General features: G+C 35.1%; 2 protein-coding genes across 2 annotated transcripts; one reads left to right on the top strand and one right to left on the bottom strand.

The window, feature by feature from the left end:
- The first annotated feature begins 21,548 nt into the window (after nt 1-21,548).
- Nucleotides 21,549-38,838, top strand: LOC106111703 (calpain-D). The gene is made up of 21 exons (XM_013293848.1): nt 21,549-21,882; nt 22,895-23,026; nt 23,556-23,614; nt 23,891-25,142; nt 26,086-26,286; nt 27,003-27,121; nt 27,607-27,739; nt 28,080-28,261; nt 28,862-28,943; nt 29,479-29,615; nt 30,447-30,559; nt 31,186-31,378; nt 32,110-32,309; nt 32,631-32,727; nt 33,259-33,455; nt 33,873-34,147; nt 35,043-35,207; nt 35,613-35,724; nt 36,160-36,432; nt 36,803-36,945; nt 37,339-38,838. Exons 1-21 carry the CDS (start codon nt 21,641-21,643, stop codon nt 37,526-37,528), a joined length of 4,497 nt encoding a protein of 1,498 aa, XP_013149302.1. The 5' UTR covers nt 21,549-21,640; the 3' UTR covers nt 37,529-38,838.
- A 13,784-nt stretch (nt 38,839-52,622) lies between these two features.
- On the bottom strand, nt 52,623-68,429 carry LOC106111698 (calponin homology domain-containing protein DDB_G0272472-like). The gene is made up of 6 exons (XM_013293846.1): nt 66,833-68,429; nt 59,783-59,850; nt 56,174-56,332; nt 55,654-55,818; nt 53,767-53,868; nt 52,623-52,874 (listed from the first exon to the last, which is right to left on the bottom strand). The coding sequence occupies exons 1-6, from the start codon at nt 68,373-68,375 to the stop codon at nt 52,707-52,709; spliced, it is 2,205 nt and encodes a 734-aa protein (XP_013149300.1). The 5' UTR covers nt 68,376-68,429; the 3' UTR covers nt 52,623-52,706.
- Nucleotides 68,430-72,089: the final 3,660 nt, after the last annotated feature.

Raw genomic sequence — 72,089 nt, 5'->3', positions numbered from 1 at the left:
TGAAAAGATTAAATTCCGCAAACGTCGTAGCGTAAAAAGTACAAATTGAGGTCAAATTCATTATTCTCTCTCAAAAAAAGCTTGACATTTTATAAATGACATTTTAAACTACTGCAATAAAATGCAGTACAAATGCACGTCGATGCTAAAAAAATGGATAAGGAAATAAAAAAACAATCTTACTTCAGATGAAGTAAGATTGTTTTTTTATTTCCTTACAAACAAGATAGATATCTACTTACAAAACCCTATAAATAATGCCTACTGTTGGGCCTCTCCATATATCGCCCGATCCTTTACTTCATATCATACTAACAATGTCGAAGCCGGATAGATGGATGGATGTTTGTTACCAAATATCTCGAAAACGGCTTGACAGATCTTGGTAAAATTAGGCACAAATATAGACCATAGTCTGGAGGACGCAGTCGTAAACAAAGTTAGTAGATATCTTGGAATCTGCTGAATCATTACTATTATCTAAAATAAATCAACTACTTTTAAGAAAGAATACAGAATTATGACACTATAGACTGTAGTTCACAATTTAGAGATTGATTAATTTTTACTTTTTTTTTTATAACACAAGGTGGCAAACGAGCAAGCGGCCACCTGAAACCGCCAAAATGGCGAAGCGGCCGCTGCCCATAGACATCCCCAATTGCAGATGCGTTGCCTACCCCTATACGACGGAGGAGGAGACGCACATAAAGAGAATATTTCCCCTTCCTGTGCATCTCCTCCACCGTTAAATCCACTTCCTCTTCCCAACCTCTCCTTAAAAGAAAAGGGTGGTAAAGAGAAAGGGACTTAAATTAGGCCTCCGGCGCCACACTCATCAGACGAAACACGGAATTGCTTCCATTTCACGCCTGTCTTCTGTGTGGTCGTGTTATTACACCAGGCGTGCCGGCCCATTCGTGCTAAGATGTTAAAGCGGGCACTACCACTGTCAAGATGTGTGGTAGCACTTATGTGAATAGCTATTTAAAAAGCCGAGAAAACTGAATGTTGTAATAAATTATCTATCGAGCGTTCAAGGAAAGTCTTAAAACGTAGAGCTGAGTATTTAAATTGAAAATACTACTCCATTAGTGCACTAAAGATATATTTTCAAATAACGTTCATTAATTGCACTAAATTAAATATCTTAAAACCTTTCCCTCGTACTAAGTGAGCGTAATGCAATCTATTTTCCAACTTTATCTTTGCGTCGGTATTAACTTCGTTTGGAGACAACTCCTAGAGCATTTCGCAATAAATTGAGCAAAGAATTTAATCCCCCCGAAGACATTCAGTTGACAAACTCATCGGAAGCACAATTAGAAAATTTGTTCCGTAACAAGAATTGAGACGTCTCACATAACATTCTGTTTATTTCATTTTGTAACTTTAGCAATATTTGACTGAAATAAATTTAATTTTCTTCGCAAAATTAATATGAAAAAATTGATAGGTATTTTTTAGAATAACAGATGGCGTTAGTAGTCTATTACCATATGATTCCTATTCAAATGTAGAACATCGTCTGGAAGAACACAACATCCTCATTGCGCTTTTTTTTAATTCAGAGAGGATTTACTCCTGTGAAAAAAGCTATAGTTATTATAATAAAATGCATATTTTTAATACAATAACCAAAGAAAATATGCGTAAAAATTGTTTTTATATTTGGTTGTAACAGAAACTGTAAAGTTGCGAGCATTTCGGACGAGGGAGTTGGTGACCGTCATAAATCACTGTTTAAAAAACGACCGCCTTAGTTTGGTAATTAGAAAAGTTTCGCTAATGTACTCTAAATAATGGAATCTGGGTAACGTTAATTCTACTAAGTTTAAGTAATCGATGTAACAACAAAACAAATGTGAACCTTCACTTTATAAATACAGAAAAAAAAATACAGTCAAATATATTCTCTCTAAAAAATAGTCTTCCTAATTTTTCTCTGACAATAATTAGACAATAAAAAAGTGTTTCGACTTTTACATTAGTAACGAAAGTTTATTAAACATTACGTAAACACAATATATTTCCAACTCAATATAACAAAACACAGAATTGATCAAAGCATACACGAAAACTCAAAAACAAATGCTATCGACAGACAATTGATGATTCTATAAATAGAAATACTCTGTGCACAGTTTATATAAAGCCAGCTACATACGTTCGGTTCTGACAGTTTGTATTTAAAAAAAATGTCAATAGAACCGCACAGTTAATCTTTTTCCTAAACACCAATAATTTTAACTGTACAATAGATTTTTTAAAGCTTATTTAGTTAGAACTGAGCGTCTGTAGCGAGCTTACAGATTATTATTTCTAAGAACATAGTTTTTCATTTTACAGCGTAGCCGGTACGTTATTTGCATTTAAAATATCCTTCGCTTTAAGTTACTCTGATAAAGTAAAAAGTATACTTAGTATGCGGCTGCTGTTATACTTGAAAAAATAACCGACGGCTTAAGTTGAAAGTTATTAACTTTAATTTCCTTTTTAAAAGTTTAAAAAGTAAACAAGAAAAAGTTTAATATTAATCTATTAAAACAACGAAGACTTACTCTTATAGCAATCATTGTAATACAAAAGAGTTGGCAGAGTTATCACATTTCAGGATTCTTCAAAATGTTTCTTTTGAATAGATTACATACATTATGATATTAAAAATAATTACAAACCTTTTAATCATTGAAAATGTTAACAATACTGTTTCAACCATTTTTTAATGATTTTAATTTCATTGAAATTTAGAATATAAAATAATTCCACATTAAATTGAAAAGAGATACTAATTGGCTCTTTCCAAGGTCTTATTATGTTTTATACCGAGATGTTTCTTGTTATTTCATCGTAAAAAGTCGGCCAACATCAATGTTATTGAGTAAACAATAGAAATATAAAACAATGAGATTAATTAAAATTGTAATTTTCTTTTATTGACTGCAAGTCAATGTATTGTCATCCCACTCATTCTGCTTGCAAAAATAGAGACAACCATATGTTTATGTATAGAGGGGCTATCATGAATTTGTTCAGTATTCGTAACATCAACAAAATTTTAATGATACTTGTTGATGAACTTTATGGTGCACAATTCTAATACAATATTATCGATGGCGTTACGAACACGTTCTCACGAATATCTATACTTATTATAATAAAGCGTAAACACACACTTCTTTGTTGCCTAAGATGTCAGCAATTACAGCATATTTTTAAACAATTCTTTTTTTAATAAAAAGCCCTACACTTACGCCACGCTTTAGGCTACATATTTTCACGCTATTAAACTTGGGGGTAAATATTTTGGATAAAAACCCTAATGTGGGAAAGGGACCATAAACTACAAGCTGTCAACATCAAGGAAGCAAAGTTGTCATTCATGCATTTGACAAATAGAACAATAAAATAAAGTTTTCATAATTTCACGGGGATGAATCCGCAGGGGAACAGCTAGTCCGGAATAAACCCTCAGGTGTATCAACGATGAAAAGCCATGGGTATATTATCAAGAGATATAAAAACACGTCATTCTGTCAATTTGTATACAAGATCAATCGATCACAAGTAAGCCTTCACTTATTCGCGTATGAAAATGAAATTTGACACAATTTAGACACTGTAGCGTGTACTCAGTAACATTTAATACTAAAGGAGTTCTTTAGTATTTGTAATTGAACAAGGCGAACGAGTAAGCTACTATCTGAAGTCGCTGAAATAGCGAAATAGCAGTTGACATCTACAATAAGGTGTTACCAATGGTCTGGAAGATTTTTCGAATTATCATATGTACATAATTTACTCGACGTTCTTACGGTGAAGAAAAGCATCGTGATGCAACCTGCACATATCAGCGAAAAAATTCAAAGATATGTGTGAAGTCAACCAACCCGCAGTGGGCCAGCGTGGTTGACTATGGCCTAGTCACCTCTTACTTAGGGTAGTCTCCGAGCCCCTTAGTAGCGACGTATATTGGTGGTGATGATGGTCAGAAAGAAGAAATGTCCTGGCCAAAAACTCGTCCTAATCTTTCCTAATAACAAAAGGTTATGGACTTAGTAAGAGGAATCAAAACTACGAAACTAGTAAAGTAACAATTCTGAGTTTAACTATTTTTTTTTTACATAAAAACATAAAATTAAACTGATATTTAATCTTACGCGTCAATCGTATTCCCAAGCACGCGAGGACATTGCATTGAAAATAATTTCAATACGACCAATGCATGAAAATGGTGGAAATTAATAAGAAATTAAATTATTTACAATTTAAATGTAGTAACGAAATAATCATTTATTTTATACATGAGGTAGAAATATTGTGATAACGAATGACTGAAGAGGAGAAGAAATATTATGCATTAAAGCAATTTTATTGTATTCATTGATTTTAGATTGTAGTCAGTTAGCGGTTTTGGGCAGCAGGCATTCGCCCAGAGCACTAGATGTGGGCGGACCCAAAGTCTGCGATTTACTCAGTCTCAGGGCGTCTAAAGGTTTCGCCCAGGGCGCTAATAGCGCTATACTTGTACTGGGAATTAATACTATGGAATAATTAAAAACATTACTTAAAGGGAGATCTAATCATAAGCATCAAGTTACAAATATCAAAAGAAAAACATTCCACGAAAATGTTATTTTTATATTCCCTTCCTGTTTCCATAATTCGTATCTTGACATAATTTCTTGTATACAAATGGTAAAAAAACTCGACAAATTTTTCATCTTACACGGACATAAAAAATATATTATCTGGTCATGTTACAAATGACTTCAATAACTCAAGCCGGTTATATCTCATTGCTCGTCCGTGTCGGCTGACTGACATTTATCTTACCTACCTTTGACGTGTCACGTTCACAACGAATCTTTGAGGTCTTATAAAATTAGAGAAGAAACCGAACTATAACATTACCAAGTACGATATCTGCTCGATGGTATTCCCAAACATTGGTAGAGCCCGCTTTAACATCTTCGCACGAATGAGCCGGCTCGCCCGGTGTAATACCACGACCACACAGAAGACAGCAGAATGGAGCAATTCCGCTTTCCGTCTGATGAGTGTGGTGCCGGCGGCCTAATTTTAGACCCTTTCCGTTTCCATCCCTTTCTTAAGTGGATAGGGAAGGAAAAGTGGATTTGACTGTAGAGGAGACGCACAAGAAGGGGAAATGTCCTCTTTAAGTACGTCTTCTCCTCCGTCAATTAAGGGTACGCAACGGATCTGCAATTGCGGATGTCTATGGGCAGCGGTCGCTTTCCATTTCGGTGGATTTAGGTGACCGCTTGCTCGTTTGCCAGCTTATATTATAAAAAAAAAACCAGTACACGTAAAGAGAGCGCACACCTTTCTAAAAGACCAACAATGCATCTGTAGTTCTACTCATTGCAGATATCCATAGGTAATGATCCTCGACGCTCGTTGGGTATAAAAAGTTATCCTATAAAAAGTGTTAAGTCCTACGAGTTTCCACGCATATGAACGTAGTAAAGTATATACGTATACGTAGTAACGCATATGAAGTAGTAGACGAACGTAGCAAAAGAGCTCTACCGACTCCTGTAGGTTGGTAAGTTAATATATTTTTAAACATCTAACTAATTTATGAGTTAAATCTTTTGCTTAATAGGATTTTTCCTCATATTCTGATGATTTAAATATAATGTGTTTGTTGTAAAAATGGCACGGACTGAAAGTTGACGGTCCTTTAAAGAAAATTAAATCTTTTTTCTAAATAGATTTAATAATCAACTCAACGATTTAAGAAACGCTTCTAACAAACAGCATTTTCTGAGAGCACATAAAAAAAGGGAAATCTCCCAAATTAGCTTCATTACAAGAAATGTTGTTCCGTTTACGAAATGTAATGTTATAAACAATATTTTTTTATTTCTTTCCCTAAAAGTAGATAAGAGCGAATACATTATCTTTATGCGGAGAAAGAAAGACTAAGAATTATACAAATTTAAGAAATTAATCTTCTATTTTAAAAAGATTACTATTTTATCTTTTACAGTTACTAAAACATTACCTAATACTTTTCAAACAAAAAGTGTTTCCTGTTATTCCTAATTCTTACATCAGTAACAAAGACAATGATATTGTTCATCGATCGAATATCTAATTGGATAGGTACTAATTGTATTTCACAATAGGTAATCAAAATATAATAAAACAAAAGCTACCAAATAGCCGCATTCAAATCCGTTAATTGCTCTATGATTTTTAAGGCCTGTCCCATCAAATTTTAAATTATCTGTTTACAATCTAACGTGTAAAATATGCGCTAGAATTATCAGATTTTGTTACCTTATCTGACAGTGACGTTTTTAAGCTATCTGAGCATCTATCAGCTAGTGATGGGACAGGCCCTTAGTGTTATTTTACTACCCTATAGCATGTATAAGCTGTATCACAATTAATAATACCACAAAATAGACATGTTTTAACTCAATAACAATGTCCCCTAGTGTGTCGTCGCCATGGAAACGCTGTCGTCTCCCCATTTTGCATTATTAATGTTAATTATTACAACACTCTCGTGTTAATATAGACATACGTCATTGTTAATAATGCAAATATACAACCTTAGGTAGTCATAGTCGTAGTCATAAGAGTAAATAGCAATATGTTATATAGATAAAATTTTAAATGTTGACGGAATTTCAATAGTTCTGTGTATTTTCTAAGTATGTTTTGAAACCCCCTGTATGTTAATAGATTTTTATGTACAGGTTGTTTCGTTAATGAAAATGTAACATGCCTGTTAAGGTGTATTGTACTGTTACGAGGTGTATCAAGTTAAATTACACTCCGTAACATAAGACAGTATCCGGTTACGTTAACGTATTTCCATGAACCGGTTCATTGTTCGCTGGTTTTCTACTGACTACATGAATGCTCGCCGTGTAACGTGTCATTACACTGCGTAACAGCACGACAGACTTAAATATGAAAATATACAGATAGATATAACATTATTATAGTTGTGTTGAGATTAAATCCAGCGAAGGCAGGTAATGAAGGAAAATATGACACGACATGAATTATTGATGCGGCAGGCGCGTGTTGCCTAAATTTGTTTGACGTGTTACTCGATACACTGATTCAAAGGAAACAGTACAGAAGACAAAGTAACAAAGACCCTTAGACAAAGTAACATTCGATTATCGCCAGTGCTGATCGAAAAGTCAAAAATGTATGTAATCGACAATAACATTTGATAAGTGACGTGCTTGTCACGTATTCTTCTTCTTCTAATGCCTCTCCATTACTGGAGGTTGGTCGTCAGCTCAGCGAATCTCTCTCTCTCCTGCGCCAAGCAAAAAAGTTGTTCGACGCTCGCGATACTTGTCCACTCACGGAAGTTTCGTAGCCATGATTTCCTTTTCCTACTAACCCGTCTACTGCCTGCGACTTTGCCCATCATAATGAGTTGGAGAAGCTCATATCTTTCATGTAGTAAAACATGACGTATTCATTCCTATACATTTTGACACATCTTTTGACCGACTTCCCAAAAGAAGGAGGTACTCAATTCGTCTGTATGTTTTTTTTTGTTGTTTTTACAAGGGACATCGCTCATCGAAAGTCACTTTGTCTAGAAAGGCAGGTAATAAAACAATCGTTGGTGGATTCGATTCCCGTTATTCAAATGTTTTCTTCCACAGTCCTAGTAAGTGATTAGAGTCGAAATTGCGACAAGAATGTTTCATTTACTTATGCTATTAAGGCTGTTGTACACGCTTGCATATAGAGCCTATATCAGTTAAAATGTTCATATAAAACTACAAGAACTGAGTGTATGTAGCGGGCTTTATATGCCTATCTAAATTTAAGTCTAGCTAAATAGTTAAAATACTTTTATTAAACGTAGACTACACAAAACTTAGCAATCTAAAGTTACATTGAAATTGGAGTAATTTCCTTATTTAATACTTTTTTCAGTACAAAACGATTCCATTCTATAATACTGTCAGATTTGATTTAATTTGACACACAATGTTCTGCAATTATCTGCTAATTGCATTTAGCAAATTTATTGCACTATCAATTACATATAGAGGTCTATAACGTATTCACTACGGTCATTTCATGTCCATCGTTTTGATCTACTGACTGCTTCGGCAATAATCACCCGTTTGCAATCCATTGCTATTTCCGAATGTAATATTTCATCAGCATCTCTTAATTAAGCGTCAATGTACATTATCTGTAAATTTCGATGATTGTCGCCCGCGATTTATACTCCATCGTAACTTGCATATCTAAAATTTTATAGTATTAGAGCCGACGCACACCTTTGACTAAACTATCGCATAACAATCGTGCGATTGTCAATTGTTACGCAGCTAATTACGCAGTTGCACAACTAAGAGTAGTGCAACTAAAGAGTTGTGCGATAGTTTAGTCGCGCGTGCACTCATAGTAAAATGTTTTATAAATTAATATAGCCGAATTTCAATACAGATGCAATAACTTTTTTCTCAGCTAAATAAATGTATTCGACAAACTGAAGATCAATGTTCAGAACGTGTTTGAAATGTTGCCAAATGTAATATTTTTAATTTCTCAATTTCTTTAAAAGCCAAAGTAGTTTGAAGAAGCCAAGCTATATTTGTGATTTATTTATTCTTATTAATCATATTTCCAAGAAGCAATCTACTTTAGAAGTCTTCGCTCCGAGTACGAGGCATTCTCAATATTATAAAATGTCAATAAACATTTTCTATCGACAATGTTTTCTAATAAAATTTTAATCTGAATTTTATTACTTAAAAAAATATGTATTCTAGCTGGCCAGTCTATAATTATGTTATCACTGGCCACCGACAAATACAAATTGAAAAATATAATAAAAATATAAAATACGAATTGACGCGTAAAACAAAAGAATGCAAGATGTGCATTTTTGCTCTCATTTTTGTTAAAGTATTAACAAAGAAGTCGTACAAACAAGATGGTACTAGTTTCCATTTATTCACTAGCAAAATAAAACCGCCTGTACACATGATCTTTCCAAACTTTTATAATACTAAATAATACATCCTGTGTGCACTGAGTCTTAGGACCTATCCCACCACTGGCTAATAGAACCTTAGTTAGCTAAAAAATGACGTCACTGTTAGATAAGGTAACAAAATCCGATATTTCCATCACACATTTTACACATTGGTTTGTTACTAAGACATATTCATTCAATATTAAAAAAAATATTAAATTATTAGACATACTGTATTATCAAAATTTACATGAATATTATCATCTTCCTCCTCCAGAGGGGACGGTGAAACATGTTTTTATCCTCCAAATAGCTCTATCATACGTCTTCTCAGTCACCACTCCCTTCTTGATCATGTCACCTTTTACGCAATCCATCCATCTTTTTCATTGTATAATATACCACTATTAAATCGTAGTGCTTCTCATAGTCAGAAATTATAATGCAAATTGGTTCTCTGATGATATTCGCACCGCGCTCGGACAAGCCAATTGCTACCTGCCGCGATTATACTGCGGACATAGCGTAATATTAGGTACTTGGAAGTGAATTGGTTATTAATAATTCAGGGGACTTGAAATAAAGTTATAAGCTTTATACTAAAACATAAAACGAAATGAGTATATTAGAGAAAGTATGAGAGTAACCCCAGTAGTAGAGAAGGTAGTAAAAGGTTAGCATGGTATGGGCATGTTATGAGGAGGGATGAATCGCATGTTACAAGGAGAACGTTAGTTATGAGTGTGGAGGTACACCAGTAGAGGTAGACCTAGAAAGAGATGGATGGATTGCGTGAAAGGTGACATGATCAAAAAGGGAGTGATGACTGAGATGACGTATGATAGAGTTACGTGGAGGTCAAAAACCTGTTGCGCCGACCTTACGAGAGTGGGATAAGGAGAAAAATGATGACTCTAAAACATAAAACAAACCCCCATCGTCTATCCATGTTATTGACGATAGGCTAATTTTCAGTTCCACGTAGACAGAATCGCGAGCTAAAGTATTTAAATGTTCTTAAAAATAAACAATCATTAAAAAATGATTAACAAGATTATTACAAGAATCTAATTGTAAATATCTCATGTAATAATACTTACTACAATAAAACAATTTTTCATTCCATTGAGTGTACAAAATGATATATCGCAGATTAACGGAATAACTTTCACACGAGGGCGCACGAGACGCCAGGAAGTGACGCGGCGGTGGATTTCCTTACAGCAATATGCTTTGATATAAATCCAACACCAGATAATTTATAGCTCGCATACGTTTCACTCGTAAAGGAGAAAAAGATTCTATGGTTATATAATTCGAATGGAATTAGATTTATTTTTAATCTGTTTTCGTAATATTATTTACTCACAAAACCAATAAGTAAATGTTATTGTAAACTGTGTTGTTTTATAGTTAATAAGTATTTACATTTAAATAACTTGTGAACAAAGACGGAGAAATAGTTTTAGTGTGGGCGAGTATTCACGAGGGCTGTAAGTAAACAACCAATTTTATAACTTAAATTTTTGTATTTTTCAAAAGCCTTCTTACCAGCGGTTTATTTAGATTCAGCCGCCTTGGGCCTATTTCGTCATCGTAACATTAGAACTGCGTTACATCATAGAACTCGAAACAATGCTTTTTAAAATGGTCAGTATGTCCGTGTGCTTGTGGACGCTTATCTCAGAGACGGCTTGACTGATTAAATGTCATTTCATTCGTAAATGAGTTAATATAGGATGTAAGAATGAAAGACTTGTCTTGACAGAAATCTTATTAATCTTTTTTCAGTGGTAGTGCCCGCTTTAACATCTTAGCACGAATGGGCCGGCACGCCCGGTGTAATACCACGACCACACAGAAAACAGGCGTGAAGTGGAAGCATTTCCGTGTTTCTTCTGATGAGTGTGGTGCCGGAGACCTAATTTAAGTCCCTTTCTCTTTACCACCCTTTTATAAGGAGAGGATGGGGACGGGAAGTGGATTTGACGGTAGAAGAGATGCATCGGAAGGGGAAATATCCTCTTTATGTGCGTCTTCTCCTCCGTAGGATGAGAGTAGGCAACGCATCTGCAATTGCTGATGTCTATGGGCAGCCGTCGCTTCGCAATATTGGCGGATTAGGGTGGCCACTTACTCGTTTGCCATCTTATGTTATAAAAAAAATTCGATGATATAGATTTCGATGATATTTGCCGTAGATGTAGAGGAAACACTGGAAGAACACTTGGGCTATTCACTTTTGGTTTTTTTAATTCTACGCAGACGGAGTCTCGGGCGAAATCTAATCGAGAATAATACTAAATTAACTAAATTAAATTGCATTGTTTATTTATCTAACATCTTTTACTTATATTAAAACTAAGGCTTTTTGCGAGTGAAACTTTTGTTTATCCTAAACACAGGGTCTTTTGTAATTTCGTCGCTAAAGGAAGGTTGCGTTCAATCTTAATTTGTGATAATTTCATTTGCCCGGCCGACGTGCCCGGTAATGGCGGCGGCAATACATTTCATTAGTAAATGTTTCCTGCAAATGCTCAGGAATATAATTAAAAGTACAATAAACTCTTCAGCTTAGCGTAATTTAAGCTAGTGTTCAAACAATGTTGTCCGCGACTTCGTCCTCGTGAAAAAATACAAATCTTTCCCCTTTATAATATTAGTATACCAGATACAGATTGGTCTTGTTTATGAATTTTTGGAAAAAAATCAAGAAAAACCTGTATTCGTAAACTATTATACCTACATAAGTGTAAATACGATAGTTTTGATGGATGGATGTTACTACGTATCTCCAAAAAGGATTAATGGACCTCGATGAAATTTGCCACGGATATAAAAGATAGTCTGATAACACTCACTTGATCTACTTAGTAAAGTTGTTTTTAATTTCACGTATACGGGATCGAAAGCATTAATTACTAAGAAAAGTTAAGTTTTATTATTTTCTTGTATAATAGATTTTTTTAAAAACATCTTAAAATAATGTCTATTTTTCTCATTGGCCACTAAAAAGGTTTACAACGTCTATTATAAACAATTTTCTTTCATAAAAAAGTGAACAAAATACCGTTATTATAAAAGGATAAAGCTCGAGGGATTAAAAGCTCCGACGTGAGAGCTTTGCTTACTGAACTAAGCAACAAGTTGTTAGCAAATAGAAACTCGACGTTCTCAATCGCGAAAGGAAAATAATCTACGTAAATAAAACGGTTTCAACATTGTTAGAACAAATACAATGTTCGTAATATACTGGTTTCTCACCACGATTAGGTTGTTTTAGATCCCGATATTTCGGCACAGTTCACACTGCAACATTTCAGTCAGCCTGTGAACATGTCGCATGAAACTCTCCCGAAATATCGCGAGCTAAAAGAACCCAATCGTGGTAAGAAACCAGTATATTACGAACGTTATATCTGTAATAACCACGACAGTGTAATATTCTTAGAACATTTAATATTAATTTGTTGAAATCACCTTAACCGTTCAATACGCGAACACCAAAGAATAAGTTCGTATCTTCAAATAATTCTATTCTTAAAGTATCAATACATCTATATCTTCCTCGCTTCTCAGTTCAGCTTTGATTTTCAATTTCACAGCGCATTAGCTCCGAAGTCAGGAGTTCAATTCACTTCATTGCAGATAATTGAAGTAAGCTATTGCATTTCGACGAATCGACTATTCCGTATTAATTTCACGCTTAAAAACCTTATTTAATTTGCTTAACTATATGATAAAGTATTTCTACATTTGTTTTTACAGCCTCAAGCGTTCGACCCTGTATAGCGACTGCAACACTTTGGATCGTGTATGGCAAATATTAACTACTGCTGTCTGAACTGATTGAATCTCTCCGTGCATGTCTGCCTTTAAATCTCCACAGTGATAAGGGCGAAAAGTATCAAAAGGTAAAGAATATTTATGAAGTAGATGTGGTCAGTAAAATAAATTCAAGATGGAATAAAAGTGATCGGAAAAAACTTATGGAAACGAAACAAAATATCGTATTCAAGAAAAAATACGAGGGTATCCTTATTGATAAAAGGTATAAGTTTACAAAACGTTTTCGCGTAATAAGATATTTATTGTAGGCCACGTAACCTACACTAGAGACTCTTCAAGTAATATTGCTTTTCTTTTAAATATTTTATAGATATCGAAATTCAATATTTTTGGCACATACAGAAATATAAGCAATACTTATAAACCAATAGGTAATGACTGAATCAGTCAAGCCGGGCGTGCCGGCCCATTCGTGCTAAAATGTTAAAGCGGGAACTACCACTGAAAAATGATTAATAAGATTTCTGTCAAGACAAGTCTTTCATTCTTTCATCCTATATTAAATCATTTACGTATGAAAGGACATTTAAATAAATGCGAAAGTTTATTTAAATGTCCTTTCATTGGATTGGATAAATATTTGCTAGAGTTTGTAGCCTAAATGACTGAACTTATCTCGATGAAATTTGCCATAGACGTAGAGGATAGTGTGGAAGAACACATAGGCTACTCAATTTTGATTCTTTAGCGGTTATTGAGGATGAGTTTCACCGTGGAGTGAAATAAACCACTATATAATAATAAAACAGTTTATTGTTTCTCGTACACGAATACAAGTTAAAACGTACACGAAAACAATATAAACTAAGAAAACACGTAAACAAAATGGCGGGCGAGAGGGCAAACGAGCGAGGTGTCAGCACAGTGTAGCAGCGCGAGGCGACTGTTGTTCGGCCGGCGCGGCGCGGCGCATGATTTGCAGTTCGGACGATTTGCGTCCGCGCCGCGCGTGGCGCTGTGCCTGTGTAGCGTGTTGAAATTATGTATATAAATGTGGAGTGTGCGTGTTTGTCTGTACGTGTTATAATAATATTTGTATGTGAATATATATGTGATGAGTTTTGCGTGTGTAATGTTGTGTTGTGAATGTGTGTGAGTGAATGTTATATAATAAATAAATGATAAATAAATAAATGTAGTGTAATATATAAATAAATAAATAAAGTACACTACAATTCTTTAAGTTCCACGCGGACGGAGTCGAGGGCGAAAGCTAGTTATTAATAACGATGCTTTTAGCGTTTTCATTATATGTAAATTATTTAATATTAAAAGCTTCTTACGTGAAACCAACGGATCTAAGCTAAAACTGTTGTTTTAATATAATTAAAAATGTTTTCAAGGTCATATTTGAATATTTAAAAAATGAATTATTTTCTTATTGAAGTAACGAAAAATCGGAATTAATGTTGTCTGTAATAAGTAAAAAGTTTAGTAAAGCAACTACGTTCCTTGGTCACTGTTCTTAGTGTTCATATGCCTTACTAAACCTACCCTAAAGATTGCCTTTACCTGAGTTCTCTCAAGAAGGCATAAAATTCACGTAATATCTGTCTCACTAAATTGCTAGTTATGCTGTCAATTAAGTTAAAGTTATTGCCTTAGGTCAGTGTACTGTGAAATTAATTGACAGACAGGAGCAAAGACGTTGAAATTGATAATGCAAATTCCCTTGACAGTTAAGTTAGAACTTAGCCTTTGTGCAGTGTAACTTGATATGTATTTACGTAAGTTTGATGACGACAGATAATAGATAATCTGGAAATTAACTTTAACATGAATATGACACTAGCTTCCGTCCGCGTCAACGTCCGCGTGGATTAAAAAAGACACAAAAGTAATGAGTCTATGTGTTTTCCGACTGTTCTCTAATCTATCCAAATTTAATTGATATGTTCAGTCCTTTACGAAGCTAACTCTAACATCCATCCATCTAACCTTCAGCATTTATAATATTAGTAAAAATACAGAATTCATAGTTTCTAAAAACATAAAAATCTAAACAATTTGTTTCTCCAATTGGCAAATAGATGGCGTTATTCATAATCTCAACTTTTTACAGAATTTCTTAATAATTTGCAAATAGTAGTTTAGTAACCTATACTAATATTATAAAGGGGAAATATTCGTATTTTTGTACATATTGGAATAACTCAAAAACTACTTGACTGATTTCAAAATTCTTTCACCATTAAAAAGCTACGTTTCTACTGAACACAGGCCATTTTTATTACTTTTAAATTATTCATAACTTTAATTTATAATAATGTAGATTAGTATCTATATTATTATAATAAAGCGTAAGCACACTCTTTTTTGTTGCCTAAGATGTCAGCAATTACAACATATTTTTGAATAATTCTTTTTTTTTAATAAAAAGCCCTACACACGTCACGCTTTAGGCTCTATATTTTCACGCCATTAAACTTAGGGGGTAAATATTTAGGTTTAGGTTTAAAGATATTTATTCTCATAAAAAACACAATGTTTCACTTACAATGAGAAAATTTAAATATGTACAATGTAATTGTGAGCTTGCGGGTAAGTACATGAAATAGTATAAACACAAAAAGACACTAGGTGCACTATTAATTAATATAAATCAAAACAAGCCTTAAAATAATCTAAATTAGCATAAATGACATATTTAGGATAAAAACCCTAATGTGAGAAAGAGACCATAAGTTGCTGCCAACATCAGTAAACAAGATTGCCAAGGTGTGTCATGTCTTAGTAGTTTAAATTTTGCCATTGATAATTTGACAAATATAAACAATAAAATAAAATTTTCAGAATGTCATGCGGATGAAGCCGCACGAGAACAGCTAGTTTATATATAAAACACATACAGGTTGTTTTATTAGTCTAGACTACAAATGGACGAGAACACTATGTACTTCAATGCAATTTGTTTTGCAATAACATTTGCATATGAAGGTAATAAAATTTATTTATTCCTTTTATTGCGAAATTTTCTCACATATTCAAAGATCGTTTGATGTTTTACGATCTGTTTGTATTTATTATTTAATCTTTATTGAAGATTTCTGTCGATTTGACTTTGAAATAAAAATACTTATTATTCGTGTATGTTGTATTTTACATTTGCTGGCACACTTCCTTATTACTGGCACGTGACATTTGTAAACGCCAACAGGTATAGCAACACTGGCATGCAGCCGGCTAGCACGACTCATCTCGTCTCATACGGTCTCGTTAACTGACATGCAAGTTACTATTCCATTTTAGTGAAATGTATTCCAGCCTTCAGTTGAACGTTTGCACGATCTTACAAAGGCAAACTTTCGAAACTAGCAAACTGACTTGACCAATACTTCCCTATTGTTAACAACTTTCTTATACCAAACTTGTTAATGGCTGCGATTACGTAGGAAACTATACTTCCTAGCTGTGACGTCATAGTGTTCAATTTGAAATATTATCGTGGGTTTCCACTGACGAAACATGACGTTTTAATACACGTTTGTGAACCCACAATGGTACAGTAACTAAAACGATAAATGAAAATTTTGTAAAACGAGTCTTATTTAAATTTTCATTAATTACACACATTTGTAGAAGTTAAAAAAACGTTAGGTATAGATTCGAAAAGCCTTCGAGCTTTTTGCGAATAAAACTTTGATTAGAACGAAAGCTCTTTGCTTCCGTCCAGCAGAGAGCTTTTCGTTCAGATGAACTTTCGAATTTATTCCTGTTTTTACGGAGAAATAGTTTACAAATTGCATCGAATTTTTCATATTTTTTTCATTATTAGTTTCAATTTAATATTCATTACAAAGATTTTTATGTATGTGACGAGCGGTTGCAGAATTTAATTCCATAGGCCCAATGCCCATTTATGGTATATTCATTGTGTAATAGATAAGAGAAATGGTGTTTAGACATTCAAAATCATTAGTAGTCACAGGTGTTCATATTGTTATGTTATCATACGCAGATTTAAAACATTTTGCAAATTATAATCTGTGTACATAGTGGGATCAAACTTTTGGCCGGCAGTGTACGTCGGAGATAATGAAATAACAATCGCGTAATATCAGAAATATCGTTCTTAATTCTTCAGTGAAAACTGCACAAGACCTAACCGGATTACAAAAAAAATGTAATCTTCAATGAATTAAAAATATAAGAACTAATAAAACTTCTAAAATATTTGTACAAACTAAAACTGTATCTTAATATACAATAACAAACCTTATCTAAATTAAAATTAGACACAAATAGAAATACATAAAAATAAAACCATTAAAATTCCAATAGATAAAATAAAATCTGCACTTTTTCTTCTAAAATAATCACTTATTCCCAATTCAAAACGGCACGATGACGTCACACACGCCTGCACACCTCCCCCCGCATCCTTCTGGACCCCACAGTGTAAGGCGTCTCGATGCAACTGTCCGGGACACCAAATATTATAGCGCGGTGATCTAGTTTTATCCGCCTTTTTTTATAACGCCCTTTTTATCAGCCACATATCTTATTTGAGTGCAACGTCATTGGAAAAAACTATTAAATATAAAAATATATTCTTATACACAATTACGATGTTTTCTTTCGTATATCTTGCACTCTTTTGATTCGCGTTTCGCGCTTCGCGCCTAGAAAAAATCTTGTTTTTATTATTTTTTTAATTTGATGGATTGTCGATAGCCAGTACTTATAAATAAATTATAGCGGTCAATGTTGGCTTACTATTAAATACCACATTCTAGACCTTAACACAAAGCTATTAGCACATAACATAAAAAAGTCTAAAACATTACCATATGTACGTACCTACAGGTAAGTTTTAATAAAACACCGCAAAGCTGCATAAATATTTCTCCATATAAAATGAGGTGCAAATCCGTGGCACATTTTATATTCCTACAACGTATTCAGTTTAAATAATTCTCAGAGATGCAGCTAACATAATTTCGTACAAACGGCAGAGCTCTACAATACACAATTTACTGCAACAAGAAAGCACAAGGTTTCCTTAAAATCATTCCGTAAATGGGTTTGTTGTGAACACGTCTATGAAACTCAAAAGCTATTGTCATCCGAGTGTACCATTTTAACCACTAGCGCCATCTATTATTGCTTTTTGTACATTGCACTAAAATGTAAACTGTATTTTACAGGGAATTATTATTCCCTAGTATTATGTTTCTGTTGAATTTTTGCAATTTTTTCACAGAAAAGCTTGTGGAATGGAATTAAATAAATTGTGAAACAATAATTTATTACTTATTCCTCATGTTAACTGAATATGTTATTACCGCTTCAATAAATAAGCAAATACGTATAATTTTATTGCCTTCGATTTCAGTTTCGTAACACATTAATAATTGGTTCACGACTTTAATTTGCATGGAATTTTAATAAATAATTATTAAATTCAAGGACTTTTTATTACATTATTTCCCTCTACATGTAACTAATAGGTAACTTAAGACTTATTACGGTCGATTTGACGGTGGAGGAGACGCATAGAAAGGGGAACTATCCTCTTTATGTGCCTCTCCGTATGTATATATTTTTATAATATAAGGTGGCAAATGAGCAAGCGGCCACCTGAATTCATCGAAATTGAAAGTGACCGCTGCCCATAAACATCCGCAATTGCAGATGCGTTGCCCACCCTTAATTGATGAAGGAGGAGACGCACAAAAAGAGGACAATTTCCCTTCCTATGCATCCTCTCCACCGTCAAATCCACTTTTCCTTTAATATAAATGAATCTCTGACTTATATCACTTTATGTTACTTTAGCTGTGCATATTATTGTCTATCTTCATTTTAACTAGCTTTCGCCCGCAACTCTGACCGCGAGTAATTAAAAAACATTATGTACCCTATGTGTTCTTCCAGACTATCCTCTATGTCTATGCCAAATTTCATCAAGATCCGTTCAGCCGTTTAGGCTAAAAACTCTAACAAACATCTATCCATCCATCCATCCAACTAAACTTTTGCATTTATAATAGGGAATATGCATGTATTTTTTTCTTTTTTTTAAACAATTCTACTTGTCATAAAATAACCACAAAAAAAATTTGACGCTAAAATATTCAACCATTGAGCTAAAAATAATAAAATAAAAATACGACCATTTTCGAGCGACTAAAACGCGACCGAAGTTGTCATGAGACGACTGACGTCAATCGTCTATTCCATTCATGACATACGCTCAGATGTCACTTCGACGTAAAACAAAGTTTCTCAAGGTCAAAAAGTCAAAAATCGATTCATTTTTATTATTCCTGGTACAAATAAGTGGTAAATAATAATTATATTCGTTATTTTTTTATTTTAAAGTTGCTTTTGATATCGTGTTTACATTAAAATACTTCAAGAGTGTATTTCTATATAAACTAACGTAGATGAACTGTGTATTGACAACACAGCGACGCTATATTAGATAAGCCACTTGCTTCGACCAATACTGTGCGTTTTAAAACATAGCGAGGGAATTTGAAAAAATACACTTTTTAATGATTAAATTTTGCCACTAAATCACATTACTTTTAAAAAAAATCTTTGCAGAAATGTTTTTATAGTAATAAAGTATACTTAAAAAAAGTTTGGTACAATTTGGCGTTATATGCATATTGCCTATTAGTGAGATTGACAAGATTAAAACAATAATAAAAGGTATTGTGTATTCCATAAATATTAAATTGAAAACAATGAGAGTTTTTCAGGAAATCATAATTCTTATGGGACGTCAGAGAAAAATAACTAACTCAACATCAAGCGAACTTTTTCAATTCGTCAAGGGAAATGTTCTTTTCCATTATAAGGAAATCTCAGGGAGTGAGTTACATGCGGACAATTTTCTCTTTGTTATATGTCCCTAAATAATTTCCAAGAGATATATTTAGTCTATTTATTTATTTTGACAGGCGACTGACGACGCACGAAGTGACGTTGGTCCATCCTTAAAGAAAAAAGAAACGGAAAGGGATCAATATTAGGCCTCCGGTGCGCACAATCATCAGACTGTACCTGGAATTGCTTCCATTTCACACCTGTCTTCTGTGTGGTCGTGGGCAAGTCGTTACTACAGTGCGAATATGTTAAAGCGGGCTCTACCACTGGTAATCTCGGACGCAAAGGAGGGCCAGGTTCTCGCGGAAGAATAATGGGGTTGACTGGTTTACCGACAAGTAAAATAGCTCGTAAGTATACCTATTGTACGGAATGTGTTATTTGGTATTCCGGACGAGTTTAAGATGGTCATAAAAGCGATCACAAAGTCAAACTCCGTTCAGAAGTTAACTAAAACTATTACATCATCCACAGCTGTTACCATCAACTTGCGATATCAAAACATAAAACATTTTATAAGTTCCGAGTTTTACTTAATATTGGATACTGGCTGTTGTTCGCAACTTTGTCCGCATGAAATTAAAATACATAGCCTACATTACTTACAGATAAATTACCTTACCAACGGTGAAAGAATATTTTAATTCGACCCAGTAGTTTTTGAGTTATTTCAATACATACAAAAATACAAATCTTTCCTCTTTATAATATTAGTAAAGGTTTTATAGCTGAACTCGGATTGCGGCACCCAGTACAAAAATACACATTTATGTATGAAATTAATTATTATTTAAAAGTAAGACTTTTGCAATTCTAACCTTTAAAGTAGTGATGGCAATTTGTCGTCTTTTGTCAAATATTGACTGCTGTTTTATTTATTTTGCGTGTTATTGATGAATAAACATCGTTAACTTGGTTTATCGTAAGTTGAATAGAACAGGTGTTGATCACTTGGTATGTGATTAACTTGATGGATTACTTAAACTTAACTCTAATACCGACTTAAAAAATATTCCAATTGTAAAGATTTTCCTTGTAGAGAACTAAATTTTCATTTCTTTTTCGGGTCTGGTTTATACCATTTCTCGGTTCTCGGTATTGTTTATTGTAGGTGAAAAGTGACTATAATGGGTTTATTTTAATCTAGATTCTAGAATACCAGCTATTAATAATAAGATTAGAGTGGTTGGGTTTAATTTTTTTATATCGTCATGTCTTTATCAGGGCAGTTCGCTTCACCGGAATCGCGCACAAAGTAGGCGCGCAACTCACGGGACGACCTGTACCCTGCAAAAATACGGTCGCCCTTTACTAGGACATAGCCAAGCGTTACCAAGGCCCAATAATTTCCTTACTCAATAAATTGAGGCACGATTTAGCGCCACTAGCGGCAAGGACCTAAATCTGGCATGATAACATAACCATAGCGTGTTCAATATTTTCTACACTGCCATCTATTATGCGAAAAAATAATTGTGTTCATTGATCATGAAATGATATTTAAAAAATCATATCTTTATTTTCTAATCGCCCTACTTTGGAAATATCGTCGTGAAAGTCGGAAGTATTTTTTCTTATTCACCTATTAGTATTTACGCCATCTAGCGTTCCTTTTAATAAAATCAATTGTTGCTTGTTGTTAAAAAAAAGTGATTCTAACTTTACCAATAGATGTCTCTCCAAAGTAAATTAATGAGAATCTTATTAGATTTTAAATGCAATACTTTGAAATAATATTATCCACACTATTGATTTGTAGTTTACACGTAAAATTAAATGTTTGTTATTAAATAAAACCAATTAGAGTTGTGGAGTTAATTTTTGATAGCAACATCCGTATAAAAAAGTTATATACAAACAACATGGTGGATCAGCTGTTTTCATTTTTCTTTATCAGTAAATTGTTTCCATAAACGAAGCATTGTATGGTCACATAGCCATGTGTGAATTAAAATGGGCTCCATCGCATCGGTGCTGCAATGGCATTGTCAGGCGTGTGGTCAGATCAACCCAACGGAGAGTGTAAAATGCTTAAAATGTGGTACAAAGAGAATTTCGAGTCATGACAGTGGATCACAAAAACGCTATTTTACCGGAGACTCATCATCAGAATACGCTTCTCGTACGGAAAAAAGTGGAGGCACGACTCCTGGCTCGGAAATTATCGTTATACCGACAACAAATAATTTCAATAGGTGTGTATTTTCGTAACAGATTGACATTCCTTCCATTGTTGGTAATGTCAGAAATTATCGATTTTTCTCCGCCTATATTTAGGTTATAATTACCATTGTACTATATTTGTTTGTGGATGTAGACGAAGTCCATAATCATAATTACCTATTGGAAGGTTTATTGTATTCGGCGTATGTTATTATTCGCTAGAAACAAAGCTTTTAATGCATTGATGCCATCATAGATATTTTTCATTTGATTGCTGGAAGTTTTATAGCAGCTTTATATTTTCATTGTACATTAAAAAAAATATTTGTATAACTTATGTAAAATAAGCTTTATAGTTCATTTAGATTCAGTCTTATACAAACCATATTAATGTCTGAATCAACTCCAGACAATGTTTAAAAAACATATTAGTATATTGCACATCTATTAAACAAGACTATGTTGGTCAAAGACTATTAATTACTATAAATGCTACCTTTGGTATTGTTACATCTTTTATTGTATTATGAATCATTATTTATGTTACAAATATTTTGATTGACTAGAATCATAAGCTATGTTTGTCTGTTTAGTCTAAACTTTGTTGCATTCTATTCAGTGAAATAACTCTTGCCTGTGACTTCATAAATACCCTATGTATTCTAGACTATATTCTACATCTGTGCCAATTTGTGAGGTCCATAAAGCCATTTTTGAGATAAATATTGAAAAAGATCCATCCATAAAAAGTTTCACATTCATAATATTAGTAAGAAGTAAGATAACTGGATTTTAAATGTCACAATATTGGTATCTAGACATATCTTACTAATATTATAAATATGAAATTTTGGAATGGATATTCGTTAGAGTTTGCCGCATAAACAGCTGAATTGATCTTGATGAAATTTGGCATAGAGTAGAAGAGGATAGTCTTGAAGAATACACAGGCGACTTACATTTGTTTTTTTTTTATGGAGTTGTGGGCGTAAGCTAGTTTGAAAGAGACATTAATGTCCAATACAATGGGACTTGTTTGTGCAGCGGATGGTCCTGCGTGGGATCAGCGCCACTGGCGCGGCGTGCGTGGCGCTGCGGTTGCGGACTTCGGAATGTGTCCGCGGCGTGGCGCTGCACCGCTTGCGATGCGCTTGCACCTCATGCACCTGTATACAGGTGGGGTAGAACTACATTAACTATTTCATTATTTTCTTTGACACTTTCCCCATGCAATTTTTTAATTCTTGTTATTTTAGATTTCATATATATTTATAAAAATAGAACACCACTGGCTGCGAATTGTGGTGATTCAAGCAACCAGTGGTCACAGCTGTAGAGACAGAAGCCTCCTTACCAAGCGTGCAGTTTCTAAAATAACTGCCTTCTGAATTGGGCCAGCTGTCTAACGAGAGCTTCTTGAGATGTTGGTCAAAGCTCTTCTTAGTTCTTGTTCATACTATTAACATTTTAAATTCATCCGCTATGCTATACATATAGTTTTAACTGAATAGTTTGACTCTAACTCGCCCACTCTCAGACTTTAACTGAAGAAGTCAGTTAAAACTCTGAGAGTATAGGAGAAAATGTAACTCTTTAGTAATGTAGTGGACTAAGTGCTCATTTGGTTAAGGATGTTGGTAAATGATATTATATTGTATTTATTTGTTTTAGTTTATTTCTAAAATATGTTTGATAATATTTCCAGACTGTCTGATGATGAAGAACAAGCTTCAGGGATGACGGACAAGGATAAATCGGCTCAAGGTAAATTAATCATTAGTTTACTAGCTTTCGCTCGTGATTTCGACCTCCTTGAATTAAAAAAAAATAAGGAAGTTGACTATGTGTTCTTCCAGACTATGTCCTAGATCTATGCTGGATTTCATCCAAATCTAGTCAGATGTTAAGGCTACAGACTCTAGCAAACATCCGTCCATCTAAACTTTCGTATTTATAATTTTAGTATGATTGTCATTTAAGAGTACTATCAGTTCTTTTGTGTGTTACAAAAGTAAGTTTTTTATTTCTTCTTCCTTTCAGATAACACTATGATAAGATCCAACACCCTGGCTGTTCCTTCATACAAGCCTTCATCCAGTTTTTCTGACGGTCGCCGTCTCAACCTTGATCTTCAGTCACTCCGTTTATCTCCTACTCAACTTACAGACCAAGCACACGGAGTCACCAGATCTCTGTCCCATGGATCAGTGATCAATTCCCAACAGAAGTGGTGGAATGTAGAAGAGAATAGAGGCACTATCAATAGACCTACAAGTCTCATGGTCTCGGAGAGATATGGTTTCAATACCACCCAGTATAACCCGAGAGAATCATTTCTGAGAAGTATACATTCAGTGACAAGGAAACCGAAGAAATCAAATGAAAGCAAGTCGAATTGGGAATTAAATTATGTGAAGGAATACCAACGGGAACAGAGTAAAGCATTATATTTGAAAAAATGGGCTTGCAGTAAATGTACTCTAGAGAATTCTGGTATCAGAACTCATTGTGAGGCCTGCCTTTCACCCAGAATATCTCCCTTGGCGAGAATCTCTAATACAAGAGGTCTGAGTGTAACCACCTTAGGTAGACACGAGACTGCTAGCGGGAGAGATGGGGCCACATCTCTGCCTACGTCAGGTGGAGTCATGATTACTGTACCAGATTGGCCACAAACAGGCAGTTCTATAGAAACATTCCGAAGATCTATTTCAGCGCAAAACTCACCAGAAATAAGACCGACTTACCGAAGATCTTTTTCAGAACATACAGAGAATAGACCGGTCGGTAAAGTGATATCAAGTAGAAGAAGTTTGAGTGATTATCATAAATCTTTAGAATATGCTAATGTGAAATCTGATAAAGAAGCTGAAAAGAAGATAGAAGAAGGTAATACAGAGTTAATAGATAAAGAATGCAGTTGGGATACAAATGCAGAAGGTGTTATCTACGCTTTACCAAATAAAGGGAAATACAAAGATTTGAATTTGCAATTGCAAGTTAACAATAATGGTACAAGATATTCTTATGTCTCAGTACAAGATACAAAGACGGTAATGAGTAACTCTCAGAATGAAGCATTATATTCCAATGATATAAATGATGGTGATTACGCGAGAATTGATGAATTATTAGGTGCAGAGAATTGTTTATCCCCGGCCAATGATTCTCAGAACAATGTGAAAAGTTCCCATGTGAAGGAACCAACTACTAAAGTGTACAATATGCTCCCTTCTATAGGGAAAGTTTCACAACCGAGGGAATCTACTAAAGTGCCTTCTACACAACCTGTGTGAGTTATTTTTTTTATTACTTTAATTATGTCTAGGTTGAATTATATTCTCTGTGGGCTGTGGAATTTAGTGATGTAAGAATTTGTCTGTGTGTTTGTGTGCGATTATCTCAGGAACGGCTTAACAGATTTTGTTGCCGCTTTCTTAATGTATTGTAGAAAGTTTTAATTAACATTTACTATTTATTTTATGTCGATTGTTACATATAAAAATTGAAATCTACAGTCTTGTTGATTTGTCCAACGTAAGTTGATCTCTAGTTTATATGTGAGGTATATAAAATAAGGGATCTATTTAGACTAGGTATAGTGCAATGTGATGTCAGTGACGAATGTTTTGTACTATAGTTTGTCACCCTTAATTCAATTAATTTCCTATACTGTGGGGCTAGAATCTATAGTAAGTTAGGTATGTCTAGGCTATGCTATAGTTAAGTTGGTCCACTCAAGTTGACTTCACAAATATCTTTAAATTTTTTTAAATATGTGGTTGCATTAGTGGTTCCTTTACTATGAAAACGTGTGGTAAATGTACACGTAAAATTAAAAAATCCCTTTGGATTGGAACCCATAACTTGCAGACAAGTCGAGTGTTTAACCCGTGAAACATTAGTGCTCTCAGTAGTATAATTATTTATGTATCTAGTTAATTTGTACAAATCTAACTAATATTATAAATGCGTAAGTTTAGATGGATGCATGAATGGATGGATGTTTGTTAGAGTTTGTAGCCTAAACGGCTGAACGGATCAGAATGAAATTTGGCATAGATGCAGAGCAGAGTATGGAAGAACACATAGGGTACTTATTTTTGTTTTTTTTTTAATACCACGCGGACGGAGTCGCGGGCGAAAGCTAGTATTACAATAAGTATACTAAACTACTAAAGGGTTTGGGCAAGGGCGGCGTTAACAGAAGTCAGACATTTGTTTGTCCGTGTTAGTGGTCGCATGTGGCAATGCAGCGAGTGTTGGTTCGCGTACAATGTGTGGGGCGCGCGGTGCGACGTGTGCCGCAGCGCGCGCCCGCCCCACGCCGTCACCATCGCGCCCCACGCGCACCCCGCGCACCCCGCACCCGCCCCGCACCCCACGCACCCCGCGCACCCCGCGCCAGCGCACCCCGCGGACAGAGAACACGCCAGGTACTAATAGATAGCTAGCTATTGTATGCTTGGTAATTTTTAAGATCCGCATGATATGAAGCTTTATTTTATCTATACTAATATAAAGAGGAAATATTTGTATTTGTATTTGAATATGTTTTGAAATAACTTAAAACTACTGGGCCGATTTAAAAAAAATCTTTCATTGATAGAAGGGTAATTTGTCTGTAAGTAACATATGGTATAAATTTTTTACTGTGTAATTTCATGCGGACGAAGTTGCGAGCAACAGTTAATTGTTTATATTTGTTAAATTATCACTTGTAAATTTTACAATCAAGTGTTTATTTGATAATTAAGGCCCTTCCGATTGGTTGAGAATGTAAATAACTATAGCAACCTTGATTTTGCTATTGGCTTGTAGTCTTTGTCTCTTTCTCGCAGAGGAATTTTCTCTAATTTACTCGACACTTTAGTTTGATATTGTGAAAATGTATCTCTTTATGCATATAATAAGCTTAAGGCTTTATATTGAACAAGGAATTAGACAAAAATATGCTGTGATTTCTGACATCCTACAAAATAAAGAAATGTTGCTTTTTAGGATAGATAGAATACAACTGTAGTTATTTAGAGTATTTTTATATACAGAATTTATAAATAAAATCCTTTCAAGTGAAATGCTTGGTAAATACAACATTCACGCCGCCTAAATAATAGGTAAGCAGAGGTTACAAATGCTATAATTACCGCAGTCCGCGACCAGCCACGTCGTCGGAGAGCGGTGTGAAGCAGGAGCCGGCGCGGAAGCTGCAGGTGCCCATCGCCTCCCTCGACCACGACCTCAACAGTGATGAACTGCTTTTCGCTGTCGGTAAGTACTACAAGTACAATCAGAGAATTTGTCGGTGTTCAATTTTTCGTTTTGTACGAGGAGATGAAGGAACAATAACCAATAGAAAGCAGCTTTCGTGTCTGTACGAAAAAATGTCGGCAGCTTTTATTATACCGTCGTTTGTGCAACTCACTGTTAATTGATTATTTGTAAGATGAGGCGAAGTTTGTCTCGTATGAAATAAGGCAATTTTAGAAGTAACACCGGATTTCCGTAATTGTACATTACTTGTCATAGTTTATTTCTTTTAGGACTATAACTTTGTTCTGTTTGTTTGATAAAAAAGAGTACCCATTCCTTGAGCTGTTACAGCAAAAAGAAAATTTCAGTAACTAGTTAAATGATATTTGTGGTTCAATTTTCCTTTTTAATTTATAATGCACTATTCTGGATTAATCTGAAATACAAGTAAATTATTCTTTACTTTATTTGTATTACTCAAAATCACAACAAACTACCCTCAGTGTCGAGTACGGAGGGTAGTGGGGGCGGCAGCGCGGGGGCGTGGTCGTGTGCGCGCTGCACGCTGGTCAACGAGCCCGCGGCCAGCGCGTGCGCAGCCTGCGCCGGATCTCGGCCCGCGCAACACAACTACTGGTAAACACACATACACACAAACACAATAAAACTATCGCACTGTAAAATTAATTATGACCTAGCTTTTGTCCCCGTGGAATTAAAAAGAAACAAAAGCAGGTAGTCTGTGTGTTTTTCAGACTATCAACTACATCTATGCCAAATTTCATCGAAATCCATTGAGCCGTTTAAGGTACAAGATATTGTTCTTTAATTTTTTTTTATTCCCCTCGGATGGAGTCAGGGCAAAAGCTAGTATTTGAATAGCTATCAGCCAGTAGTGGGATAGGCTCTTATTCAGCGTTTATTTTTGTACTCTAGTGAGAACATTTCATTGTTTATAATGTATTTGTGTTTGCAGGTGGTGCAGCTGCTGCACGCTGCGCAACCCGCAGTCGGCGGCGCTGTGCCTGGCCTGCAAGACGCCGCCCGTGCCGCGCCACGGCCTGCCCACGCTGCCCACCCTGCCCACCCTGCCCACCCTGCCGCACAGCCCCACACACACGCCCACGCACACGCCCACCGCGCTAGACACGCCCACTGGTATATTATATCTCTTTTATATGCCTTTTAGCAGTGGTACAGCCCGTTTTTTTATAATATAAGGTAGCAAACGAGTAAACGGCCACCAGAATCCACCAAAATGGAAAGCGACCGCTGCCCATAAACATCCGCAATTGCAGATGCGTTGTCTACTCAATCGACGGAGGAGGAGACGCACATGAAGAGGACATTTCCCCTTCCTATGCTTCTCCACCGTCAAATCCACTTTTCCTTCCCATCCTTTCCTCTTAAGAGTGGAAAGGGAAAGGGACTAAAATTAGGCCTCCGGCTCAACACTCAACAGACGAAACGCGGAATTACTTCCACTTCACGCCTGCCTTCTGTGTGGTCATGGTATTTCACCGGGCGAGCAGGCCCATTCCTGCGAAGATGTTAAAACGGACTCTACCACTGTTAACATCTTCGCATGAATAGACCGGCCCGACCCGCTCAATACTAAACGCCAAAAGCATAATGCGGGGGTGGCAAACCACTACCACGCGTTCCATAAATGTCACACGATACAATGTTTCGGGCACGTTGACATGATCATAAAACATTTTAATTAAAGTATTTTAATGTTATTATTCTATTTCCCAGGTCGCAGTCCGTCCCCGCGTCGCAGCCGACACACCCCCGCGCTGCCTCGCCGCGCGCACAAGACTCCGCCCCCTGATAACAAGTAAGTCACCCTACTTATGTGTTAATACTCATGTGTAAAGGGGCCAGCTGAAAACCAGCACAGTCCCTGCATTAGCTGAGCTTGCCACCTTTTGCCACATTTCCCTCTCTTTTTTATATTAGCTCTAAGGTTTTGTGTATTAAATGTTTATGTAGTTTTTTTTTTTGTGGCAATAAAAATTCTATTTATTTATTTATTTATTTAAATGCGATTTAATTAATAACGGTATTTACCTTTGAAAGTACAGGTTTAAGATGACTTCGCAAATAAATCATACTTCATATTAATATAAATATGAAAGTTGGATGGACATTTGTAAATACGAATCTCCAAAACAGCTGGACGGATTTCTATGAAATTTGCAAGATTTTGGAAGAACATGGACTACTTGCAATAATTTTGTAAAATTCCGCGCACAGTCGCAGGAAAAACCTATTACTTTAATATACATATAGCATAAGTGACCATCTACTGCCAACTATTTTGACAAACAATTTGTCCGTAGCGTATGTAACTATGTTTTATTTTCCGTTAGGGAGTCAGCAGAGTGGGCGTGCTCGGAGTGCACGTATGTGAACAGCGCGGCCGCCGCCTGCGAGATGTGCCAGTCGCCGCGCAGCCGCCTGCTGCCCGCCGCGCCGGACCAGCCCTCGCTGGACGATGATGACGAGCGTTAGTACACCACCAGTACACTAGTACACTAGTACATTAGTACACTAGTACAATAATGTAACACTCGTACTATAGTACCCTAGTACAATAATGTAACACTCGTACTATAGTACCCTAGTACAATAATTTAACACTCGTACTATAGTACACTAGTACAATAATGTAACACTCGTACTATAGTACCCTAGTACAATAATGTAACACTCGTACTATAGTACACTAGTACAATAATGTAACACTCGTTTAACACAATTACAACTCGAGTACAACGTTCGTCCTAAAATCATATAGCACTCCTGTAATAATGGTACAACACTTGTAGAATAAAAGTACATCCCTAGTACAATACTCGTACAAGTCGAGTACTATATTCGTACAAAAATCGTATAACATTCCTGTGATGTTGGTACAATACTAATACAATATTTATACTACATTAGTACAACACTCGCGCTACACTCGTAGTACACGCATACAACACTAGTACAAAAATAATGTGTTGTAGTAACAACACACACAACAATCATAAAACATTTGCACAACACTCTTATAATCTGTATTATAATGTACTACCAGGGAATCTGGCGGTGTTCCACTTTTTAAATAATAGTCGTTTTAATTTTTAGTACACATTGAGACAAAGCTGAACAATTACCATTAGGACTCGGCTTTTAAATGTTTACCAAAAAAGAAAACGGTGAGATAATAGAAGGGGGTATTTTATTATCTCACCGTTTTCTCAACTGACTACAACAAGGAAAAAAACAATTTTTCTGTAATTTGAACAGGAAGGGTTTGGTCTGTATTTATTAAAAATATATTGTTTAACAGCGGAGGGTTCCGATGCGGAGCGGCAGGAGAGCACGCCCATGGAGATCCTGCGGCTGCGTGAGGAGAGCCACGCCTGGACGCAGTGGCAGGAGGTGCTGGCGCAGTGCTCCGCGGTCAGTTACTATATTTATCTTTACGAGTACTATAAAGGCGAAAGTATAGATGGATGGATATTTTTTACTATGTATCTCCAGAACGGGTCAGGAACTTGATATTTGGAATAGTTGTTGAGCATATCCTGAAAGAAAATGTAGGCTACTTAACTAATTAACTAATATTTCCTTAAACCATCCCAACTAAGCTGTAGCCTTGTTATGGTTCACAATAGTCGAATGGCGGGATTCGAATCTTCGACCGCAAGATCTGTAGTCCTTACTACAAATCATTAGGGTATTGGTGCTTTGTAATAACCAAGAGCGTCGGTGGCTCAGTGGTTTAAGCAATTGACTTGTAATCTACAGATCTTGGGTTCCAATCCCGCTGTACCAATGTGATTTTCAATTTGTCGAATTTTTATATGTACATAATTTACCCGACGTTCTTACGGTGAAGGAAAACATTGTGATGTTACCGGCACATATCGGCGAAGAAATTCAAAGATATGTGTGACGTCAACCAAACCGCAGTGGGCCAGCGTGGTTGACTATGTCCTAGTCACCCTACCTTAGGGTAGGCTCAGAGCCCCTTAGTGGGGACGTATAGTGAGCTGGTGATGATGAACAACCTATGAATATATCAGTCTGGCGAGCCGTACGTGGACGAGTCGTTCCCGGCGGCGGCGCGCTCGCTGTACTACGGCGGCGCGGGCGCGGGCGCGGGCGAGGGCGGCGCGGCGGCGCGCTGGCTGCGCCCCCACCAGATACACGTGGATGCGGACCCCAGGCTGCCCTGGGTGGTGTTCCGCGACCCCAGACCTTCAGATATCTCGCAAGGTTTGACCATAGTTGCCCACTCCTAAGTGTACATTTGCCTACACTAGGATACAGTTGCCCACACTAGGATATAGTTGCCCATACTTAGTGTACAGTTGCCCACACCTAGTATAAAGTTGCCCACACTTAGTATACAGTTGCCCACTCTTAGTGTACAGTTGCCTACACTTAGTGTACAGTTGTCTACACTTAGTATACAGTTGCCCACTCTAAGTGTACAGTTGCCCACACTTAGTATACAGTTGCCCACTCTAAGTGTACAGTTGCCCACACTCAGTATGCGCTTATCCAAAAATTGCGCACATCAGCCTACGCATTGCTCACTCTAATTATGCAAGTTCTAAAATTTCCTACCATCTCATTTTTACTAAGAACAAATCAATCTACATCTCTTTAAAGTACGCAAATAAATTAGTTTCACACTTATCCGCAACATAGCGAGGGTTTTTATATTTCTGATTATTCTATACATGAGAAATGTTACAGGTTCGACTGTATAGTCGAATTTAATTATTTATTGTCTATGTATGGATTTTGGATTGGTTTAGTGGTACAAATAAGTCTTTTATTATACCCAACTTGCAGCGATACAATATGTTATTAATCTTAAAAATGACTATGGAGTTGACTATAGTCTATCTCTTTCTATCTTGTGCATTTTACGTAATGACCTCTCGCCGATAAGATTTAACTTTTGACTTGTAAATAGATTTGTTGTGTTTCCCTTCCAGGTGTACTAGGTAACTGCTGGCTGCTGTCAGCTCTAGCCGTGCTGGCTGAGCGCTCAGCTCTGGTCCGCGGCGTGGTGGTCCGCGGCGAGCCAGCGCGCGGCGCGTACCAGCTGCGGCTGTGTAAGGACGGCCGCTGGCTTACTGTCACTGTTGATGATTTACTGCCGTGCAATAAGAAGGGACAGCTCGTGTACTCACAGGTCAGTCATTCAAATTCATACGGTTCGTTCACTCATTTATTCGGTCAGTAGATAAGTTGGTGGGTACAGTTTGAAAAGGATGCTTATAATGCAATTTGGTCGATAACTTGTAATAACAACATACATACTCTTAAATTATAGTTCTTATTGTAAAAGATTACTGTACTGTACTTGATTGAAAGTGGACTACGAATTTAATTCCTTGACTGCTATAAGGGATGGCTCATGTGTTTACTTTATGTTTATTCACATTTTCTGTTAGCGTTTGTATGCTTATTTTGTTTTATTGTTGGTAATTGTAAATCCATGTTGTTTTAACAGGCAAAAAGGAAACAACTTTGGGTGCCGCTGATAGAAAAAGCGGTCGCGAAACTTCACGGCTGCTATGAGGCGTTGGTCTCCGGTAGAGCTATTGAAGGTACTTTCACTAGTTATCTTACTAAAGTATGGATGGATGTTGGAAGATATCTCCGGGACAAGTTTAACGCAGATTTAGAACATAATCTGGAAGAACATATTGGCTACTTTTTATTTACTTATTAGTTTTCGTCCGCGACTTTGTCTGCGTGGAATAAAAAACAGTAGTAGCCCAAATTTCATTGATATCCATTCAGAAATCCATCCATCTACACTTTTGCATTTATGTTATACTAGCTGTTGCTTACGACCTTGTCCACGTGAAATAATAAAAAAATATAGCACATGTCACTGACTGATAACGTAGTTTATAATTTTTAAAATCGGCCCAGTACTTTTTGAGTTATTTCAATACACACGTAAATACAATAAATGCATTTTTTTTCTCTTTATACTATTAATAAATTAATAATTATCTTAAAAGTAAAATTATTTATAAAAAAACACTGCATAAGTGTTTTTGTTTTTCTTTTAATTTAGTAAGAGTGTCAAAGTGGGACACCGCGTGTTACCCCGACTGTACGTGTGGCAGGTCTGTGCACGCTGACGGGCGCGCCGTGCGAGTCGGTGTCGCTGCAGGCGGGGGGCGCGGGCGGCGCGGGCGCGGGCGCGAGCGGGGCGGGCGCGCCGCTGGAGCAGCTGGACCGCGACCTGGTGTGGGCGCAGCTGCTGTCCTCGCGGCAGGCCTGCTTCCTTATGGGAGCCAGCTGCGGCGGCGGCAATATGAAGGTATGTTTACCATGTTCGTAAGATACGGGTTTCTTAATATAATAGGGCTAATGTTCTGCTCTAATAGAATGGATTTTTTTTTAAAGTGGGAAGGGAATGAACATTTGACGGGGGAGGGGACGCATAAACATTTTTATTCAGCTCGAGTAAGAGTATTCCTGCGCTAAACATTACTTTATGTGTATTGAGACGTAGAGGTTAGAAAAGTATTTCGGAATGCGAAGGTGACCTTGAACATTTGGTTGAATGGATGTTTGCTAGAGTTTGTAACTTAAACAGCTAAATTCCGTATAGATGTAGAGGATAGTCTAGAAGAATACATAGGCTATTTTTTTTAATTCCAGTCGGACGGAGTCGCGAGCGAAAGCTAGTCTATATACATCACATTTATATATCTTTTATGTTAATATTTTTCAGGTCGATGAAGAAGAATACCAGCGTCTCGGTCTTCGTCCGCGGCACGCGTACTCCGTACTGGACGTGGTGGAGCTGTGCGGTACTGCGGGGGGCACTGGTGAGCCCCTGCGCCTGCTGCGGCTGCGCAACCCCTGGGGGCACTACACGTGGCGCGGCGCGTGGGCGCACGCGTGCCCCCGCTGGACGGATGCACTGCGGAGAGCAGTGGCCCCGCATACTGCGCCTGATGATAGAGATCATGGCGTCTTTTGGATTGGATTTGATGATGTTTTGAAGTAAGTCAATACAGAAGTTTAAATATTATAGTTGCTATTATCTGCTACTCACGCGTAGTTGATGAATTCGACGAAAAAGCGAAGTCTTTGAACAAACAGTGGAGGGAAAGCTCAGAAAGAGGATTCCTTTTTTTCGCTCTCCCTACCCTCGCCAATTCCACTTCCCCGCTCTTTCTTAAAAAAAGGAGTGGAAAGAGCAAGAGGATTGAAATAACTTCTATCACACACTCATCAGACTGAAGGTGGAATTACTTCCATTTTGACAGTGGTAGAGCCCGCTTTAACATCTTCGCGCGAATTGGCGGGCTCGCCCGGTGTACTACGACCACATAGGAGACATGCGTGAAGTGGGAGCAATTCCGCCTACAGTCTGATGAGTGTGGTGCCGGAGGCCCTTTTCTGTTACACCCTTTTCTTATAAGGAAAGGATTGGATGGGGAAGTGGATTTGACGGTGGAGGAGACGCATAGGAAGGTGGAAATATCCTGTTTATGTACGTCTCCTCCGTCGATTATTTATTAATTTATTTAAAGCTACTCAGCACATACATTTTATACACAATGATGTTATAATGTACATAACAAACTCCTCCTTTATTACAAAATAGTATGTACATTGTTACAATATAGTTTTGACATATGCAATTGAGAATTTGACACATGTAAACAACAAAATAATATTTTAGCGTGCATTGGCAGTAATCACAAATTAAATACAAACAGGGTATAGGGTATGATTTTATGTTTTATGTGCTGGATTTTTGTGTAGAGATATCTATTGGCAGTGGTTGCTTCGCCATTTTGGCGAATTTAGGTGGCCGCTTGCTGGTTTGCCACCTTATTCTATAAAAAAATAGTATTTATTCTGTGTGGTGTTAAAGCGAGTATCTGTGCAGGTACTTCGACTGCATCGACATCTGCAAGGTGCGCGTGGGGTGGCACGAGACGCGGCTGGCCGGCATCCTGCCGCCGCTCTCCTCCACGCGCCACCTCACCTGCCTGCTGCTCACCGCCACGCACCCCACGGAGGTCGACTTCACTCTCTTCCAGGAGGGACAGAGGTATGCCACACATGTACTTACTTAACTTAGGAATATTAACATTTCTAAAAAATTGATAATTCCCAACCGTCACCTCGCCCTGTCCCTACGTGGGGACAGATGAGAAAAAAGTGTCATCCGTCCCACCTTTTATTCCCACTATCACCAATAAGATGACAGATGGAACCGTTAGGAAACATTTATTATAGGCTTGTAGTTTATGTCTATTCACATCACCGTTTTTTTTTTACAATTTATTCACTCCCATAATTTAATAGCGTGAAACTGTATAGTGTAAGTATAGAACTTTTGATTAAAGAAAGAATTATTCATAAATATGCTGCGATTGCTCACATCCTACATAACAAATACTTGTTTACGCTTTATTATATTAGTATTAGATAATGTTGTTTGTATGTTTTTCAGGAATTCAGCGAAAAGCCAGCGCTCGCAGCTGGACCTGTGCGTGGTTGTGTTCCGCACCAAGTCGGGGCCCAGCGCGCAGGTCGGCAAGCTGGTCGCACACAGCAAGAGACAGGTATATACTCCCTCTCTGTCTCCCCCTCGCACTCTCGATCTCTCTCTCTCTCTCTCTCTCTCTCTCTCTCTCTCGATATCTCTCTCTGTCTCTCCCCTCTCTCTCTTTCTGTACATATTACATGTTTCAACTAGATTTTGATAACTTGCTAATGAATTACTAAAAAACTTCAACCCAAATAAAAGCGAGTAAAGAGATTAATTACTTTTCGTTTTTGGATAAAACTGTAATTCTCTTTCTCACTTCCTTTTGCTACTTTTCTCTAAAGAAGGCAAACGTGCCACGGGATCTCCATGGTAATATCTATCTCTCTCTCTCTGCCTCTCCCTTTCGATTTTCTTAGAAACACCGAACGCTATATTTTCCTATAAAATATACTTTATTGTTATTTAGTGAGTAAAAATAATTTTAACCACAATATAATTACTTCTCCAGGTCCGCGGCTTCGTTGGCTGCCACAAGATGTTGGAAAAAGGCTTCTATCTAGTAGTATGTCTCGCATTCAACCACTGGCATACTGGCTTGGAGCTAGCGGACAGCGCTGGCTGGCCACGCCACGTGCTGGCGGTGCACTCCTCGAAGCCGCTGGCGGTGGAGCGTCCCTCGCTGCATCCTCACATCCTGGCTGATGCCATCATCGGACTGACACTCGCGCGCGGACAACGACATGAGGGTAGACAGGGAATGACTGCGTATTATCTTACTAAGGTAACAGGTGCTTTTTTAATTTATTTATGAATGTGCAAATAACAGAAGTACAATTTAGTCAAAAGTGTTTTTTTTGTCAAGGTAATAGAAACTCCTTATTAGTTTTTTTTAGTATTGCTACTGTTGTTATCTCTCTCGAACACTGAAAAAGAAAGAACAGAGTAAACAATTATTTTTTTCAGTCAAGTAATATGAAATTCACAGTAAATCTTTCTTACTAATATAAAATTTGGATGGATGGATGGATGTTAATAAAATTTGAAACAGATGTAGAACACAGTCTGGAAGAACACATAGGCTACTATTTTTTTAAATTCCTAGCGGGGAGAGTAATTATATTATTTTTTTTGCTTATATGTCTGTTCTCCAGGGATGGGCTGGTCTGGTTGTGATGGTAGAGAACCGTCACACGGACAAGTGGATCCACGTGAAGTGTGATTGTCAGGAGAGCTACAATGTCGTCTCCACGCGGGGAGAGCTCAAGACCATCGACTCCGTGCCGCCGCTGCACAGGTTGGCACATTGATTACTACCACATTGTATGTAATGACGTGCCAACTTTTTATGTGGCATGTCGGTATACACTTATACAGGACAAAATGTTTTCATTTAATTAAGCATCTTACCATTTTAATTAACTCACTCATTTCATTCATTAAATCATTTGATTCAGTAACTCATTTAATTCGTTCTCTTATTAAATTCATTCACTCATTTCATGAGCTTATAAATAAAATTTATAATAAATATACAAACTTAGTTTAAGTAAAATGTACATTCTAAAATAATAAAGGATCTTAATCTGTAATCAATTATAATAATTTCATTCACTTACCCATTTCATTCAATCACTCATTGCACTTTTTTCTATTACATTTTACATATTACATATCTATTTGATTTCAGGCAAGTGATAATAGTGTTGACTCAACTGGAGGGCAGCGGCGGGTTCTCGATCGCGCACCGGCTGACGCACCGGCTGGCGGGCGGCGCGCGCCTGCAGGACTGGGCGCCGCGCGCCGCCGACCCGCCGCAGCACCGCCCGCCGCTGGCGCGCCGCCTGCACGGCCTGCACGCGCCGCGCCTCATCACTTAGACATCTCTACACCGCATATATAACTTTAAACAGTCTGCTTTTTATAAATATAATGTCCCTAAGATACTGGTTTCTTACCAAAATTAGCTTGCTTTAGCTCCTGATATTTTTTTTATAACATAAGGTGGCAAACGAGCAACCCATAGATATCTGCAATAACGGATGCGTTGCCTATTATCCGACGGAGGAGAAGACGCACATAAAGAGTGTTCCCCTTCCTATGCATTTCCACTGTCAAATCCACTTCCCCTTCTCATCCTCTCCTTATAAGAAAAGGGTGGTAAAAAGAAAGAGACTTAAATTTGGCTTTATATTGTAGCTAAAACAAGATAATTGTGCGAAGAAACCCGTCTCTTACGAACATTATATCTATACACCATGTATACAACGTGTATACCACTTGTATACAACATGTATCATGTATACATAATTTATACAACAAGTATACTGCATGTATACCACATGTATATAACATGTACACTGCATGTATACCACATGTATACCACGTGTATACAACATGTATACCACATGTATACATGTATACTGCATGTATACACCACGTAAACAGTTGGCTTAGTAATGATACTTAAATGGGATATTTGACATGCATATAGGAAGCAATTAACACCTTACTAATATTATACACTAGCTGTCGCCGTGCTATGTCCGCGCGGAATTAAAATAATAGTTTCCGCGATTGTACAGACAGGGGTCACCAACATTGATATACTTTGTATATTGATAAGTCAGGGGTAAAAAACATTTCCAGTCTAATTAACTTGTTTCATTAATATTTCCAGTGTACTTTGTTCTATCATTATTTGAATGTTTCATTTAGTGTATTAAATTTTCGCTTTTAATTTGTTATGAATATGGTTCAAATTGAAATAAATAAAACTCTCGAGGCGGGATATCGTAATGTTTGAAAAAGACAGTGTTCTTAACGCCTTTATTACGTAAGTACTAGCGTTAGAAATGGCTTGTCAAATAGACTAAGGAGTGATTAAGTTCGGTTCGTGATACGGTTAGTTATTGTATTTAAGCATTTATGTGCTAGGAATAAGGTTGAAATTTGAATGTTGTTAACACAGACAAGCCATATTTGAACGATTGAATACTGTTTGAACAAATGTAACATGAATAATAAGGGGAAAGTCTTAATCTAGTCAAAATCACATTAAAACATGGCGTTTTCAAAAAAAATAATATACTGAAATTATTTCGTTTTCAGCACTTTAAATAAGTCAAATTTTTGACAATAAAATTATTAAAAAGATATTTTTTTTTTGTTTCCAATGAGTTAAAAATTATTTAAAAAGTACTGAAGTTAATTTTTAAATGAAAAAATTTTTAAATAATCTAATACCCGTTCAATAAAACTGTTTGAAATTAATTTAAATTGTCCGCTGTAAAATTTGCAAAATATAGTTAATTTTATGATCATTGGAATAATGTTGGATCAGTAAAATAGTATTTTTTCTACAATTCGAATGTTTATAGTTAGTCCGAGTTTACATCTAAAAACTTGTATAAAGACATGCTTCATTACAAGTGTCAGTATTCCATACAATTGTGATTAACAGGGCGGGAATACACATGCCGGTAAACCCGAATAATAATTTATGCATTCCAGTTACTGTCGCATTATTAAAAATGTCAGTAAAATTAAATAAATATGTCAAGCCAGTTACTGGGGCAATGTACATGTGCCAGTAAAATGGAATAGTAACTGTTACTCGTTGTCCCCAATCCCCCCTTTAACCTGGATGCCTGCAGCTGTCAAAATAATTTGCTACCTACTGGTATGCCAGTTCTCACACAAGCCAGTAGTGTGCATTCAAGTGTTCCAGTGCGGCATGTATATCCCCGCCCTTGTATAAAATTTCCTTCATGTATGTGTTTGTATGGGACGTATGTATTTTTGACAGAGCACTTTGCTATTTTTGACAATTAGATGTAAGTCACAGTACATAAGTAGTTATGTATAGGTCACCATGTTACTCTTATGTATGTTAAAATGTTGATATGTAGCTGTTTGTTTTAAATGGAAAGGATTGTATGAAGTTTGTATGAAGTATTTGGTATTTGAAAGTAAGGCTTAATACTATGGGATTACGGTTCATTATAGTATGTCTTTTAATCTCGTAGTAAATTGACTTATACTGACAATTTAAGGTAAAAATGATTATTTTAGTGTGTTTAAATTAAAGCAGTTTTCTTTAATCAAATTTGACGTCAAAAAATTGAAACTATCACTTTATTGTTGACATTTTACGTCATTTGTCTGCGAGATTTAACAATGTACTGTCAACTGTCATGACAGTTGTCAAAGTGTTCTTTGGAGGGTTAGTATTTTGATGTTTGATATCCATTCTTTGCATTTCGTAGTGTAAATCATTTTAGCGTCGAATTTGTTACATTAGCGGGCATTTTTGTATGGATTGTTTCGACGGCGATATTTGTAATGACATATGTCATTCCTCAATGACAAGACAGACATGTGTCATTAAAATGTCACTGAAGTTGAAATAATTAAAAAGTAGTTTGTCGCGATTAGGAATTGTAAATATAAGTGATAAATGCGTTTTGTAGCCGTTAGAGGGCGCGTGGAAATCCAGGGGTACTCAACCTTTTATCTTGTCGCTCATTTTTGTATCACTTTTAAATTATTTATCACCAATAAAATTGTAATTGTTTGGACGTTTCTGCCACACTAAAACACATACTTTTAGATGATAATATAAGGTAAAGGTTGTGTACCCCTGGATTCATTTGGTTGACCTTTAAGCGCCGCGTTGCATTGACTTGTAAAAAAAGACATATTTTTGAACGACACTCGAGGTAGGATTTTTCACTTGTAATACTCATTTTTTTGTGATTTTTTTTTAGTTTATTTTGTTATAAAACGAAAGTATTCTTGCCATTAAATTATTGACAACGATTATATGTTTAAAGATATTTTTGTGGCCTATTGTGATTGTGCAATATTTTTCTAGTTTCTAAGCGAATTGTTTGGTTTATTTTTTGAACTGGCACAAACTGGCACACCGATTTTCTATGTAAGTATACAATTATTTAATCTGTAGTATATAGCTCGAATATAGCTAATGGTAACACATGTTTTATATCGAATGCCTTGCCACATAAACTGCAGTTTTTTTATTTGGCGCTGTTAAGTTTATTTTTCATATAAAACTGATCTGAGGTATTTGATTTCAGTTTAGCCACTAGATGGCGCTGTATTAAATTTAAATTTCAGTTTAGCCACGAGATGGCGCTGTATTAAATTTAAATTAAATTGTTTTATGATTGACTACTAAAACAGAAACAACGTAAGAAATGTTTGGATAATTTCTTAATTTAATTTATAAAGTGCCATTATTTTATTTATATTAAATTATATGAAGAGCCAAGATTTATCAATTTTTCTAGGCCTTTTGATTTAAATCCTAATGGTACTAAATTAAAAATTGTACAAATCGTTGAATGCACAATTATTTGTCGTATAGCTCATCTTGAATATTTTTTATGGAGTTTCATTTTATAAAAATATGTAAGAAAATGTTTTTACCGGATTTTATTACTTAAAATTTGAACTTAGTTAATAATGTAGACATTTTTGTATCTTATTAAATTACTGGATTCAGATATGAAGAGTATAAAAGCTTTTTCAATACATATTGTTAATTTTTGATACTAGAAATAGCTAATTGTTATTTGTATTCGGTATAATTAGTTTTAAAACAGCTGGACTAAAGCATATTTGCTTTTAGTATTACAGACGTTTAGCTTACTGTCAGTCGAACTGATCATTTGAAACTTCTATAGGCAAAAAATAACTTTCAATTGAACTGGTTAGTTCTTTTGTTTATCCACGCAGTTTTAATTGATCAGTTCGACTGTACAGTTTAAATTGTCAGTTCGAACTGAACGTTAGTTTTATACTCCTCATATTTGAATGAAAATTCAATATTCTCATATTTGTGTATGTTTCTGTACAAAATGTTTTGGCAAGGTAAATTCAATTTTTTTTGTAATTTGACATCTGTGTCGAAGTTTAGTTTTGTATTTTGTAGCAAAAACGCTTATTTTCGTGTTAGTTAACGAGGATGCATGTCGTATTAAATAAGAAATAAAATGATTTAAATTTGATTTGTGTTTGTTTTTAAAATTTCACACTTCCAACCTTCATTTTTTACACTGTTCCAAATTTTATAAACTACTAGCGCGACTCCGTTCGCGTACAATAAAACGAAACAAGTGAATAGCCTATGTGTTCTTCTAGACTATCCTCTACATCTATGCCAAATTTCATCGAAATCCGTTCAGCTGTTTTGACTACAAACTCCAACAAACATCCATCCATCTAAACTTTCACATTTATACGAGGATGAATCAAAAAATTCTTGGAATCAATATTAAAAAATGCAAAGATTTAAATAATAATATTTTATTTTTCGACATAATCTCCCTCCAATGCAATGCATTTAGAATAACGCGTTTCTAACTTCCTTATTCCTTTTGAAAAAAAATTTTTTTTTTTACTCGAAAAAGTCCTCTACGGCAGCTATAACCGCGTCATTATCGTGAAATTTTGTTCCACGAATTTCCTCTTTTAATTTTGGAAATAAGTGAAAATCACCTGGGGCTAAGTCCGGAGAATATGGTGGGTGGTCAAGGAGATTGAAGCCAGCACAGCGGATTGCGTTGAGCGCAACTTCCGATCGATGAGCAGGAGCGTTATCTTGGAGGAACAACACGCCCAACGACAGTTTTCCACGACGTTTTTCTTTAATCGCTTCACGCACTTTCGGGATTAAATTTGCATAATAGGGTCCAGTAATCGTCTGGCCTTTTGGCATGTAATCAATAAAAAAGGATTCCTTTACTATCCCAGAACACAGAGGCCATAACTTTGCCAGCGGTAGGAGCAACTCGAAATTTCTTGATGGATGGAGAGGATGGCCATTTCCAAGACATGCTTTATCTTTTAGTTTCAGGATCAAAATGGTGGACCCACGTTTCATCCATGGTGACAAGACGACGGCAAAAATTATCCGAATCACGCTGGAACATTTCGAGATTACGCTTGGAAATTTCCAAACGTCGCCTTTTGTTTTCGTCGGTTAACATTCGTGGCACCCATCTTGCAGACACTTTTTTGAACCCCAGTGAATCAATTAAAATGGATTGAACGCTACCAAAAGATATCTTTAGGATCTCAGCTATATGTGTTATAGTCATTCTTCTGTCTTCCGAAACCAGATTCTCAACCTTTTTGACATTTTCTTCTGTAACGGAGGTTGAAGGCCGCCCAGAACGCGGGTCATCTTTACAGCTTGATCTACCTCTTTTAAATTCAGCCACCCAGTACACAACCGTAGAATAGGGTACAGCATCACCCCCTAATGTCTGCTGAATATCCAAAAAAATTTCCTTCGTAGACATTTTTTTCAAACTGAGATATTTTATCACCGCACGTAACTCACTTTTATCCACAATTTTGACTTTTTAGCAACTCGTTGCACAAAAAAAATTATTACATGCGAACGAACTGACAAAAACAAGTGACAGTGTGCATAAATATAGTGTGATAGACACTCTTTAATTTGAATATCGAACTTGATCCAAAAAGATTTCATATATATGCACTTCTAAGAACTTTTTGATTCACCCTCGTAATATTAGTATGATGGTTAATAAAAACAATAAGAGCGGGCTCTATGCCCGTTTGACTAAACTATCGCACAACTGTTATGCGATTGTCGATTGTTTCGCAGCCTCAACTGTTTAGTTGCAGAAATAAAAATCGTAGTGTGCGCATCTCCATACAAGCTCATAGGAATCAGTGTGACTAATTATTTAAACGATAGTTTAGTCCAAGGTGCACACCTATTAGGTATTTTAAATCATAATTATTTTAACACATTTAGGCCTTCAATTAAACCTAGGTATAGTATTTTTTCCGCTGGTTCTCAGTTGACACTTCGAAAGATCTATAAAACATTTCAAAAATAAGATCTACCTTGAAATCAACGGCGGATTCAAGGGGGGGGGGGGGGTCATGCCCCCCTGAGCTGGTTGGTCAAAAGCTTCACAAAATATATTTACATATTTCGTCAAACTCTTGACATGACCACGTCTATGTGTCTCCCCCCTGGCACCAAAGCTGGATCCACCCTTGCTTTAAATGATGTTAATATGCTGGCAATCAATGTGTAAATGATCTTTTAGGGTAGCAGTGACCGTGTTAAGCTGTTAAAAATAGTTGAAAGAAGCTCTCAATTCAATTCTCTGACGTCAGCTGGTCTAAAACTGTCTCAAAGAGAGCTCGCTTGAAGGATGAGTTTTTCTCGGAATTATACGATTATGTCGACGTCAAAGGTTACCACGTATCGTTTTCCACTCGATCTAAAAGCGAAATCAAAGAGATTCATAAAAATATACGTCAACTTAAACATGGTCTAAGTCCTCTTTGTATATTTTAAAGGTTAGTTCTAAACTGGAATACGTTATACGTCATAAGTAATTCCGTACCCACGGGCGTTTTTATTACGCGCGTTAAAATAGTAGATAAGTAGTTCTATGTATCTGTTCGTACGTACAGCGCTTTTAAAACGCTACTCTATCTGGTAGATATTGAGTACTGTGTGAAACGAAATAAGATTTTAAAACGTTTGTTTAAGAGAGGGCGTTAGCTCTAGCGTAAATCCATTTCTTCTATTTCAACGTTTTTTAACGCACGTTATAAAAACGCCTGTACGATTTGGGGTTTCAAAGTTTAAGCGTCAGTCCATATGAAAGGTTAGAGAACTTGTACGGTATACTTGTACAGTTTGTGTGATACAAGTTACAGTCTTACAACTTAAAAGCGAAGTGCCTGAGGCGCCCCGCACGTCGTCGCAAGAGGGAGTTACAGGAAGTAGGCAGTCGCAGCGTCGCAGCCATCGCCGGGTCATTTCCGGTGCTATCTTGTGCGCCCTTTTGCTTTTATAATTTTAACAAAGATGTAGTTTACAAGGAAGTGATTCGATGATATTATACTACAAATATTTAGTTAACATTTGTTAAGGTAAAGTCATTTATCTGGTATTAAAACGTAAATTATAACATTTAACTATAAGAAACTTTACTCTCGTATTGTAAGGTACGTTCTCTACGCCCATGAGGATAAAATATCTGGAGGATGTCCTGCCTTAAGGTTAACAAGAAACTTACTATGTAGATAGTAAATATGACGCATCTAGATCATAAGCATCTTTGTTCTGACATTGACAGTGTAGGGTCTTGCCTTAGTGCAGATGGAAGATTTAATTTGTCCGAGGAGATTGTATTGTAAAATGGAAACGTTGCTTGTCTGCGTGATAAATTTACATTTATAAAATGTATTCCACTCATTTAAATAGTGAAAATGGTGATCGAAGCTTGGAACCTAAAACACATTCATCATCCTCATCACCCTTCTTATCCTACTCCCGTAGAGACGGCACAACAGGTTTTTGTCCTCCAAATAACTCTATTATACGTCATCTCAGTTAAAAAACATTAATATAGCTTTTATTTTATAAGATATTCTCAGCTTTTAGAGCGCGCGCACACCTTTGTCTCGCTTTGATTCCTATGACCTTACGAGTATTTAGAAATACACTAGTTACTCGATTTTTAGTTGTGCAACTAAAAAGTTGAATTGGCTGCGACACAATCGACAATCGCAGAACAAATGAGATAGCTTAGTTAAAGATGTGAGCTCTTACTTAATCTTTATACACTTAGGGTGAGTTGCACCATATCGCCGGTTACCGTTAAAGTTAAAATTATTTGTAACAGTAATATTTGGAATAACCTTAAAATTTACTAAGGATGAGTTACATTAACTAACTATAAACCTTAACCAGCACATTCCCGATGGTTACGTCTTCGGATGTTCATGATATTCGCTACACCAGTTTTGCGCTGGTCAAAATGACGTCATATTTGACACTAATCATAACCGCCCGATTTTGGGCGGTTATAGTTAGCGTTACGGTTAGTGTCAGTTCGGTAGTGTCAACTGTCACAAGCTCTTATCTTCAAAAGCACAAATAATGGAAAAAGTAATGGAAAACGAAAATCTCTACTATTATCCTATACGTAATCCAGAAGAATAAAGTCTTGCGTGCTCGGAAATAATGGATTTCCAAGATGGAACTCGAAATTTGGCCAAACATTCAGTTTGGACAAATTTCGAGTGTCTAAGGCCATAGCAACAGCGCTTGTCCCTTTCTCTTATTTAAAAAAATGTCCTCCATAAAAGGACAATTTATAATATGCATTGACAGGACAATTTATAATATGGAAAATAAATAAGATGCATTTATATTTGTATAATTTTATTGCTTCATTTTTGCTACATATTTGAGTAGTAAAGTAAATACAGTTTCAATAATGGCCCAAACTAGTTTATTTTCACAAGAGTTTGCCATTTTCTCCATCTTCGTGGGCAAAAAGTTTATTTCACTATAAAATACCATGCGTATGATACATAAATATAATCGGCGAAACATGTATTTCCAAACATTTCAATTTACGTAAATGTCATTCTTGACACCAACTTGACACTTTAGTGACATTCAGGTTTAAATGTTTCCATTGTAAAAACGAAAAACACATAAAACCTCTGTGAGAATATGTTTTTGCACTTGTAACCCTATTATAACTTTTACGATAACCAGCGATTTGATGCAACTCACCCTTATATGACTTTGTCAAATAACTTTGTAATTCAACTAAATTACACAAACGGTTTAAAATCTAAATTTAAAAAATTTTACTTCGTCAGACCATGTCCAATCGATGTCCGCACAAGCCTATCCTAAGAGTAACCTTATTACTAACATATCTTAAAACCTAGTTTAGTGTAAGATATCTGTATGTTGGTCATGACGTCGCAGATTTGATATGGGAGTAAGCATTCCCTGAACGCAGTCTACACAAATGTGATGCAACGGGATTAGTTTCCTACTATAATGGAAATCCAGTGAGGACATGTAAATACAAATACATCTTAGCTAACAACTGTAGTGAAGTTTAATTTGTTTAAGTAACAATTAACATGTAACTGCAATAGACCGACGTATAGGAAATAGTAATTCATTGGGTACTTGCATTTTTATGTTTAGATTTTTTTAATATTTGACGCATATATATAAAATTAAATTTATTGTAACCTCTCATCTTTCAATCGATACATAAATAATTACTAAGCTTTTTAAGCAAACATTTACAAAGAATTTAAAATCTTAAAACCATAGAATTTCCATCTCGAACGGGAAAGTGACGGAATGACATTTCCATTGTAATTTCCTTTGTGAAAAGACCTTGAACTTGTACTTAAGTTGTAGATAATACACGTGAATTGTAATCAAGTTACAGTTTCTACTTCAAGAAATAAACCGCAAAAACATTGAAATAAAACGCAATAAATGTCATACTAATATTATAAATGCGAAAGTTTAGATGGATGTTTGTTAGAGTTTGTAGCCTAAACAGCTGAAGGGATCTCGATGAAATCTGACATAGATGTTAAGGATAGTCGGAAGAACACATAGGCTACTCAATTTTTTTTTTTTTTTTTTAATTTCACGCGAATGTAGTCGCTGGTGAAACCCAGTTATTTATAAATGTGACAATAAATCCATTTCTATTGCAAGATATATTGAAAAAAAAAACTTCCTTTGACAGATAAACAATGATTAATAGTCAAAGCTGACAGAAATTCCCTGAGGATTATTAACTAAATGAAAGACCATCATCAAGTAATTCCGTGAAATGTTTTTATTTCGTCTTTTGTTTTTACACTCATACCATAGGGAATAAGTTGTTTTGTGAAATGCGACATCTATCGCCTAAACCGAAACATTTTACGTATATAAATATTATAATAATTCGGTTAATACAACGCTTCCTTTGTTTACTCTTCTTTTAGAGCGAATACCTTTGATTTAATCATCGCACAACTGTTTAGTCGCGCTTTGATTCTTATCTATACTATTATATTAAAGCGTAAACACACACTTCTTTGTTGCTAAAGATGTCAGCAATTACGGCATATTTTTGAATAATTCTTTTTTTAATAAAAAACCTTACACTTGCGTCACGCTTTAGGCTACATATTTTCACGGCATTAAACTTAGGGGGTAAATGTTTTGGATAAAAACCTTAATGTGGAAAAGAGACCATAAGGTGCTGCAAACATCAAGAAAGCAAGGTTGCCATGGTTTGTCAGCGTCATGTCATTTTGACATTTGCAATTGATAATTTGACACATGTAAACAGTAAAATAAAATTTTCATAATTTTTTGCGGATGAAATCGCAGGGAAACAGCTAGTGAGCTTATAAAGAATTGTATACACTACTCGATTTAGTTGTCCAAATAAATAGTCGAATTGTCTGCGAAACAATCGACAATCGCACAACAGTTGTGGGATAGTTTAGTCAAAGGTGTGCGTACGCTCTTGTTCTTAATTTAATTTAACTATTAAAGAAAATCTACAAGCTTTTCTAAGCTTAGTAGTAACAAGAAAAGGTTGCATTCTTATGAGGTCATTTTACTGTAACCAAGTCCACTAAGTTTACCATTAGATGGGGAATTAACTGTTAAGTTGGTAGTTACCTTAAGCTTATTCTAAGTTACCATGTAATTATGGCACCAGTAATGCAAGATACAGTTCATTGCATAGGATAGTGTATATCGTTGGATTAAGTTAAACCTTTTTTTATGTTAATTTGTATTAAGAAACGTATATTGAGCTTGTATTTGTATTTGTATTTATATAGAGGTGCACACTAGACGATTTTTAATTGTGCGACTAAACAGTTGAATGGGCTGCGAAACAATCGACAAGCGCACAACCGTTAGATCCGAGTTTAGTAAAAGGTGTGCGTCCGCTCTAAATATTAATAATCCTGTAGATCTGGTAATGCGTAAAAATATATTTGGCATAAAAAATGAAAGACATTACCTTAATGGAAGATTACATACATCAATAAACTTAGCGATAAGTCGCTTAAGTAGAAGATACCAAAGTAAAAGCGGTCAGATTTACTTAAAATATGTATGTTATTAACGTTTCAGGCGCTTAAAGGTAAGTCTATGCAAAGATCAACCATATTATAAAAAATATGCTTTCCACACACAAGTTAAATTATATTTAAAGTACTAGGTTAGGCCCACGACTCCGTCCGCGTGGAATTAAAAAAAGAACAAGTAGCCTATGTGTTCTTCCAGACTATCCTCTACATTTATACCATTTAAACTTTCGCATTTATAATATCAGTCCCTTTCTCTTTACCACCCTTTTTTATAAGGAGAGGATGGAAAGAGGAAGTGGATTTGACAGAGGAGGTTATACATAGGAAGGGGAAATATCCTCTTTATGTGCATCTCCTCTGTCGGATAAGGGTAGGAAACGCATCTGCAATTGCGGATGTCTATTGGCAGCGGTCGCTTCGCCATTTTGGCGGATTCTGGTGGTCGCTTGCTCGTTTGCCTGATGATGAATAAAAAGTATTTTCTAATTGCAACTACATTTCCTGATTCCCAGTTAAAAGTTTCCATAAATAGTTAAACAGATTTTCTTGAGGTAATTCTGTATTTTAGAATGCGTTTACGTAGTCAGCGCGCCTCTTACAATAAATAAAACTCTTGTTACGCCGCCTTCCTTCCATTATTCCTTATGTCCCGCATCCTACGGGAATGGTGTACCACAGAAGGGAAACAAATCTAAGTATTTTCGTAAAATAATAATATTACTTTCATCTTTTCCTTCTCTTCTTTCAAACACCTTAAATAGATTGTGCCCGGTTTAGCGAATACCTTATAAGGACTGTAAAAACTAGTTTCCGCCCGCGATTCCGTCTATGTGGAAATAAAAAAAAGTAATTAGCCTATGTATTTTTCCCGATTATGTTCTACATCTATGCCATATTTCATCGATATCTGTTTAGTAGTTTAGGCTATAAACTCTAACAAACATCCATCTAAACATTCCCATTTATAATATTATTAAGGTTTGAGAAAAAAGATAACATTATTTCTATAAGAAATGGTTAACATATTCAAGTGTAGTATTAACAAGAACTAGTTAATGATTTGGAAATAATTTTATATAGACTAGCTTTCGCCCGCGACTCCGTCCGTGTGGAAAAAAACACAAAAGTATGTAGCCTATGTGTTCTAGACTATACTCTACATCTATGCCAAATTTGATTGAGATCCGTTCAGCCATTTAGGCTACAAACTCTTACAAACATCCATCCATCTAAACTTTCATATTTATAACATTAGTATGATTGTTACATATTGTTGAATGTCGTCCAACAAAACGTTCCCTCAGTTATCGGTCTGGGATCAGATTCTTATATTTTATACCGCGTAATGTTATCCTTGATATCGCCTCAAGAATTAACATTATCTACATTTTGTTATGACCCAAACGTTTTAGGTAACCTCATATTACAATATTTTACATTTTTATTTTAGTTTTTCCGTTTAAAAGCGAATTTTCAAATATTAATTTTATTAATATTAATAAAATTATATAGCGCTTTCCTTACTTGTAAATAATAACTGAACATCCGTATAATATTTATTGAAAATTAAGGAATTATCAATAACTGATTACGTGAAATATAACATGGCAATATTAACGTTTCGATAGAGTTGTCCAATTTCATAAAATATACTATCGATAAATCATTTTCTGTTACAAATGTAAGAAAATTATTCAGACATTCATATTTTACTGATATCTCGTCTCTTTGATAGATGGAATATTTAATTAAACTAAAATATATTCTTTACATATATTTGTTACATTTTATTGTGTAAAAAATCATAATTCACATACATAGTCTTTGCATAAATAAAGCAATTTGTATATCCACAAGGATGTAAGTAATTGAAACAAGAAGTGTTTATAAATAATTGTAGTTACACGATGCCACGTGTATCTGGATTATTACTGCAATAAAGAAATCTATGTAAAATCTATATAAAAAAAATATTACCATTTATCGATGTTTATTGTATCGATAAAATAAACATCACTATATGCAAGTTAGTGAGGGGCTGATTTATATCGGCGTAAACTCAAACGTCATAAACGCAATAATGATAGCGGCACATCAAACGATAATGAATTCTCATAACATTTTTATTATTCAATTCCCTTTATATGATGACATATTGCTGGTACCAATACTATGAGAAAGCTCCAAAATTGATAACCAATATATCCGAAACTTTGGATTTGTTAGGTTAGGTTAGCCTTTCCCATTAAATTGTAAATTGTCAGATAACAATCCAACGTGTAAAATGTGATGAAATATCTGTTTATTACGTTACCTTATCTGACAGTGACGTCATTTTTGAGCTATCTGAGCCTCTATCAGCCAGTCGAGGGACAATTCTTTAATCTTACTATTATAAATGCGTAAGTTTAGATTGATGTTGGAGTTTGTAGCCAAAATTGAACGGATCTCGATGAAATTTGACATAAATGTAGAGAATATTCTGGAAGAACACACAGGCTACTATTTTTTTAAAATTCCATGGTGTCGGACGCGCGAGAGAAATCTGGTACATGTAATATTATTTTCTACGTAACTCGAGAATAAGGCGAAAAGAACAAAGATTACAATTTGGGATAGCAAATTTAACTGCAGCTTACTAAAAAGATAATAATTCAATAAAATGCCTTTTAATGGTTTAATAAATTGATGTAATTGTAAATAAATACACAAGTTTATAAAATAATAACAACTTTATTTTAGAACGAAAATATTTACAATACGTAATTTGTACATCAAACACGAAACAGTATTTACAAATTAGTGATTATTTGATAAACTAGCTATAAAGATGTATATCTAGAAAATTAGGATTTAGTTAAGTCTTTACTTAAATAATATTGAAGATACATTCATATTTTTTTGTTAAAACTCTAACAATTTTATAATAACATTCATTCGTGTACAAATTATTACAATTAAGTACAAAATAGTACAGAAAATTCATATAATTTTATATATCACAATTATATTCGAAAACCAGAAATGCTCGAAGCTAACTTATTCTTTTAATATTCAGTTTATGAAAATATTTCTTAATCAATTTCTAACTAACTGCCATTTTAATCTCATCTTAGTCGAAGTGAGAAATTTTGTGATATCATAATTCATAAAGCGCATATTTGTTTCTCTTAGAATATTATTAAAAAGCAGTAAAAAAAGCCACTGTTCTCATTAGAACTTACTATTTTTAATAATTTTCCATCATTGTGCATATTTTGACAAAAAGATGCAATATTATAGTTTAGTGTCAATGTTATTGAAAAAAAGGACTTTCACACAGAATTTGCAATTATAATACAACGAGATAATGTGAAGAAGTATCGGTTATTTCGGAACTTCTGTATTTAAATCTGATAGTTTTTCAGATTCAGATTTAGAGATTCAAGTTCAATAAATCTGTACAGTGTGCAGTTTCGCGTGTTTGTGGCGGAATCAACGAAAAATTTGCAAAGGAATAACTACCTGAGCTTGCAATACTGTGAATGTCACACAGCTATGAAAACTTACTCTAATTAGGCATACAATGTACGTAAGATGCGGGTTTCTTACCGATTGGGTTGTTTTAGCTTCAGTTGCATATGTTGAATTTTTCTCTACCTTACCGCTTCAGTCTGCCCGTGGACATGTCGAATGCAACTCTGCCGAAATATCGGGAGGTAAAACAACCCAATCGTAGTAAGAAACCCGTATCTTACGAATATTTCGACAGGCGAAAGACTATTTGTTTTAACCGACATTTTAGGCGATATTGACTTATATATTCAGAATTAGCGAATTTTAAATATGAAACAAATAATGAAGTAATCAGCTTTATAGTTATTTTAATTTAGAACCGGAAAATCTTTCAATTGATGTTTTTTGAAGATTTGCTTTATATTTCTTTTCTAAAAATGGAAACTTTAAATTGCTCTTCTGAACATTTAAAGTACAGGCGCTTTAAAAAAATCATTCACCTATCGATTTCTAAAATCAATTTAATATCGTTACACTAGGAATACTAAGTTGAGATGTTTCGCGACCGCACGTATGTGTTTCCGGAGGTAATCCTGCTGCGGTACTTCCCTGTCAGAGAAGCCGCGCGGGGAAGTGTCCAGTGTGCGTGGCGAGGGCGGCGGCGCGCGCGGGCGCTCCGTGCTGGTAGATCCACTTCTTACCGGCTTCCTTACCTTTGGTATGATGGTTCTCTCTTCCATGACGCTCGTGGCCGTCATGTCCACCTGATGATTTGTGGCCCTAGATTCGAAGAAATTTAATCATGTTCTTGAATTAAGCTATAAAAAGCACCAATAACCTAATGGTTTGTGGTACAGATCTTGCGGTGGAGGGTTCGAATCCCATCATTCGATTGTCGTCGTGAACCATATCCTAGCACAAGCTTTAAGCGTAGTTGGGATGGTTAAAGGAAATACTAGTAAATTAACAAAAATGTACTATTATTTTAAAAAAATATGATACCTTCAATTGATTGTATTAAATCTTCATCTTATCCTTATCGTAAATACGGAAGGTCGGAGTTTTCGTCTTTTAAATAACTCTATCATCCGTCATCTCAGTCATCACTCCCTTCATCATGTCACCTTTCACACAATCCATACATCTCTTTGTAGGTCTACCTCTTACCTTTTTATCGCACCTATTGTAATAAATCGAATATTACTTTAAAATTTCTTTTTATTGTTGATTGCCCTTAGAGGGGGCGCACACCTATGACTAAACAATCGCACAACGGTTGTGCGATTGTCGATTGTTTCGCAGCTCAACTGTTTAATTGCACAACTAAAAATACCTCCTCACCTCCATATTAGGTCATAGGCATCAAATCGGAACTAAATAGTCATGCGTTAGTTTAGTCAAAGGTGTGCGCATGCTCTTATTTAATTTGTAACATAAGTAGTAATCTATCAATATTTTATCACAGAAGACTAGCAAATGTGTTGAGTGTTTTTTTTAATAATTAAATTAACAAATAAATTTAGTATGATAACGACTATGAATAACATAAAGCTAGGCTAAGCTAATAGGTTGGTAGCAGTGACTTGATTGTTGAACCGTTAACTTATTCCTGTATATAAATAGAGTACACTCATATGTAAGTAATTAAAATTATTTATAACTTTATTAGTACCTTGTTGTAATGCCCAAATCCGCCTTTGCTGTAGTGGCCCGTGTCACCCTTGGTGTTACCTTCGTGCCCACTTTCGAGGTTTTCTTTTTTGAAGAGCCCACCCTGAGGAAAACATGATAAAATATCATGAGTGGTTATTTTATAGTTGAGAAATGATATGTTTGACACGCTCACTGCGTAACAGGCCGATATCGGCCTGACGCGGTACTTAAGCTGATGCGGACGAAGATAACTATGTTATCGCTAGTGCGTAATGATTATCTTAGGTGTATACATTACATTACATAAAATGTATACTATATAATAATGTTTTTACAAAGCTATAGCCATTTAATCTATCCTAGTACTGGTGGGTCTAAAAAGACCTGCCACCTACTGGCGGATACATCATTGGGGGCACATTTCGGCCCGCCGCACCAGATGAAGAATTATAATTTAACTTGCCGCAGTGAACGTGTTAAACAATCTTTTAGCAATACGAATGAAATATCTATAAAAAATGTAGGTGAACATCACGCAATTTCCGCTACCAAGTACGTGAGTAAAAGACTTTTGTTGAATTTTTCGACACCGAAGTCTAGACATTTAGCAATGTTATATTGTCTACCTAAAAGTTCTAGATTACTACAACCTGTACAAAAACATTCGAAAGAAATGCAATACATTTTGTTGGTTTAGTATTTAATTTTGAACACTAAAATTTCGTAAATTTTGTATTTCAAAGTGATCAAACATTTGACTTTCCAAACCGAGAAAAATTCGGAGTTAACACATATAAAATACAATACAAAATTAAACTGTTGTTATATACTTAACTATCTAACATAAATAACCGTGTACTATATCTCTCTTTATTCTGGAATATAATGTGACAAAGATATTTTAAAAAGGGGATAAACAGGAAAATTTACTAGAAAAATCTTAAATTTTTTGTCAGTTTTATGCAGCATAGATATCTTGTTTTTTATAATACAAGGTGGCAAACGAGCTAGCGGCCACCTGAATCCACCAAAATGGAAAGCGATCGCTGTCCATAGACATCCGCAATTGCAGATGCGTTGCATACCCTTCCTTGACGGAGGAGGAGACGCACATAAAGAGAACATTTCCCCTTCCTATGCATCTCTTCCACCGTCAAATCCACTTCCTCTTCCCAAACCTCTCCTTATAAGAAAAGGATCGTAAAGAGAAAGGGACTTAAATTAGGCCTCCGGCACCACACTCATCAGACGAAACACGGAATTGCTTCCATTTCACGCCTGTCTTCTGTGTAGTCGTGGTATTACTGGGGGCGTGCCCTGCACTGCTAACATATTAAAGCGGGCACTACCACTGTTAGTGTTATAGTATTTTTGTCAGTTTTATGCAGCGTATCTATATAAAGTACATCAATAAATATCATGCTAAGTTTGTCATAACATTACGAATATGCTCTCGCAAATTTTCGTGCTAGACCTCCAAGTGTTAACTGGTTTCGCAAGAATTGTTGTAAAAAAATTGTATAAGGAGTATGTCAGTGGTGCAAGGCTGAATCATTGACCTCAGGTATTAGGTATTTAAATAGGTTTATAGGTAATTTGTAAAAGATACACGACGCCAATTTTCAAACTAAAATACGATATTCTCGACAGCTTTGCTTAAGTTTAGATAGAAATGGCTTTAATATCAAGTGTTATTTTAAAATGATGGCGCCGTTTAATTGCCAAGGTTTCATAACACAAATTAAAATAACTATTTTGAACATGACTTACACCCCTATGTATGAAAAGCGAGACTCGGCATTTTTTCATATTTAATTTTTTCTGTGGGGTACATATTAGGATAGGTTAGCAAGTTTTGGCTAGTTAAAAATATACGTCCTGGACCAAAAAAATAAAAAGTTCAAACCTCCGCGTGGCTCTTCTCGTCGTGATGGCCGCCATGGCTCTCTTCTTCATCGAAGTCGCCTTCCTCTTCGAAGAATTCAACGTTCTTTTCATATTCCTCTTTCTTGTGGATATCGTGGCTGCCTTTTGTGCTGTGCCCTTTTGAGTGCTTCCCGGATTCTTCGTACTAAAGATTAAAATAATAAATTTGAACTTTATGCCATTGTAATAAGGCTTTTACTTTGCACTTTTTTATCGCAAGCGTAAAACTGGTGTAAAGTGAAATTCAACCTTGTCTCAATGGGATAACGCTCAAACTTATTTACGATAAAAATCTAGTCTGCTCTATGCAATTTATCTTTGTCATACCAAAATGTTTGGTATTAAATTATTTTTTTGGTATAAAAGATTTTTGTTTTACCAAATCACTACTGAAGTGTAAGGACTTGCCTGTGTTGTGTTGACGAGGTTAAGGTAACTTACTAAGGGTAAGCATTGAGTACGCAATTTTTTATATTGATTTGAGCAACTTTTTTTAATACCTTGGCGTGCTTCTTGCCGTGCTCTTCGTGGTGGTGATGGCCGTAGTGTTGAGATTCGTCGTGGTGGTCCTTATCGATGCCGCCGTGGTCGTCGTATTTGCCGATATGGTTCTCGCGGTCGTGGTGGCCCTTTTTCGTCTTTGTATCTTCGTGTTTCCCCTGTAACATTTGGGTTTAAATTTACAAGTGATTAATTGGTCGATTAAATTATTAATTAGTGGATTAAATTATTAATTAACAGAGTAAATTGATTTGTTAATTAATTATACAAATTAAAGTGGTAATATAACCTAAGGACATATCATTTACAACAATAATTATAGACACATATAAATAATACTAATATTTTATTAAATAACATATAATTAAAGTAACATTGCTTTTAAAAGTAAGAAGGCTAGAAGTCTTCTAGTAGAAGGGAAAAATACATATGTATATACATATGAACGTTTGGTACACGCTCTCTTTTCTACAACAAATTGGCTTCCTTTAGATTTGATTGCTGTGAAAGACTTGGAAAGGAGATTATAATACAACAGGATTCTTTAATATTCACTCAAGTTTGTGCTCCAAAGATGTGAGTTTTTATTTAAATTTGACAACTGCTTTAATTAAAAACTTTTCTCGCGTTATGCATCAACTCCTTACGATTTGATATACAGTAATATAAAAGTTATTAATAACTATATTCAGCAAGTTACAAAACAACTGTATTCAGTTCTCAACGTCTTATTACGCTAGTTTCATAGTTTCTGTAGAGACATCAAAAGCAATTTTGTAATTACGAAACTTTGATACCGAATACAAAAAAGGCAACGCGACTTGATGCTTGTTGGCGTATCATTTGAATTTGTACGCAACGTCTAGTGATGTACCTTTCTTCAAGAATTTCCTTGTTAACTTCATACTATCGACAAAGACAACCAGTCTTTCTAACATGCTTAACTTCTTTTCAACGCTCTTACTATAATTCTTTTTAAAATCAAACCAGATTTCAGAAGTGTGTATTCAACAAATAAACGTTGTAAAAACAAGCAGTTGAAACGAATTAATAACACTGCATTTAAATTTGACATCCGCACAACACTACCTAGTACTTTGAAATCTCGAGTCGAGATTTCTCATTCACGCATTGTTGAGCTGTTGTTTAATTAAAACGACTGTTCTGCGCTCGCTAACCGCGCCACAATCGTACCAGCCTAATTGACTTGTAAACTTCGTCTCTTGACGTAGACTATAGAGAAATGGACTAGGCAGACAGTTGATGTTGCAATAAATTATTTCTGCCACTTCATGCATACACTAACGGCTTATGGACATACTAAAATTTACATTAACAAAACTCGCACACAAATATGCATGTGTATTATTGTTCGTTTCCATTTGAAGAGGGGAATACCTGAGTTTAACTGGTCTTGTCATTTGAAAATCAAAGCCCGAGCCTCTACTATTCCCTAAAGTCCCGTACCGCAACATCTCTTCCAATTTATTATTTAAAAATCAAATCGTACACATTTCACGTTTTAACATCTTTTATACTCTTTAAAATTTTTACGCGTAAAGTTTGAAAAGAACATTAATAATTTACAAGGTACCTTTCGAGAAATGTACAGAATAATAACATTTTTTTTTGTGAATCTTTAATTTGAAACTTTTGTTAAAGTAAAGTGAAAATCGTATAGATTAGTACCTTACAGTGTAAGGTAAAGTGAGACAAATTCATTTCTAAATGCTTAACATTGTTATTGAGTATGATAAGTACTTTTTGGGCAAATAATCATTAACATCTTCATTATTTAATTACAGTTTTAATGTTAATAATTATATATTATTGTATTAATTTAAGAGAATCATTTGCATTGATACATTGTAATATGCAACATTGTCCAAAGTGATGCGGAAACAATAAAATAAGTTCATCAACAAATCAATTGTTTGATAATACAATTGTATGAGATGTTGGCGTTTTTGAGGTTTGATCAAATGTTGGCCGATTGGTCATAGTTTGCCAATACGTAACAATTTATTACGCAAGCGATATGTCATCTATGACGTCACGTCTAGTCTATATTTTCTTTCCATACAATAATACGGGCAAAACAGCAGTTCAAATTCACTTTAATTAAATTAAGGCAAAAGCGTTTCATTAAAAGAAAGTTGACAATAGTTGAATAGGTCAGCGAAAGCGTTGGAAGAAAGCGTTCTTAATGGAGGTTAAATTTATTCCATTATACTTTCTGAACATTATTAACTGAAGTTAGTAATTGTGTAATCAACAATTATACAATCGTTTCTGAACAGACCTTTACAAGGACTTAATAAATTAAAGACATTAAGTTTTTAAACATTTTCCATACATAAGAACATAAAATATATTTTTCTCAACACAGTTCTGAATAGCAAGTCTATTCGCTAGCTGTCAAGATTACTAATAAAACTAGATTAGGTAGCTTTCTAAATATAATAATTATTAATCAACAGATTAAAACGAATTAATATCACAATTAATTAATTGTACAACATAGTTTTAATTACAAATAGACAATATGTTGGCCACGATAACTTTGAAGTTATTATTAGTTACGGACAAACCTTACCGATATCGTAATATAAATACCAGTGAAGCAGATGTGAGAAATTTCCTCTCCGCAAGCCAGCACACTCGTGCGGGGCAATAACCTTTTAGAATATGCTCAGTTAATTATTTTTTTATATGTTATTTTCTTATATTATCTTAAGTAAAGCCTATAATATACTTCAATAGATTTTTTATTAAAGAAAATTATCATATGAGTACAGTTATTGTAAGGTAAACGGCCTAGTTCATGTCCAATGTAAGATGATTCTTATGCGTGGACAATAACTTGAAATGGCGTCACATGACGTCACAGTCTTTATGAGGCTGTATGGAAATTTACGTATAACATATTCTAGATTTTAAAATTACCTGTCGTACTAGAGATACAAAACCGCGGGGGGCTAGAGGTGTCGAAGCAACGTGGGCGGTCGCTCGTTTTGATTAAAGTTAAATGAACGTGTTATGAAGCTTTGACTAACGAAATTTATAGAGGCGGCATTTTTACTTTAAAAAAGCTATCTTATAAATATGGTACTGTTTTTGGTCTTGTGCTTTACTTAGATTTTTAGTTATTACTTATTGGGCAACTAGAACTTTGTTTTAAATTAATTATAATTTTGGGTTTAATTCGCTTATATGACTGTCCCCTGAAAATTTTATCACAATCTATTTTATATTATGCCGCGTCTGTTCTTTCGTAGATCATAGTGAGCGGAGGTTGCCTCACGGGAGCTATAACGAAAGGGTTAATGTATGAATTACGGCTTAAATTATGCATTTTAATATTTGTCTCTCGATCCGCGAGTCCTGGCAAAAAATTAACTTTATTAAAATAACTTCGTCAATTAATCAAACTTTTACTTACTCTTTCTTTTTTATTTTTTATTAAATAATGAACATAAGTAAACGTCAGACTATTTTTTTAATCCAAATATGCCTCATCATTTCTAATATCAGATATTTAGAATAACATTTGTATTTGTCTAAAACCACTCTTTATAACCATAACCTATTCGATCTGCTAATCTTACCTCGTATGCCTTTTTCCCATGCTCTTCGTGTTCCTCTTCATGCGAAGAGTGATGTTCCCTGCCGTTACCTGAATAAACACAATAGTAATAAATAGTTTTAGTATGCTTTAATACAATAAACTTAGAAATATACTTTTGAGGAACAGACATTATGAATTATTTTTCCATTTAGTTTTTACCGATATACTTTAAACTAAAGAGAAACTGCTCGAAAATAAGAAAATGTCTCCGCCTCTGTTACTTATCGTATTCAAATCTAGTTCAGAACTATAAAATAATAATCAAAGATTTGTACGGCGTCTGCGGGACTGATAGGGGTATATTGTCTCAAACATTTACGCAATCACAAATAAGGTGACCATGAGTTAAGATCATTTGAATTTTATTAAAAAACAATAAACAGATCAAACGACAGATAATAAAATGAGAAGCATGTTAGATCGATTTATAAAACCAATAACTGGTGCACTAACCCTATATAGGGTAGTCACGATGACGACCAAATTTTCAGTTACATTTTTTTAGTTTTAATGATTTCCAGGAATTCCTATTCCATACTATTGTTTTGTTTTAAAGTCAAATAGAAACAATTTAAGTTATTTACAAGGGTTACAGTCTTTACAGGTAAAGCTTATGAGCAAATAGAATTGATAAAATTGCTTAATTTTTGCTTTTAAGGGATTTCTTTGCATAAAATATGTTTTTTCTTGAAGGTATGTAAATGTTTTAATACAAATAATTTTTTTTTTTATTAATCTAGGAACATATATGAGACTTCGGTTTAAATTAACATAAAATTGTAAATACATTGTACGTCTTTAGTCATTTTTATTTTGTGATTATTAATATTGTCCTACGAATACGAGTAATATGGGGACTCTATTCCACGTTTACTCATCTCTGTCTATTTACTGAATTGGAAAGGCATTGCATTTGAAATCGTTTAAGAAAAGAAATGCGTCTGTGATTTTTTCCTATACTTGTCTAAAAGCGTTAAGAGAAAAGATACATTGTAAAATACGCCGGTTCATAATCTTTAGATTATGATAGATTTATCTATATTGCATTTATATGCATTGTAATAACTCAAAAACTACTAGGCTGATTTCTAATTTTTCACAATTAAAAAGCTACGTTAGTAAGTAACATAGGCTATGTTTTTTATTATTGTTTAATTTCATGCGGGCGAAATCGCAGGCAACCGCTAGTCGTAAGTAAACTAGTAAATGTTTTATTATAGTCAGAAAAACCAACATCTTTTTTACATGTTTCGTAATCAGACAAAAACGTTCAATGGCTCTTAGAGTTCAGGAACCTAAATGTCTTTTTCCACTAAGAGTATATTCGATTCGTTGTAGAGTAGTTTCTGCGACATGATAGTGATTGCTTTAGAGAATGCGGCCAAAGTCGCGTCACCAGCCCAGTGGAAACACTAACCGTGTCGTATCGATTGATCTCGACACCAACGATCCATGACTGTTTGTTTATGACGGTAGAACGAAATTCAATCCAAATTGATATTAACTTTTCTTATAAAAAGAAATCTATAGCCCCGATATCGTAGTGGTTCAGTGGTTTAATACTTAAATTTGATTCCTAGTCCTGTTTCCTAAATACGTGCTGTCTCATATTATTATTCATATTAAAAATAAATGACAAATTATAATAACAAACCGATCTTTTTGTTGCACAGATTAAACATTGTTATAATAATTCTTTGACAATCTCTCATTGAAAGTGATTCACAAAAATTCATTGACCTCTTGACAAACACAATTGCATTTTAACCGCAAATTCATTTCGTCAACTTGGAAAAGATGTTATTAATAAATAAATTGAAATAATTTTAAATCACAAATATTATAAAAAAAACTAGAATAAATAAATGATAACAGAGATGCGGTTTTTCGATTTTTACCAATTTCTTTAAAAACGGTTAGTGTTTAACACTATGTTAAGCGCTTTTAAATAAAGGATACAATTTTTTAAGTAAAATCCGAATTAGAAATCAATAAACTTATAAATAAAATTCAATAGTTAACTACTCCAATTAATTTAACAATCTTCTTCATCTGTCTTATCGTTCTCGTGTACGGTCGGCGAAACAGGTTTCTCTCCTCCACACATAAGTCTATCATACGTGTTTTTTGTCGCTAGCAATGCATTTATGCATGTAGGACTCCCGTCCTTATAATTTTCGGTCGGACTACCCACTAAACCCCGCGGTGTTCTTCGCCTAACCGGGCCGTGGCATCTAAAGTATATCATACGTCATCTCAGTCATCACTCCCTTCTTCATGCCACCTTTCACGCAATCTTTTTTTTTCTTATTAGTTATTATTTTTTAACTAACTGGTACTAAATTAATTCTGTCTATTATTTGTATAGTGAGAGCGTCTATGTCGCGTTTCTATTTCACCACGTTTGTGAAACATCCCGATCTCAGTTCCGTGTTATCCGTGAAGGTTAGTTTTTAACGCTATATCAATTTCCAATTCTCACAAAAGTTTTGTAATATGCAAAAATCCGTAGCAAATCTGTTTCAGTAGTCATTAACTATTTGCTAATTTTTTTTCATGAATTGGAGTTTCTTTTTCTCTTAGTAACAAGATATTAGTATTACATTTTAGTTTACAGCAACTAGCTGTTGCTCGCGACTTCGCCCGCGTGAAATTAAAAATGTTGCCTTTGTTACTCACAGGTAAAGTGCCTTTCTAAGGGTGAAAGGATTTTAAAATCGGCCCAGTAGTTTTTGAGTTATTTCCATACATACAGAAATATAAATCTTTCCTCTTCATAATATTAAGTATAGATTACGTACTTCTATTCAATTAAAAAGCTTTAATTATATTAATAAGTAAAATGAGACCTTTTTAAGGAAATTACGCGAACGGAAAAGCATAGACAAGTCATAATTTTTTAATTAAAAATTAAACGCAGCAAACAAAGATGACTGCAAAACCAAAAACAAAAAGCGATCAGAACCGCAACAGATTATGAATATGATAATATTTATATTACATCTTAATATGTTAGCTGTGTGTGTTAAACTAGCCATAGATAGAAACAGATGTAAGTTCCCACCTTTGTTTAGACGACTTATTCTATTAGACAATTTCTGAGAAAATCAGACACATAAACTTCTATAGAATGTTTTTAAAATACAGAATATATACCTATAAATAGATCAGTTATTATTAATAACATAGAAATCTAAACATCCCATGGAATATGCCCATAGGAATTATTATTCCACATTTGGATTATAATAGCCTAAGTACTAATGAAGATATTCTACAACATGTCTGCAAAACTAGCTAGACTAACTAGACCAGACAAGATGGAAAATATAAGTGGATTTTTATGTCTATTTAAAGGGTTTCGTTATCCTGTAAATCCCTTCTGTCCATGTTAGACAACGAATCTGCAATTATCGGCTACTGGCTGCAAATATTTTGCAATTAAAAAACAACACAAACACGTTTAGGAGAAACGTTCTAACAAAAGTTCATTCATTATTGAAAAGTTTTTAGTTTTCTCATGTTGGTAAGCCTGTAAGATTAATTAATCCGAACATGTTAAAATCAAAATAACATCAGAAGTGTAAAAATCGTACCAATTTAAAGATGCATAGATGTTTTTGAAGACACATATAGTTATGGTTTTGCTAAATCAAATTTTCAATAGACTTATTTCTATTTCTGTTGCAAGCATCCACACAGAAATGGAAAGGATTTAACACATTTTTAAATCTTTAAATGTCACACTGATAGAAAAAGGACAACGTAGTATACTTTTAGTTAATAAATGTATAAATGTACACTAGTACCTTTGATAAAATCTTCATTATTCGCTGATAAAAACACACACATACTATTTACAATAATTGTAGAATTGCGTTATTAAAATAAAAACGGTATATTGCTCACTTCACATCTTACAATCTCATTCGCGCCAAAATCCTTGTTGTTTTTTAATCCAAAATTGTTTATGGCTTTCTTGGCGGCCAGTACGATATAAAATATTCAGCCACAATATTTTTGCATCTTAAACAATTATGATTTTACAATTAATTACCTTATAAAACCTTAGAATATTTAATCTAAATTATGCTCCTACTTTTAAATGAATAAAAATATATTTACAATTGTTGTCAGCGCCATCTATTATCGATTTTTGGGTAACCAAATATTAGGAGCAATTTTTTAGTAAATCCATTTTTTTATAGAATTACGTGAATAGACACAATGTTCTTATCAATTTACAAAGAAAGTCAATTTAGTAGAAAATGAAGGACAAAGCTAAAACATCATAGGGGATCAGTTTGATAAGAATCCGAGAGAAATTTGAAGCAAAATATTTTTAGCTATATGTAACAGTTTCGGGACAAAGAAAAGAGCAATTAAGCCTGATGTAAAGAATCACGTGAATCCTTAAAAGAGGAAATTCATTTGTTTCTTGGCTTTAATAGTAAGTATTCATTCATACATGTATTATAATATTGGCATCTCTATCATACTCTACTAAAAAACAAAGGAAATTCGACAATCAAATAACTGTTCCGCGATTGTCGATTGTTTCGCAGCCAATTCAACTATTTAGTTGCACAACTCAAAATAGTGTGCTCATATGAATCAAAGCGAGACTAAATAGTTATGCGATAGTGTAGTTTCAGGTGTGTGTACACTAATCCTATCCTTAAGGCTGTACTATCAACACTATAAAAGACGAAAGATTTCCTTTTTTTAATTTTGTATGTATTGAAATAACTCAAAAACTACTGGACCGATTTCAAAAACTCTAACACCAATAACAAGCTACGTTATCAGTAACAAAGGCTAATTATTTACAGCCAGTTTTTTAAAAGATCGCAAACAAGCAAGCGTCCATCTTTATTTGGTGATATAAAGTGATCGCTGTTCATAGAAATTTGTAGTCATGCGAAACTTTAAACTATGGAGGACGATATCGAAAGAAGTTATTGGAGTCATTTCTAAAAATATAGTTATAGATATCAAAAGTTTTGGGGCAACACTTGACACTCATTTTTTGATAATACAGATAAAAATAACGTGATTTAATGCATATCGGATGTCGAATGTCAAGCTATCAGTGATTGTAATAAATAAACATTTGATATTTGTAATACAAATGTATTAGATTATTCAACATTACGTGGAACTGTCCTGTATTTATAGAAACAGGTGGCATTTATAGCCGAATTCCCAGCTACTTTAACTTAGATATTGTTAGGAACAAAATTAGTACCGTGCTATAGAATTGGCGCAACTCTAGATTATCGGCATAAACGTCACATCCCTAGCTGACTCTGTCAATGTCACTAGAAGTATGGATAGATTTGGCGCGCATCCTAAGTCCTGACGAGAACTAACCTGTTGCTCTGAGTTTAAAGCGACAGTATCAACTAAATAAGTTGTCTAATAATATTAAGTAGATATAACGAATGGTTAACCTTTCGTTAGTTTATGGGTCGATAAATTCTTGATATGGGTTTCCGAACTACGTAACGCGAGTTTTATTCTTTTGGAATTTAGTTAAATCTAACACTAATGAATCATGTTTATTAGAGTTTGTAGCCTAAACGGCTGAACAGATTTCGATGAAATTCGGTATAGATGTAGAGGATGGTCTGGAAGAACATATATATCTGGAAGAACATACTCACTTTTTTTTTTTGATTCCACGCGGACGGTGTCGCGGGCGAAAGCTAGTGATAAAATAAATGAAAACGAAGCAACAGCTTAATGTAGTGGAAATCTTGAAAACTAGCATAATAGTAATGATGTTAAAGCACAGTGTAAAGAGCCCATTTTTGACAATTCTTCTTCGTAATAGACAGTTAATAGTTTGTGATGAGTTGAGGAAAGATGGAAGAATTGCAGGGAACATGATTGGAAAAGGAGTGAAATTAAACCTAAGATAAAGACATCTGGACGGGAACTAGTACACCGACCCTTCAAAATGTTTGGATGAGGACAGAGAGATAATACACACAATGTGAAGAATAAACGATGTTATCGCCTGCTTCATACTCTTGTACATAAAAATCTCCAACCAGCAACTTAAAAGAAAGTGTTGATACCTTTAGACGACTGTTTGATCAAAATGATTCATCCCAAAGTTTATCTGAATGACAAGATTGAATGCATGTTTTGATTATATAAACGACGCCTTGATCAGTATAAACATGACATAATCGGTATCGCAAGCATTACGTAGTCAATGAAGAGTTACAGAATATGCAACGGTAAACACTAAAACGATTACTTTTGTTTTTATGCGTGGGTATAGTCTAACCGAGATCCTACCTGATGTGTTCTGATCGAAACATCTAGAAGTAATATCTTTATTGCTAGATTGTACAACGATATATACGTCACCAACTCACTATACGCCCCCACTGAGGGGCTCGGAGCCTACCCTAAGTTTGGGGTGACTAGGCTATAGTCAACCACGCAGGCCAAGTGCGTGTTGACTTCACACATATCTTTAAATTTCTTTAGCGGTATGCGCAGGTTACATCGCGATGTTTTCCTTCAACGTAAGAACGTGGGGTAAATTATGTACATATGAATTCCGAAAATCGAAAATCACATTGGTGGCGGGATTCGAATCCAAGACCCGTAGATTACAAGTCAAGTGATGGTACCCCTTAGTCACCGATGCTCCTAACGGTATATATTTAATACAAATTAAACATTACTTTACAAATTAAACATTTACATACGTGTGAAATGTAAATACAAATACCGGTAAATCAGATACAGATCAATTCAATAAGCATCTAGTTTAACCCTTTTGTTTTTTCTAACTGTCGTTAGATTTGTTTATTTTTCCGCCTATTATTCCTTGTCTTATAGTAAATAAGCAAATTCCTTAACTTTTCTATGTAATTCTGTAATTCATTACATATATTCTAGATCGAAAGCAGTATAACTTATGACGTAAAATTTCACATTGAATTAAACATGAAATTATTCATTTCGTTAGTGTTAGTGAAAAAACTCTAATAAGAGACTAATTATTTACCTCTTTCGAATTCGTAGTTTTCAGGTTGTTTCTTTTCTTTCGCGTCTGTAGCTGATGAGACGGGGTCAGTGATCGTGTTAGTGCTTTCGGACACCACGGAGGCGCTGTGGGCGGTATCCGCAGCCGACGGTATGGAATCAGCTGCGGTGGTGTCAATTTCCAAAGCAGTTGTTTCTGCAACTAGAGTTGTTATCGTCGTAGGAGTTGTAGTCGTTATATGTGGAGTCGTGTGAACCTCAGTATGCGTCGTCTCAGGTGTTATGTCATCCTGAAACCGGCGGCCCAATCTCTTTTTCGGGAAGAACAAAGTTGGCTCACCCTCCTTTGAATCTTTCTCCTCTGGCACTAATGATATTCTGACACGACCTTTATCTTTCGGATCTGCTTCAAGGTATTTCGATGAGAATTTTTGTGATGTCTCATCTTTGGCATTTTTATTCCGTTTAGGTTTACCTGTGGTCGGTTTCTCTTCGCTCTCCTCGTAATCTCTTATCAAGAACGCATTAGGGTTAGAAAACAATGAGAGTTTATTACTCGGCGGCGGATGTTCCGCTGCTTTAGGCTTTGGAGTCGTTACAACAGATTTCTTTGCGACAATTTTGTACTTATCTCTAACATCTAACATTTTTTCGTCATATTCGTCGTACTCGGAACTTCCCTTTCTCCATTCGGGCTCTTTTAGGTCGTATTTGTCGTATTCCCTTCGTGGAAATCGTTCCAAGTTCCTTTCTTGTTCGTCCTTAAATAACTCTTCCTCTTTGATTTTTTCAGATATTTGTCTTTGTTCTTCCTCGTGGCGTTCTTTTAATTCATCGACGCTGTCTAAAATTTTTGCTTTCTTTGCCTCGGATTCACTTTGATCCAATTTTTCTTTGCTCGTTTTGTCTTTATCTTCATAATCATAGTCATCGTCCTTTTTTGTATCCGTGTTTGCCGCTTTGCTTTCACTTGAAACATCATGTTTTTCACCCTTCACCTCGTCTAGTTCTTTCAACTCTTCGCTGTCCTTTTTGTTTTCACTACTTATATCTTCTACACTTTCAAAGTTTATTTTATCTTCAACTTGTGCGGGGTTCACTTCCTGTTTAGTTATAATATTTACTAATCCCTCGATATCTGCCAGTTTCGCAGGATCCGTTTTATCCTTTTCAGATTTAGTAGCTGCACTATGTACTATATGAGGGTCAGTGGTCCCAGTAGCGACCCATTCTTTTTTATCAAAATAATCGTCACTTCCACCCTCTTCTTTTTCGTGGTAGTCATCCACTTCTTGATCTCCTTGGGGTTTCAGCACAAAATTGGATGGTAACGCCAATCTCTTTTTGGGTTTTTTCTTTACAACGTCAACAAACTCACCCAATTCTGCGCCATGTTTATTCTTGAACGGAACCCAATCCGGAAACAAATCCCCATTTGCTTGACGTTTATTCACAATTCGTTTATCACTCGTAGAGCCAATGCTAAAGGAAGAAGAATAAGTGAAAAGTAGAAATAGAAGATACGTAATGAACATTTCAGTGCTGAAAGAGCTCGAACTCCTCATGATGAGAACATTACTTATTAGTAAAGACACAGCGCAAGGTAATGCCGAGGCGGGTTCGCGACGCGGACTGTAGCCATTCGTTAACCACTATTATTTATATTGTTTGTAAAACGAATCTCTCCGGTAGCGACGGACGAAAGAATGGAGTGGATCAATTTTAAATATTCAAGTCAAATAGACTAAAGTTTAAATTTAATGAAGAGGAATATTCAATGTTTTACTATGATTAATCGATAGTTTTTAAGGTAGAAGGTATTATTACGAAAATTTCTGAGGTTTTAACAGCCGAAGTGTACTAGAAAATTTCAAGAAATTTTTGACATCGAAATATTGAAAAGATGAGCAAATCATCTTCAAAAGCGTTATTTGCAATGTTACTTATTTATGTTTACCTATATTAAATTATGTACTTAACGTTACAAAACCCAAGGAAATATTTAATACGTAGAACATTTTTAAACTTTTCACTTCAAAACAAAAAATGTATTAGTCGTATCCATATTAAACTTTAAAAGTATTTGTCAAGTAGTCATAAAATGGAACGATTCAGGCGGTAACCTGAGGTTTTAAAATTGTTTCAGAGTAAACATTCCGACTATATTTCAAGGTCATGCTACTCCTTTTTGAGTTAGGTATCATCTTTGTTGTCGAAACACCAAGGTCAATCAATCTTGGGTAATAAAACCATAAATATTTTGTTCATAAATTTAATATATGAAATACCGAACATTAGCATTTAGCAATACTAAGCTTAGTTATTTAAGTAAACCTAGTTATTCATAAAAACAAAACAAAAGAGATCTCGATTTGATCTTGAATCTTCAATTGTTTTTGGGACTTCAAAATTACTAGAAGTCTGGCCATGTCAAGAATGCTGTAAATATTAAGGAACTATAACTAGTCTATCTTCATTAGTGTTTAAAGTTACCGTAGATTTTCAGTGTTATAATAACTGATCTTCTTCAGTCTGTGTAAAAAAACAGAAATAGCAATAATGTTTACTAAAGTCACGTTAATTCCAAATTCACGTTTACAAAACACAATTCTTTTTGATCACACTCAAAGTAATATTTATAACTAGCGGTTGCCAGCGACTTCGTCCACACAATATTAAGATAAATAACCTATAATATGCCCGTCTATGTCAGCTAGGCTTCAGTGAAAATCCGGCCCAGTCGACCCAGACGTTTCGGAGATTACCCGGAGTAAACGCGGCTTGCGGACAGACAGACAGAAAAAAAATTAAATGCAGTTTTCGTTACCGCAAATACATCGTCCTTCCAAAATCTGGAATTTTTATTTTGATACTACAAACAGACACTCCAATTATATTACATGTACAAATATTTGTTTGTTTCCTAAGAGACATCTCTATCAGGCTTGAATACATGTTGCAAGATATTAGCGAAACACGAAACTCTTCGTGAATCATAAACAAATGGTAGAGTTATTTTCATGCAACAATTATAATTTATATTACAAATGAAATGACAAACTTAAGTAACTAATTCGTAAGCTTCAATTGTACAGTCATCAATTTAAAACTTCTAAGGTCATTGACCTACGGTTCTTGTTAGTAATGATTCAGATTTAGTTATAAAAATCTATTTATTCAGCAGATTAGTTTAGTTTTTTCAAAGTAGTAATAAATGTAGACAGATTTACCGGTGCTACCTACCGTAAGGGGGCGCACAGCTTTGACTAAACTATCGCAGAACTGTTTAGTTGCACATATATAGATGTGCGCACACTACTTGTCTTTTGTTGTGTAAATAAACAGTTGAATTGGCTGCTAAACAATCGACAATCGCATAACAGTTGTGCGAGTGTTTCATCCAAGGTGTAACCGTGTCGCGTGCACCACTGCATTGTTGTCTACCGCTGTTGCAACTGCTTGCAATTGGTGTTGCCATTCAATGCAACCGGTCTCGATGCAACCAATGCAGTAAATGTAACCATTTTTTTAGTGTTTAGATTGAAAATTGAAGCTTATTGGTGTGGCTTATATTTCTGGCGTTTCAATTACGTTTTTACATTAGTAATTATTTTCTAAATTACTCTAATAAACAAGTCTTTGTAATAAGCGACTACATTAAGTCACAAGTGAGGACTGATTTATAGGTCGTACATAAAAGGTATACTTTTCTTCCCTTTACGTCCCCTCCCCGGGTAAATCCACTATCCTTTCCTATTTCTTCCTTATCATAAAATAGGACATGACACTCATGACTCTGCAACGTATTAATTTTGATACTGAACGTGTTTTCAATGCAGTATTTATTTATTTGTAATCTAAACTACTCCAAATTATTCTAGACTTTACGTAAGAGCTATGTTACAAACATAAATCTAAGTAGGAGATAATGTGAAAACTTAAATTACTTTGTGACAATTTATTCGACAATAACAAAGTCGCGACAAAATATTTATTGTAGTCGCTTTATAGGATTCTAAAATTGTAGAAACTAGAACATCTTAAATAAATAATTTTAGATAAATGACAAGAAGAGAGTTGTTTTAAAAAAAATGTTCATTTTCTATAGGAAGTTGGAAACGATTCCTGCCGCTGAGTTTCATCGGACGACATGACAGACCGCCATGTACCATCACTATCTTGATGCCTCGAATTCCATAACCCTGTGATTTTTACAAAACATTCTGATCCAACCGCTTTGTGGAATGGTCTTTCCTCGGCGCCATTTCCAAACCAGTACGACTTAGGGTTCCTCAAGAAGCGAGCCTACAATTTCCTCAAAGGCTGGCAACACGTCTGTAGTTCTCTGGTTTGGATGGCTAATGGCTTGCTGGCTTCCCTGTAACACTAGAGTGTTCACCATTCAACATGTTACATTAAACTTCGTAGCATCATTCTTACTTATCAAACAGATTAGGAAATATTTAAAAAAACATCCGAACATTCAAGTCGATTGCTATTCTATTACACTATCGTTGCGTTTATAGTTTTAAAATACGTGTAACATTGTAAACAGTACGTAACTACCAGACTTTACGCTCTAATAAACAGGTCACATGAAGTAAAAAACACCTAATAATGTCGAAAGCACGTGCCAAAGAAAACATCTGTAATAGCAGGTTTTATTGCCGAGATCGATGTCAAACAATATATTGCTATCACAGTATCTTTAAAAAGAGCGATAAGGATGGCAATGTGTTTTTCGTATTAGAGTTTTAGTCGTGGTAATGTACGTTAATATTCAATGCAAGGTGAATCATTTTAAAGGTTACATTTTCAAAAACAAATTACGTTAATGTACTGTAATTCTATTAGTCTGTGGTCTGGATATTGCAGTTGTCAGAAATGTCTAGATTAAGTTGTTGACAAATGAAAGTTTCCGGTCATTCAATTATATCTAGTAGGAGTTTTACTTTTTTTATATTTTTCTTTTAAAAATACAATGTGAACTTAAAAATAGTTTTCGATTAATAAACCTCAGTGGTTTTCACTAGCATTACAATGACTTTGCGTTTATAAATATTGTTTCATTTTGTGCGTAATGTTTTTCTGCGTTTTTGAAATTGAGGGTAGTTCGTTAACTAATCTAGGTACAATGTGTGCTGTGCACTCGCCGTACACATTTACGCGCCAATAATATAGAACTGGTTTTGTGTTATCGCTCACATGCACACAGGATGTTCCATAATGTTTAAAATTTTTAACTTTTTTTTTAACAATCCATATTTTATTTTTGTATT

Source organism: Papilio polytes, unplaced genomic scaffold, assembly GCF_000836215.1.
Source record: "Papilio polytes unplaced genomic scaffold, Ppol_1.0 DF824150.1, whole genome shotgun sequence".
NCBI classification, from domain to species: domain Eukaryota; kingdom Metazoa; phylum Arthropoda; class Insecta; order Lepidoptera; family Papilionidae; genus Papilio; species Papilio polytes.
The sequence above is the reverse complement of the archived record's forward strand: the minus strand, read 5'-3'. Positions and strand labels throughout refer to the sequence as shown.

What these genes read in the sequence shown, in the direction of transcription:
- LOC106111698 (XM_013293846.1), bottom strand. Translation starts at nt 68,375, where the DNA reads ATGAGGAGTTCGAGCTCTTTCAGCACTGAAATGTTCATTACGTATCTT. An exon ending in ATGGGAAAAAGGCATACGAG is followed by an intron (nt 56,333 to 59,782) that starts GTAAGATTAGCA and finishes CAAATGTTACAG; the next exon opens with GGGAAACACGAAGATACAAA. An exon ending in GATTTGGGCATTACAACAAG is followed by an intron (nt 52,875 to 53,766) that starts GTACTAATAAAG and finishes CTTCGAATCTAG; the next exon opens with GGCCACAAATCATCAGGTGG.
- LOC106111703 (XM_013293848.1), top strand. Translation starts at nt 21,641, where the DNA reads ATGGGCTCCATCGCATCGGTGCTGCAATGGCATTGTCAGGCGTGTGGT. An exon ending in GCGGACAGAGAACACGCCAG is followed by an intron (nt 26,287 to 27,002) that starts GTACTAATAGAT and finishes TAATTACCGCAG; the next exon opens with TCCGCGACCAGCCACGTCGT. An exon ending in CTCTTCCAGGAGGGACAGAG is followed by an intron (nt 35,208 to 35,612) that starts GTATGCCACACA and finishes TATGTTTTTCAG; the next exon opens with GAATTCAGCGAAAAGCCAGC.